The sequence below is a fragment of the Furipterus horrens genome, unplaced genomic scaffold (genome assembly GCF_987537825.1).
Source record: "Furipterus horrens unplaced genomic scaffold, mFurHor1.1.pri manual_scaffold_9, whole genome shotgun sequence".
NCBI lineage: Eukaryota > Metazoa > Chordata > Mammalia > Chiroptera > Furipteridae > Furipterus > Furipterus horrens.
In genome coordinates, this window is record NW_028327179.1 from 70,876,143 (window position 1) to 70,948,231 (window position 72,089).

Consider the following 72,089-nt stretch of genomic DNA (forward strand, 5'->3'; position numbering starts at 1 on the left):
AGCCTTTCTTTCATGGCCATGTGACTCAGATCTGGCACTGGAATTTGGGAAGAAATTAAGTGCTGTATTCCCAGGTCTAAGACAAAATAACCTCCTAAGTGTTCCTCTATCCATCAGTTGGATGCCTAGGCCAAAGGCCTCTATGAAAATCATGTGCTGAAATGGCAGAGAATCTCTCAGCCTGTATCATCCAAAGACTGTGGAAAATGTCCTGCCCACCCCACTCTTCAAGACTAATGAGCACTTATGTGAGTAAAAGCTGAGCTATTAAGATTTCAGGCTTTATCTGTTACAGCAACTGCACTTACATTAACCAGTGTAGCCACTCATAATAAAGGTTAGGTTGCTGCAATGTTGGTTCCCCCTGCTGTCTGTTACCTGTTTCCCTCTCTTTTGCTATTGTGAAGGCCCCAGCTTTTTTTAGTGCCCAAGGGGGAAACTTTACATATATAGGGTGTGTAGATGGGTGGGAGACACTGTCAAGGAAATGTATCTCAAGGGAAAAACTTAAGACTTTTCCATGTTTTTTAATTAGAATGTTCTATGGTCACAGTGAATCAGAGGCAAATGAAAGATTCCTATTCTCCCTCCGCTGGGGCATTTCTTTTCTGAAAAATGGGGTCTAGATTCTGTGGGGAATCAATCACAAGAAGGGTCATGAAATCAGGATCCTACCTTTCCATGTAGACCATTGAGAAGACGTTAAATCCACCAACCTATGACAAGTAAGAAAGTTTAAAATCAGCTGGACAATACCTTTTGGGTATAAATATAGTATTGTTCACACACCCTGCCAAGTAACTTTAGCTCATCAATATTCTCATGTCATTAGAAATACACATTTTCATTGTTTAATTTGTAAACTACATTGTCCAACTCATCTGTACAAAAAAGCAAATTAGAAAGTTCTACCCTAGGTTGTCCCACACTTAGCAGCTAAGTGCTGCCTTTACTAATGCATAGCAAATTAGTTTAAGAACTGGAAAGATGCCCTGGCTGAGTAGCTCAATTGGTTACAGTGTCAAAGGTTGTGGGTTTGATTCCTGGTCAGGGCACATACCTAGGTTTCAGGTTCAATCCTCCATTGGCAACTGATTGATATTTCTCTGTCTCACTGATGTTTCTTTCTCTTTCTCTTTCCACTTCTCTTTCTAAAATTAATAAACATATCATTGGGTAAGGATTTTAAAAATCATTTAAAAACCATGGAAGAAAACATGTCTTAACAAAGTGTCTTGGGGACTTCCGGCCAAGATGGAGGTGTAGACAGACATGCTGCATCTCCCTCCACAACTAAGAAGGAGTAAAACTATCTAAAAACTAGAGACAACCAGAAGTTCCAGAAAGTCAAGCTACATGGAAGTCCAACAAACAAAGATATAAGGAAGAAATATTCATCCAGACAGGTAGGAGGGGCAGAGCCAGGGCAGAGAGGATATGGTGTGTTGATGGCTGCAGATGTGGCAGTGGCAGCAGTTTCAGGCCAGTGGAAAAAGCAGTCACATGTTTTAAAAAGTCTGGAGGGACACCTGAGGAGTGTTCCCAGCCCCAGACCAGACCAGACCACACAGCTCACAGTCCCAGCACTAGGGAAAATCAAACTTCATTGCTTCTGACTGTGCAAACCAGTGGGTGTTCAGGCAGAGGAAGAAACTGCCAGTGTCTCAGCAGAGTCTGTTTGTTTAAAGGGCCCCCACGGTCCTAGAATGTCCACCGACCCACCCACTCTGGGAATGATGGCCAAAACAGCAGCTAGAGGGGCACCAGTCTGGTGTGGAAGTAGGAAAGGTGCCTGGAAAAGGGGCGAGTGCTGGGCAGGTAGCATTGTTCCCTCTTGGACCCCTCCCCCACATACAGTGCCACAATATGGTGAAACAGGTCACCATGTACTGACAAATCCCTAAGAATCCACCCCTTACAACATAACAGGAGTGATAGTTCTACCTGGGATGCAGAGGCAAATAAACACAGGAACTTGTCAAAATGAGGAGACAATTTCCAACCAAGAAGAAGGCCTAGACTGACATGCTCCATCTCCCTCCACAACTAAGAAACAATACAACTACAACAAAACCACAAATAACCAAAAGTTCTAGAAAAGAAAGTTACATTGAAGTCCAACATATGAAGTGATAAAGAAGTGGTGCTCATCCAGACGGGTAGGAGGTGAAACTGGGGTGGAGAGGTCAAGCTGTGCTGGTGATGGTGGTGGGACAGCAGTAAGCACAGACACCTGTATTTAAGGGGAGGCTAGAAGAACCTGGGGAGCACCCCCCACTGCAGACCAAACCCATAAGCTCGGGATTCCAATGCCAGGGAGGCAGACCACCATTGCCTTTGACTGTGAGGGCCAGAGGGTATGGGGATGGAGGAGGAGGCTCCTGGTCTCTCAGTGGAGAGTGAATGGCAGGAATCCATCTTGGTCCCCAGCCCCTATGCAAAATGCCACAGTGTGGTGAGAAGGACCGCCCAGCTGTGATGAGTGTATGGGGCTCCACCCCCCTATAGCATAGGAGGTGTGATAGTCCCACCCAGGAAGTAAAGGCAAACACAACACTGTCAGGATGGCACAGATTATAATAGAGATCCTGGTGATACAGCTGACCAGACAGCAAATATCTAATCTAACAAAGCAGCAGATAGGAGATCTTTCTGAGGCACAGTTCAGAGCTTTGGTTATAAGAATGCTTACAGACCTAACAGCAGATCTTAAACAAGATGGGTAAGGAATGAAGGTTAGCCCTGCTGAAATGCATGAAAACACATACAAAACTGGTGGTGAGGGAAAGAAAACCAGGGATCAAATCAACAAATCGGAACATAGGGAAGGAACAAACAGTTAACCAGTGCAGAAAGAGGAAATGAAAAGTGAGGAAAATGAGGAGAGGCTCAGAAACCTATGGGACAGCTATAAGTGGGCCAACATCTGAATCATAGGGTTGCCAGAAGGTGAAGAAGAAGAACTAGAAATTGAAAAATTATGTGAAAAAATAATGAAGAAGAACTTCCTTAACTTGGTGAAGGAAATAGACTTACAGGTCCAGGAAGCACAGAGAGTTTCAGATAAACTGGACCCAGGGAGAACCACACCAAGACACATTATAATCAAAATGTCAAAAATTAAAGATAAAAAGAGAATCTTAAAAGCAGCAAGAGAGAAGAAGAGAATTACATATAAAGGGGTCCCAATAAGACTATCATTTGATTTCTCAAAAGAAACTCTGCAGGCAAGAAGGAACTGGCAAGAAATATTCAAAGTAATGAAAAGCAAAAACCTACAACCACAGTTACTCTATCCAGCGAAGCTGTCATTCAGAATAGAAGGGCAGAGAAAGTGCTTCCAGGACAAAGTAAAACTGAAGGAGTTCATCAGATCCAAACCACTGTTATATGAAATGTTAAAGGGAATTGTTTAGGAGAAAGAGGATCGAAACTATGAACATTAAAACAAAAACTGTATCACAACAACAACAGAAGAAGTTAGGGAATCGAAACAAAGGCCAGCTAAGTAGGCAACAATGGTGGGAAAAGAATTATAGTAGGTATGGGGAACATTTTGGGGGGAGGTGAGGGGGGAGGGGGAAGGAGGGAAAGGGAGGGATATGGTACAGGAATTAAGAAGCATAGTAGGAGGGAGTGGAGTAGACAGGAAGAGATTGAGAAGAACTATATGCACAACCAATGGACATGGACTAAGGGGCGGAGAACTGGTGGAGGGAAGGGGGTCACTGGGTGGAGGGGAACAAAAGGAAAAGAAATTGAGACAACTGTAACAGCATAATCAATAAAGCATATATTAAAAAAAAAGTGTCTTGATTTTCCCTACTCTGTAGCTGCTTGTCACCATGCCAGCTTGTTTCCTCCAGTGAAGTGTTCATGCAGCACCCAAAGTATCATGTGTCCTCAGGGAATTTAGGAAAGATTCTTCAGATTAGTGCAAAAGGCACAAGCCAAAGAAAGAGGAGGAGGCTCATGACATATAGCAGGCCTCTGTCTACACAGAAATGCCTGGGAGTGCCTTGCAAGGTCTATATTTAATTCATTCTGTGACATCTTTGCACCTTACCATCATCTTTCATGCTAGCAAAGTTCTGTGAGATCAAATCAGATGCTTTTCTCATTGTGGCAAGGCTCTGACTCACTAATTGTAAAAAAAAAAAATTGAGAACAATAAGACCCAAGAAAGTTCCATAATAGTAATAATAATAATAATAATAATAATAATAAAAGAAACAGTCGAGCATTCCTGTAACCTTAATAAAAATATGATGGTCCTGGAAAACTTTTCTAGGAAGCCTCCACTAAGTTTTTTTTTTGTAGAGCACAAATCCAAATTGCACTAAACACTAGTTTATAATTTCCAATGTGTTCTGAAAACACAAGCCTGCTTTTTTCTTTTTAAAAGATTTTATTTACTTATTTTTAGAGAGAGGGAATGGAGGGAGAAAGAGAGGGAGAGCAATATCAATATGTGGTTGCCTCTCCCACACCCCAAACTGGGGACCTGGCCCGCAACCCAGGCATGTGCCCTGACTGGGAATCAAACCAGTGACCCTTTGGTTCATAGGCCAGCACTCCATAACAGTGAGGGCACAAAGCTGTTTTTAAAAGAGTGCTTTCAAAACTAAAATATGAGTGCTGACTACAGATCAGCACTGCCTTTGAGGTGCTGACTTCAAACTGCAGAGCTACCAGATTCAACAGGTAGACTGTTTTGTTTTCGTCTTGACCTTCAAAAGAGGTTAGAGACAAATTGGATATTTTCCAACCAATTATATTTTAAATCTATGAGTAACTTAATACAGGGATTGGCAAGCTTTTTCTCAGCCAGACAGTAAATAATTTTAGGCTTTGATGAACATATGGCCTTCGTCACAACTAGTCAACTTTGTCATTCCACACAATGGCTGTGTTCCAATAAAGCTCTATTTACTAGAAAAAAGTGGGATGCTGGCTATATTTGGCCTGTGGCCATAGTTTGCTGACCCCTGATTTAATGATCAGAGCTAGTATCGATGAGGACAGGCTTACAGACACTACCAAGGGCTTTACTCTGTCCTATGGCCAGATGTGTTACATACCCCAACCTAGCAGTCTGTTTCAAAAATCCTCTCCTGGCCAAGCAACACCAAGCAAGAGAGGGTGAATTTATCCCTGTATTTCTATCAGCACTACAGGATTGTTAACTCAAATTCTATTTAGGAAACAGAAAGCTGCTGGAAATCTAAAAATGTCTGCATATTTTTTTAAAGTTTGAACCTAAAGAGAGAATGAAGTTCCTAGAAACTTCTGCGTCCACCCACAGGCATTGGACTCTTAGCCGACTTATTTGATGTTGGGCTTTTGTAAGACCTGGTTTTTATGGTTATATATGGACCACATTCTGGGACCATTATATAAAATTTGGTTTCTAGAAAGTACACTCACATGCAGAGCTGTGTGAGCAGCATTTGTGGACTTGGGGGCCAGGTAAACTTGATCAGTTCTTGCCTAAGAATTAATATTAATGGATGGCTCAGTTGTACACTCAAGGTATGGACATCTCTGATTTCACTGTACTTGGTTGAGGTTCTTCAGGAAAATAACCAAATGAAATACCTATCTGATAATGGCAGGTAATATTATAAATAATGCATTTAGACCTGTATAACTAATACATTTTCCCAAGGAAATGGTAAACTCTTACCAACACTAATAAATCTTGAAATCTAGGTCCTGGTTCTGTCTCTTTTCAGAGGGCAAGAAGCATGGAGTTGGGTGGGGAAGAAAAAGGAAGAGTGCTTTTTCTAAGTCAAGATAACTTTTATAAGATAGGAATTCTGGAAGAGACCAGGACCTGATTTTGATTCAGCCCAGTTGTGAAGGCCAGGTACAGAGTTGGGCACAGTATGCCTCATGTGTAATTAAGACATGACATCAAGGGAAGATGTCAAGAGACAATAAAAAGGCCAGTGGCACTTCTAAATCTGTCTGATCTACCTATCATCAGTAGCCAATAGAAGAAAGTAATAGCATGTGGCTATATTCATGGTGATCACCTGAGCACCTTTTCCCAACTCTCCATCCTTGCTCTCAGTCCAACTTCCCCAGCTCTGCCCATCTTCTGAACTTTTGCTTTCAAGAAAGGTAGAATTGAGTAGCTACTAGAAAACTGGGCTTTAAGGCTGTGATTCTAAACCCAAGGTGGGACTTCTGGTCAAGATGGCAGAGTAGGTAAATGCTGTGTTCACCTCCACCCATGACCACATCAAAATTACAACTAAATTATAGAACATCCACCTTTGAGAACCACCCAAAGACTCCCTGAACAGAATTCTCATAACTAAGATATAAAGAAGAAGCAATGAGAAGACTGGTACGAGGAGTAAAGATGTAACATAAGCTTGTCCCCCACATATGCATGGTAGTTGAAAATTGGGAGGAATATATGGGCAGCAGAAGTCCTCACTAAGAAGAGAGGGGTATCAGACCCACACCAGGCTTCCCAGATCAGAGCACCAGTGCTAGAAGATGAGTCCCCACAACATCTGGCTGTGAAAATCCATAGGGATGCAGTCCAGGTGAGAAAGAGAGATGTTGTTGACCTAGACATCCTGTTAAAGGGCCTGAGCATAGACTCACTCACTCACAAACACTTGCCCTAAGCTCCAGAAAAGGAATAGAAGCTCAAAAAGCACCAAGGGCATATGGGGAGGAACTGAATTATCTGACTTCAGGACAAGGGCTAGAGAGGCAGCTCTCCAGGGGACTAAAGTCTGGCAGGCACCACTGCTCCTTTGTTGAGCCCTCCACCCACACATAGCCCACAAGTGCAGACAGGCACCAAGCCTGAATCTCAATTAACCTGGCTAACACTGATTGCCCCACCCTGGTGATTCCCTGAGACCTTGCCCCACCCAATTCACATGCCCAACCCAAATCTTTTTCAGAGGCTAATGCACACAAGCAGCCAGCCTGGGCCTGAACTGCAAACTTTCCTACCCTTAACAAGAAGTACCTGGTTTTGGTATGTTCTGTACCTGCTAAGTGGCCCCAAACCTGGCTCACAGCAAAACCAATGCCAGGCACCCCCAAGCCCAGCACAGGATGCTACTAACTGCAGATCACCTTATGCCCTTGTCACCTGCACTGGAGCCCCTCCCAAGAGGCCCTAGAACCAATATACCTGGTGGCCTGCTTCACACCATACCAGAACACCACCCAATTAGCACCAGAAACAATATACCCAAAGAGTGAACATGAAAGGCACTAAAGCCCATTAAAGTGAATCCTGCTCCCTGATGTCAGTCCCTGCATAATAGCTTGTGTGCTATAGTCATGGCCAGTCCTCACAGCCAGTCAGCCTGAGGGTCAATCCCACCCACTGATGTGCCCACAGCTATCAAAGCTCAGCTACAACGGGGGAGGGGGCAAACACAAACCACACAATGGATGTACTTGGAACACCCAGAGCAGGTGACCAGAGAGGCTATGCTATTGGGCCCCATAGGACACCTGCTACATAAGGCGTCTCTACCAAGACCAAGAGACATAGCAGCTCTACCTAATACATAGAAACAAACACAGGGAGGTAGCCAAATGAGGAGACAAAGAAACATGTTCCAAATGAAAGAAGAGAACAAAAGTCCAGAAAAAGAACTAAATAAAATTAAGGAAAGCAATCTACTAGATACAGAGTTCAAAACACTGGTTATAAGAATGCTCAGTAAACAGGAGAAGAATAGATGATCTTCAGTGAGAACTTGAACAAAGAAACCAGAAACATAAAAAAGAACCAGTCAGGAATGAAGAATATAATCACTGATATAAAGAATACATTAGAGAGAATCAACAGGAGATTAGATGAAGCAAAGGATTAAGTCAGTATTTTGGAAGGCAAGGGAGTAGAAAACAATCAGAATAGCAAAAAGAAAAAATATTTAAAAAATTAGAATACTTTAAAAGGAAACTTTGGGAAAAAACATTAAACATAACAATGAAATTCTCAAAGTGATGAAAAGCAAGGGCCTGCAACCAAGATTACTCTACCCAGCAAAACTACCATTTAGAATCATAGGAGAGATAAAGAGCTTCCTAGACGTGAAAAATCTGAAGGAGTTCATCAGCACCAAACAGTATTATAAGAAAATTTAAAGGGACTTCTTTAAGAAGAAAAAGGAAATTATATATATATATATATATATATATATATATGAAACTATTGCAAAGAAAAAATTCTCACTGACAAGGCAAACATGTAATAAAAGCAGTGGCTCAACAAACACTAAAGCTAGTACAATGGTTAAAAGGCAAAAGTGGGAAGATCATGTAGGTACAGTAAATTAAGTGATATATAAAACACACACACAAAATGTAAAATATAATGACAAAAACTTAAATGTGGAGGGGTGAATAAAAATGATAGTGATTTTGGAATGTGTTGAAACTCAAGTGACCATCAACTTAAAATATATAATATATATATAAATATATAAATATAGATATATTATATATCTATATTTATATATTTACCATGTTATATATATGTGTATATATATATTACACAGCAACCACAAAAATGTACAAGAGACACACAAGAAATAAAGAGAAAGAAATCCAAACACAGCACTATAGAAAGTCATCAACATACAAGAGAGCAAGAAAATAAGAAACAGTAAAGAAATAAAATAAAACAATCAGAAAATAATAAAATGGCAATAACTATATACTTATCAAAAATAAGTTTAAATGTAAATGGATTAAATGCTCCAATCAAAAGATGAATGGTTAAAGAAGGGGTGTAACATATATAAGAATAAAATATTATATTAGTTGGTCATAAAATGAATAAAATCTTACCATTTGTGACAGTATGGATGGGCCTAGAGGGTAATACTAAGTGAAACAAGTCAGAGAAAGAAAAATACCATATGATTTCATTTATTTGTGGAATCTAAAAAGCAAAATAAACAAACAAAACAAATAAACTTATTGATACAGAGAACAAACTGGTGGTTACCAGAGGGGAGGGGCATTGGGGGGATGAGTGCAAAAGGTGAAGGGATTAAGAAGTACAAATTGACAGTTACAAATAGTCATGGGGATGTAAAATACAGCTTAAAGAATATAGTCAATATACAATATTTTGTAATAACTATACATAGTGTCTGGGTGCAAGACTTATTGGAAGATTCATGTCATGAGTTATATAAATGTCTAACCACTATGCTGCACACCTGGAAGTAATATAATATTGAATATCAACTCTAAATGAAAAATAAGCAAACAAACTCTGGGTGCATATCAGCACTACCTGGACACTTTGAAAAAATCCCAGTGCTGAGGCCACACTGCAGACCAATTACGTGAAGATTTCTAGGTATGAAAACCAGGTTTTCAGTCTGTTTTAAGGCTTCCTGGGCTTCTGGTTTAAAATCAGATGGCCTGGATTCAAAGTCCACAAAACAATTACCTATTCTAAGTCTCTGTGTCCTCATCTGTAAAACGGTGATCATCATAGGGTCCAGTTTATAATATTGTAAGGATTAAATGAGTTAATTTGTGTCAAAATCTCAGCACAGTTCTTAAACATTATTTCTTAGCAACAAATTCTCTCTTCTTGACCTCCCAGTTTTGAATTTTAGAACCTTCTAAACATAGTTTTTCCTCATCCTCTGTCTTCCTTTATCAAGTTGGTTTAGTTATGGCTCCAGGCTGATGTCATTGATGCCCAAGCCAAGCTCATCACTGCCTCCACCAAGCACCACTGAACAGGCATTGGAGGGTCCAACGCTGAAGGACATGCTTACAGAAAGAGGACAGTTACATGTAGGATGACTGACTGTCCCAGTTTGCTCAGAACTGAGCAGTTTCCCAGGATGTAGGAATTTCAGTCCTAAAACCAGAACATTTCTAGGCAACCTAGGAGTGTGGGTCACCCTAGTTGAAGCATCCAGGACTTCAATGAAGGCAGGAATTATCTTTAAAGTTTGAGAAGAAATGGGACTATATGAGTGAGGCAGGACCCCAGCCTTAGAGACATTAGTTCATTGCCTTTTAGAAGATGTAAAAACCCAGTTAATAAAACTTGAATTCCAGAAGGCAATATTACAAGGAGTCCTCACTAGAGCATAGGTAGCATGAATGTTGAGTTAAAGTGCTCAAATCCTTAAAATCTAAACAAAGCTGAACTATATACATGGATATCTCAGCTTCAAGGAGAAGAAAAGCAAATGCCAGCTGAAGCATTTGTCCTACATGATCTACTCTTGACCTCTTTTTAACTTTTTTTATACCCTCACCCAAGGACATTGTTTTTCATTCCTTTTAGAGAGAGGAGGAGGAGAGAGAGAAATATCTATGGGAGAGAGAAGGATTGATTGTTTTCCTTCTTTCTGTGGGTTGGGCCACATGCATCTGGACAGTTGGGGTGGGGAAGAGGAGTTCACATGCGCCTGCGCACAGATCGAAGACTAAACTGGCAACCTAGGTATGTGCCCTTACTAGAATTGAACCTACAACTCTTTGGTTATCAAACAACACTCCAACCAACTGAGCCATGCTGGCCAGGGTTTAACATTTTTTAATTGTGGTAAATACACATAACATAAAAATTACGTTCTTCACCTGTTTTAAAATGTATATAATTTAGTAGTGTTAAGTACCTTCACATTATTGTCCAACCAATCTCCATAAACTTTTGATCTTGTAAAACCGAAACTCTAGGCCAGTGATTTGCAATAAGTGCACTGCAAGAATTTTTAAAACATTCAATACCTGACTATTTAGTCAGTGGCACTGACCTTTTTTCCCTAGATTGTCAAGTAAAAAAATGACAACAACCAACATAACAGTAACCATCCAGGGTGAATGCATCAAAATTATACTTATTTTTTGTCACATCAGAAAAAAATATATATTTTAGTGTGTCACAGAATTTTAGTAATTAGTTTATGTGTGCCATGAGATGAAAAAGGTTGAAAATTACTGCTCTAAACCCATAAAATAACAAATCCTCATTTCCCCCACTGCCTGCCCCAGGCAACCACTATTCTATTTTCTGTTTTTATGAGTTTGACTATTTTAGATGTCTCATATAAGTGGAATCATACAGTATTTGTCTTTTTGCGCCTAGTTTATTTTAGGTAGTATAAAGTCCTCAAGATTCATCCATGTGGTAGCATGTGTCAGAATTCCTTTTTATTTTTAAGGCTGAATAATATTCTATTGTGTGTATATTCCATATGTTGTTTATCCATTCAAGCGTTAAAAACATTTGGATTACTTCAACATTTTAGCTATTGTGAATAATCGTCGGCAGCCGTCCGTCTCGAGAGACGATGGTGTAGCTTCTTAAGAGTCTATCTGCACCGCCGAGAATGGTTGTGCAGTCCGACTCGGGAGTGACACGGTATCTGTCTCCTCCCGTGTTGAATCGACATCTTGCGATGACGCTGGAGTGTCCTCTCCAGTGAAGCTGAAGCTACAGAGCCTGGGCAGGGTGATATGGAGGGTCTGCTGTTGCCCATGCAGCAGACACCCCCCTCTCTTCGCAGCTGAAGGGTCCAAGGGAAAGACGGAGTCAATACAGCTTGGCTTCAGGTGCGCCGCAGGAGTTGCCGGTGTTGACTACAACGTCAAACCGCCTTAGGGACTCCGGCTCCGGATTTTCTGTCGGGGTTTACTCCCTTAGCCTTTCCCCTGAAGAGGTATGCCGCAAGGCAGCGGAGGTTTTTTGGAGTCAGAGTTTTCCTTCTCTGATGTGCCCTGACTGGAAGATCGAACCAGCGACACTTAGCTCGCAGGTCGACGCTCAATCCACTGAGCCAAACCAGCCAGGGCTATTGTGAATAATACTGCTATGAAAATTAGTTTACAAATATCTCTTCAAAACTCTACTTTCAAGTTCTTTGTATAAATATGCAGAAGTGGAAGTTTGTTGGTCTCTTCTTAAGCTCTTATCCTGACTTCCACACCACAGAGACTCCATGAATTTTCTCGGGGTGGCAAGAGCTTTCTACTCTTCCCATAAGCAAGCTCTCCCTGCAGTCTCTATCAGGACTGTACTTGCTATCTGCACACTTTTGGGCTTGGGATAGTCCAATAATTTTCTCTGCATGATCATTCATTCACTGATAGAATAAATACTTACTATGAGGTTGAGACATGAAAATTGAAAAGATGAAGGCCCGGTGGAAAGTGAAGAGACAGAAGAGCCTTCGGAATCAAGCAAATGGTATGTGTGAGGATGTACTCTTGACCACTCTCCTCTCACTTCCCCTGATTTTTTACTACATGCTCTTTTACGTCAATTCACACACAGCTTGGCTTCAAACAGAGTCAGTGACTTTACCTAGTACCTTCCTGATCCTTTGATCATAAAAGGTTTCTCCTTGACCTTCCTCTGACCAGGACAGCCTTACCACTTTCCACACCACCACCAAGGTAAAGTTACCCTTGGAAATTCCTGTACCATAGGGGAAAGCATTTCCTTTTCTTTCTCTCCACCCCACAATTATCCCCTTTGACAAATCATATTGGAAGCTTGTATAACAGCTATTTTGCAGTATTTAACATTAATAACAATTCCTTCAATTACTCACAGGTTGTGTCTTCAACAGAGAGAGGAAACTTTCTAGAACAAAGTGTCATCTCGTATTTGCTGGTCACATGTAAAGGGCGGTATCTTGGTTGCAAATCACACCCTCCAGTCTGTTCCTTACTAAAACATCAAGAAAACTGACAGATCGGACTACTCTTCCTCGCGCACCTCGCTCTGCTTCCTCCCAACCATGTCTGACAAACCCGATATGGCCGACATTGAGAAATTCGATAAGTCAAAATTGAAGACAGAAACGCAAGAGAAAAACCCACTGCCTTCCAAAGAAACCATTGAACAGGAGAAGCAAGCAGGCGAATCGTAATGAGGCCCGCACCGCCAATATGCATTGTACATTCCACAAGCATTGCCTTCTTATTTTACTTCTTTTAGCTGTTTAACTTTGTAAGATGCAAAGAGGTTGGATCAGTTTAAATGACTGCTGCCCCTTTTCACATCAGAACTACTGACAATGAAGGCCACACCTGCCTCTCCCATCTGCCTGTGCGGCTGGCGGGGAAGGAAAAGAACTTGCATGTTGGTGAAGGAAGGAGCTGGATGGGTCGACAGTGAAATCTAGAGTAAAAACCAAGCTGGTCCGAGGTGTCCTGCAAGCTATATAATGCAATTTAATCAGTGCCATCTTTTTTTTTGTTAAAATGATTTTAATTATTGGAATGCACAATTTTTAAAACATGCAAATAAAATTTTAAAACCTGGGGAAAAAAATTTAAAAAAACTGACAGAAAATTGGTTTACTGCCCTTATCATTTCAGTGTTGTGGGTATTTTTAATTAATAATTTTTTTGTTTATTTTATTGTGCCAAAACATTTTTCAAGCAAAATGTATCAAAAAAGCAAATATATATTGCATTTATACTGGTTCTCTAAGGCTAAAGATGAAGAGTGATATTTTTCCACATCATTGTGTGGAACCTTATCAAAGTTTCCAAAATGCGGATTTAAAAAAGAATAACTGCAGTTAGGATTTAAGACCTTGTTTTGTGCTTTCTATGCATATCATGCCATCTACTGGACACTTAGGATATAAAACAAGTTGCATTTAATAACTAGCAGGATTGTAGAAGAAAATTACATTGCAAATGTTATTAATTTTTATAACAAAGTTAAGTATATGGATAAATTCATAGGAAATATCAATATTATATGCAGTTACAGCAATATTCTATCTGGAAATACTTGCTACCAAGGAGTTTTCATTTCCATCTGGAGAGTAATGTTTATTTTTCACTCTGGTGAATATAGACTCATGGCATGAATGCTAGCAAAGTGACTTCCAAACAGTGGTTCCTTGATATGGTCAGACAGAAGAGATAAGTAATATCATGCTCCATGCAGTAGATTAAAGGTAGATGTGTGGAACTTCTTTTTCTAAAATGTTACAGAATATGATATTTTGTCTATTCACATTTTGAAAATATACATTATGAGTTATGTACATATATACAATTATGTACATGTACAGAAGCTTACTGACTTTTAAGGAACTCAATTACATTCACAATGCTGAAATTTTCATAAGTTCAATCTTTATTTTAGAAGGCAGTTGACTATTTTATAGTACCTTGTAGTCATTGCTACAAATAATAATTATCTTTGTACAGTATTATAAAAATTACACTCCATGGAACTTTGATCTATTTTTACTCAAGTGAGATAAGTGCTATTCTTCGATTGGACAGTAGAAAAATACATAGGTTTTGAATTTTTAAATGTACAAAGCAACTCATTCTGAATATTTGACATACATATGGAGGTTAGTTTTTTGCATAGCAATTTTACAATAAAGCAGAAATTAGGAGTAGGACAAGCTTAGGTATGGAAAAGATAAAATTCATTATAGATATTAAAACCAACCTTTATAAGTCACCTGTCATTTTTCTACTCATTTTTTGGCCAGATCTTCCTGTGCATATGCACTTCACTGAGAGAGGTCTTTTCAACAACAAAATAAAAAGTTGCTTGCAGTCACCTTAAATCTCAGAAAGTTGTGTGTGTGTAAATGTATATGTATCTGTGTGTATGAATATGCCTGTGCATATGTGTGTGTATAAATGTAATGTGTGTAAATATGTCTGTGTGTGTATATGTCTGTGTGTTGTTGCTGGAAAAGTTGTTTATCTGGCGATAGGGGTCAAATGGAAAGTGTCTCTGTAGTGCCAATAATAGAAATCAAGACAGATTATGTACTAGTGAAAGAATTAGACTAATGGGTTCAATTTTAACTGCAAAAGCACAAAAGAAGTATATCTAATGATAAATAATTTAGAATGAATAAAATGGAATGAGATTTCTATTCAAAATCTTTGAGTGCACTAAGAAAGCCTAAATTTTATAAAAGCTAAAATTTAAATTAAAAGAAAGAGTCTAAATATTTATTTCCTTTTAGACAACATAATAGAGAATGAGTATATTTCCTTATCTATGATATTCCTAGCTTTTTTTTAAACCAAACTCTCTAATGTAGAAAATTATTTTACAAAAATAATTGTGAGAAGTAGGCTTTGAATAAGTCATTAAAATCCTCTTTTAGTTCTTTGTTATAACTTGTAACATTTTAAAAATTTCTTTTAGCAAAAGAATAACCATACTTCATTTAACAACTGTTTTATTTGTTAGTTTATTCAGTGAACATATTCCAAGCTTCAAAATAGAGCTGGTATTCATATCTGTTGCTTTAAAAAGATATCTCATAGGGTGCTAGAGTTTGAAAGGACCTAAAATAAATAAGATATTCACATTTTAGAAACTTACTCAAGATAATAGGAGCTAGCCAACTGCATTACTAGAACTCAGCCTCCTGACTTCAAGTCTTAACTGCTTTAATTTGAATACCAAAGAGTAAGTTACACCTATCCTGAGGCTATATTGTAACCTGAATTAATCTCACAGGATATATAAAAAAAACGAAATGGAGTTCTTTAAGTGGGGACTTTTAATACACTCTGTGAACTATTTAGCAGTACTCAAAACTAACACTAGGTGTCAGATCATTAGATTTGAAAAGTTAAACCTGATGACACATAGTTCTTATGTTTGATTGAAAAATTATATATCTTCCTAAAATCACAGCAATGTTATATTGCAAAGTAAAATAGTTTTGCTTGACTTGGTTGTCCTTGTGGATTGGAGCAATATAACCAGTCAGTTCCTACTTCTGATCTGTGTTCTAAAAAGAGAATAATATTTACTTTTTATAAGTCTAAATAAATTTTTGTTAATTATTTGGGACTTCTAAAATTGTTCTTCTATGCATTTCAGAAGAAACCAAAATATTCAATATTACTTAACTGTAACAAAAGTTAAGGTGGCATTATACTCCATCTTATGGTGTTTGCTTACTATCTGAAAGTGACAAAGCTTCAGTGCAAATACGAAAGCCTTTCCTTCAGATACTTTAAGTGAAAGACACAAAGTAAGGCAAGAAATAGGGATTTAATCCCAGCTGGCAGAAGACAATATAACAGTTTGAAGCCAAGGAGACAAGGGAAGGTTTTAGACAAAGGAGAGCGTTCTTAGTAGTGCAGATCAGGAGGAAGGTTCTAACATGAGTGGCATATGTCAGAAGAGGCCCTGAGTCCAAAGCCAGCCACTGAAGGTCGTAGAGTGAAGAGGGAAGCTTGGCAGGAGAAGAGAACAGGAAGAAGTGTGGGTAGAGATAAGACTACAATCTAGTCAACTGTGATTCTGTTCCACCCTCTGAAAATGAGAACCTGATAGAGGGGAAATCAGGGGCAAAGGCAAAGAAAGAGGCAATAGAATTAGAACACCTTAATAGGAAAATAAACCCATTGTAAATCTGGGGAGAATGGGAAGAGTGAGATTAAAGAAATCAGAATTCAGAGCACAAGAGAAATTCAGTTGAAATATGCAACACAACAAACGCACAGGAATATCTCTTCTTTTGAGAAGGAAAGGAATTCTACAATCAATGATAAAGTCAGTCTGACTGGATAAGTTTTGCAGCAGATGATACCATCATGCTCCTATTCTCTAAGTCATGGACACAACTGGAAACATTGGAGTAGCCTCAAGCACATCACAAAAAGACGCCAGAACTCATGTTCCAGAATCCCCACAGACTCTGTGATCCCCGTAGGGCCATTTTCAGGTACTGTGAGAAATGTACAGTGTGGTACAAAAACAAACAAACAAACAAAACACAGAAACAAAAAACAAGTGGACAAAGTATGCCCTTAGGGAGCTACCCTTTAATGCCCTCTCACTATTTTTAGAAGCCCATCCAAAGGTCTTATTGATCATTTAAATCTGCCTTTCCACGACCTCTACCATCCACATATTGCAACATTTCACCAAATTTTATTCCCTCGGGGTATCAGTTTCTAGTCTAACAAAGAAAAAAGTAACATGTTAGCAAATTTTGGGGTGTCTTCACAACATGCAAATTTATGACTACACATAGGGCTGGCCCTGTATGACAAAACTCACAATTACGTTAAGAACATTTACAAAATGAGGAAACTCACTGTTTTCTATGTACATTTCTTCTTAAATATATAGGAATCAGGTTTCCAATGTTCTCAAACTGATTCCTTTGGCACTGCATTTTAAAAACAATCTCATAAAACTGAGGGAAACCCTGCTGTTTTATGTCTGTACTCTTAGATCTAGGGGGGAAAAAATAATGGTAAAAGAATACAGTCATAGTGTAAGCAAAAGGGATTTCTTTCTGGGTCTTTTAAAAATCTTATGGAGTTATATGAGTGCCAACGAAGTGCCTTAGAGCCTTTTATGGGGGAAGGGCGTGCAATGGCAGAGGGAAAGCTAAGCGGGTATGGCTCAGGACCCCATTCCTCCAGTTCATTCTTCCTTTGTCTGTTTTATACACTGTCATTCATATATAACATATATTTTAATGGTTCTACTGATAAATGTTTGACAATCAGCTTTCCAGGGGGTACAAAAAGCCCTGATTTGTAGTGTTTTCTACTTTCCATGTTGAAATGGCCAATTTCAAGCTGCCAACATGACCCTAAACGCCAAGTTGGAAAGAAATGTGCACAGTTAACTCTCACAAGTTGGTGGGAGCTGGTTTCAGCATACTTCTGCACAGCTCTTTAGTAGATGGACCAGAACTGGAACTCAGAACCACCACAATAAAATACAACCCCATTATATATTCCAAACTACCACCAATCTTGGGTTAAATTACCCAGATCAATGCTTAAATCTCATATGTCAAGATCTGGGTTTGGGCCTTCATCATGATGATTCAAATGTTTAAAAGTAATAAATATTCAAGTAGACATAGGAATGTTAAAATCACATATTAAAGATTTCCAGCTTCAATAGGAGCTTCAAGGTTATTATTCCAACCATGATTCTTATGCCTAAGTTCCTATAATAATTGATCTTTCAGTTTATGAGTAAATACCCCCAGTGACAGAAAATTTTCTTCCTCTCAGATCACCCATTACATCTTTAGTTATGAAATACCCTTTCTTAAAGTAAACCAAGAATCTATCACCTTGACACTTTATTCATTTTCATGGAGCCATGTTAACTTTCACATTAACAGCCTCTTGGCTAGACAGTAAACATCTATGAGTCTTGTCTTTCCAGTCCAAGAACCCCTAGTTTCCTGGACCATTTGCATGACATGATTTCAAGTCCTGTCACCACCCTAGTCACTCTTTCCTGAGCTTGCTTCAACTCGCTCGTCCCTCTGTTTCTCCATGTGGTGAGTGTCAGTGAACAACCTCTTTTGTTTACTTACTTTCTACATGGCTGCCACATTGTCATCCTTTTGACACGAAAGATTCTTACATATGCCATCATTTTGTCATGTCTGTTGGATTCATGCCCCTTAGAATTAGGTTCCTGAACCTCAGCACTGATTTTTACATTTATCACCATCTCCTTTAATTCTTTGATATTTGGCTTGCCACTCCTTTCTGTCAGTACCTTTTAGGCTCCTAATTCTATCATACAATGTATTTCTGTTTATTTTCCTGAGATCCAAGCAAAGGACAAAATTGTGTGGTAATACCTGAACTTCTCTTCCAGGGAATACCAATTTATTAATCAACATCATTTGGGTATTATTATTACAATCCCCTCTGGAGAGATAAAAGTTACAGATTGATTTAGTCTTCATTGTGAGTTCCTAAATTACCTTCAACTAATCATTATTACTAGAACATGAAAGATACAGAACAATTCACAAAGGGGATTGACCTCAAAGCATGTGTCCCTTGTAGCAGCAGGGCATTCTTGTTTCATTTGTTGTGTCAGAAGAGGAGAGGATTGGGAAAAGTAACTGAGTTCCCTGATACCCAATCTCTGTCTAAGGTTGTGTGTGTGTTTGTGTGTGTATTGTTCTATTTTCTTAGGTATGGCACTAAAATGGTAAACAACAAAAGAAAATAAATAAATAAATAAACAAACAAAATAGGCATCATTAAAATTAAAAATTGTGCTTCAAAAGACACTATGAAAGAGCAAAGATTCCCCACAGAATGAAAGAAAATATTTGCAAATTATATGTCTGATAAGATACTTGTACATAAAATATATAAAGAACTATTGTAACTTATTAATAAAAATACAATCCAATTTTTAAATGGCAAAGAATCTGAAGAGATATTTCTCCAAGGAAGATATGCAAGTGGCCAATAAACACATTAAAAAGAATATTTGTTCTAGGATAGTATAGGATGTCTCAACATCATTAGCCATTAGGGAAATGCAAATCAAAAGAACAATGAGCTACCACTTCATATCCACTAGTATGGTTAGAATCAAAAAGACAGACAATAGTAAGTGCTGGTGAGGACATCGTTTTTCAGTAATTGTAAGAGAAACCTTGATAACAGACACAGATAATGAGGTCATCTATTCACAGTGTAAGGCAGTGTCTTTCCTGCCAATTTAATTCTAACACTTTTCATGCACCACAACTTTTCATTTTAAACCTGAGAAGACTCTTCTTTGAGTTCAACACCAAAAAAAAGTCAGAGTAACTGCTAGGCTAAGTCAGCAATTTACACTATCTCAGGGGAGTCACATTTGGATAGGAGCTAGAATAAAGGCCACATGTTGACTTCCCATTAGTATCAATCACATTCTATATTACAAATCTGGTCCAATGGTTAGGTAGCTATGGAAAGCTCTAAAATGAACCCAGGGTTTCAGACAGAGAATTCAAAACTCTGAGTAGATTTTCTACCATTATGGGGCACTTATTCTGAAGTATACTTGTTCTCAATCCAAGGAAATCTTACAGTACAGGGTTGGAACCAGGTTAACTCTTTGAGCCGTTGGGTTTGAGTGCTTTGACCATAGGGAGGCCTTCACCCTTAGTCACCAAATAAATACCATAGCATATGCTGAGCACTTGGGTGCTTCTGTGGGTTAGCTAGTTGTTTTCATGTGTCTTAAGGTAATAATACTTTGCCATCTAACTTGAAAAAAAAAAAGAGAAAGAAACAAACTTAACCCTGTGGCCTATCTAGTTCCTCTAAAATAGAAGTTGAATGATGAACATAAAGGCAGAGTAAACCTCAAGTGGACACATTCCAAAATTTACAGGAGGTGACCTTGTTCCTGCATAAAGGAAGGAAGGAAGTATGTCCCTTGGGGGTTCAGTCAGGGATGTTTGGGGAAATTCAGCATAGGAAACATGGGTGGTGCCAAAGAAAGGCTTATCAAGGCTAGTGCCAATTAGGAAAGGTATAAAAGAACACATTTAAAATTCCTCTGAAAGTTGAAACTGTAAAATGGCCATGAATTTTTGTTGAATGTGTAATAAAGAAGAGATAAAAGGAATATTAGAAAGAGACAGAATCATTTTATTTAATTTTCATAACATTAATTTTACTCAGTTAGTGAAATTATTTTTGAACTATTTTACTAATAACAATAATGTCTCAGAAAGTTTAGGAGACATACCAAACATCACAACTAGCAAATAAAGGAGCCAGAATTCGAAAATCATGTGTGTGACTCCCAAATCCATGCTTTTCCCTTGTAAGAAAGAAGAGAGATGAGAAAGGGGAAAAAATGGGAAGAAATTTAATGTAAATGAAGTTCCTAATAAAGGCCAAGTACTATGCTGGGTGATTCACATATATATTTATTTTTATTTACTCAGTCTCTACAACTACAGATATAGTGGTTTTATTGTTCTAGTTTTCATTTGTAATTGTGGTTTCCTGTATAAGTGTTAGGGTCCCACAACACTTTAACCCCTGCCTGTCACTTTTCACTCACCCCCAGACTCCCTTCTCTGGTATGCTCAAGGTTTCAGCCAGTATCTAATGGATTCAAAATTCTCAGACCTATGGATTTCTCTGAAGCTACAACTTAAAAGAGTCATCTTAACACTGAGGAATCTCATAATTGACACCAGAAACACATTGCTCTAAGTAAACCAGTGCTCCTAGAGCTGCCTCACAAATGAGGGGCCACTAAACAACCATATGCACACCCAGAAGAGCTTCTCTTTCATCACTAGAAGGCATTTTTGTTTTGTCCATGGTTGTATCTCAGCCACTGTCAAATGTTGCACGTCCTGGAGCTTTGTCAAGGAAGAGCAAAAGATATCTGCCCTCTTCTCTCCCTGTGCAAAGTTCAGTAACAGAAACTCCAAGCCAGAGTAGCCCAGGCACAATCTTGCAGCTCTTTCAAGTAGTTCACATAGAAATCTCACCAAAGCAAAAACATGCTCCCCTTTTCTGCCCCCAACCAGTGGTTGTGGCCAGCCCAGTGGTCCTCTGTTTATACACTCATTATTATTTTATTTTAGGAGTTGTATCACTTACTTCTGTGCCTAAACCCTTCTCAAGGCAACCTTGGTCCACTCTGATAAATTAGCTGACTTGAATCAGAGAAAGACTGAAATCAAAGGGCAATAAGAAATCCTGGCGCCTTCCCTCCCAGAAGTCTTCTTGGCTCCTTATGCAAAATTACATTACCTACTCTATTGCCAAATAGATAATTATTTATCTCACACAGAGAAAAGACGTTTACCTTCATTTTGCCAGACTTTCACTGTACAGATGAAGAAACTGAAGCTCAGATAAGTTATCAACAAAGAAGGATGAGGAGAAAACATGTTGAAATTCTTTCACCTACTTAGTAAGAGAGCAGAGATTCAAACCCATGTCTGATTTCGTGATGCTATGTGCCTCTAGAAAATGATTCTCTGAAATTCAAAATGTGGAACCTTCATTCATGGGGTGTTTTCTTGGGAACCCAGCCACCATGCTGTGAGATTCCCAAGCCACATGGAGAGGTCCCTGGTGGGCACTATAGTCCATGATTCCAGCTGAGCCCAGCCTCTTAGTCAGCTAGCTCAGGAACTGGACATGATTCCAGGCCCCAGTCATTCCAGTCACCCTCAGCTGTTTAAGTTTTCCCAGTTTAGGTCCCAGACACCAAAAAACAGAGAAGCCATCCTTGCATGTACCCTGTCTGAATTTCTGACCACAGAATTAGTGACCACATTAAGATGATTGCTGCTTCATTCCTCAAAACTCGGTGTGGCTTGTTGTGTAGCAACAGATAACCTGGAGAAATACCTCAGGAGAGCTAGAAGATCAAAGACCTTAAAAAGAGAAGTTTTGGGTCATCTTGGATAAATAGCATCAAAATGCTGGAAAGAGCATTCTGTCACAAAAGCCATCTAAGTGCAAGTTTCTTGCATTATAATTTTTGACTGAGAGATGCAATATAGACATTACTAGGTTATTGTTAACTGAGCAGTGTTCATATTAGGTTAGGAAAACATCCACTGGCAACAGTCGAACATTTGGATGTGGAATTCTGTGTCATGAACAAAACATTCTTTAGTGAAAAACACTGATCTTCTGAAAAAAACTTTATTAATATTTCACTAATGCTTTCTATTTACTTATGAGGAAAAAACAGTGTTTTTCCTAGGTCTAGGTTACATTCAGAACTTTTAATAGGTAGACCCCATTATGCAGATAACACTACACAAGAGATGAGAAACTGTCCAAATTGTGGAAAAAATTAGATAAATCTATACAGTGTAAGATGAAGACTTATAAATATAGATTGACTTTTATATTTCTTATTTGTTTAATATATATGGAGTGTCATATACCAAATAAGTGGTGTGTGTGTGTGTGTGTGTATGTGAGAGTGAGAGAAGAGAGGAGGGAGAGAAATAATAATTTTTATGGTTATGAAAATAAATAAATAAAATAAACTTCTATTAAATGTGTTGGTACTAAGGAACTAAAACATAAAAATAACATTTTGATAGCCCTGTTTTTATTATTTTTTTCTATTATAGTATCAAGTACTTAAAGTCAAGCAGGACATATAGCCATATACATGTATTTATAGAGTTGTAACCATATACATTTATTTATAGAATGCTTTAGTTTATTTGGGCTACTAAACAATATCATCAACTGTGTAGCTTATAATAAATGCAGATACTTATTTTTCACCATTCTAGAGGCTGGGAAATCCAAGATCAAGGCACCAGCAGATTCGTGTCTGATGAGACCCCATTTACCAGTTTATAGATTGCCATCTTTTCATTGTGTCCTAAAATGGTGAAAGAATCAAGGAAACTTCCTAACATCTCTTTTATAATGGTATTAACCTCATTCCTGAGGGTTCTATTCTCTTGATCTAATCAGACTGTCCAAAGGCCCCACTTCCTAATACTCACACACTGGGAATTAGGTATCATCATATGAATGGAGATGGGAAGACACAAACATTGTAAAACATAGATGGTCTACTGTCCATAGCCAAACATTTATTAATGTATTTATTTATTAAGAAAATATATACTGAATATTGTCTATATGTCAGGCACAGTTCTAGGTATTAGAGAGAGAAGTGGTGAGCAAAAAACAAGATCCTTTGCCTTGTTACATTTACATTGTTGGGGGGGAGAGTTAAACAATAAACAAGTCAATAAATAACAGGATCTATGATCTCTGAGGAGTCAAAGGAAAAAATTTAAACACTAAGAATTTTTGAAACATGAGGTCACAGCAGAGAAGCCAAGTAGATATCTGTTTTTCACCTATCCAGAATATTGTCTCCCTTTCCCTGAGCAGCTGGTCTTCTTTAAGTGGAACTTCTTGATGGAGTACTACCAGTTTCCCACTAAGGAAGTCAAGAAACAAGAGCCACCTTATCCTTACCTGCTATAAAGTGGTGGGTATTAGATGGAAATGTAGCCAATCAGGACTTTGATTCTTGACTGGCAGATTCCTCACAGGTCTTAATAGTGGCAGGTTAACCAGGCATAATCTGCAAAGAAGACATTGTCATGTGTGACAGTTAATTTTATGTGTCATCTTGGCTAGGCTGTGATAGCTAGATATTAGGTCAAACATTATTTTATATGTTTCTACAAATATTAATGAGATTAATATTGAAATGAGCAGAGTTTGAATGAAACAAAGTATTCTCCATTGTGTGGATGGGCCTCATCTAATCAGTAAAAAGCTTTAATAGAAAAAAGGTTGACCTTCCCCAAAGAGGGAATTCTCCAAGAAAACTGCCTTTGGACTCAAGCTGCTATATCAACTCTTTCTTAGATCTTCAGCCTGTTGGCCCACCCTTCATAATTTAGACTTTAAACTCACAATCATGTGAGTCCATCCTTTAAAATAAATCTCTCAGGTAAATAGATATATTATTGACTAAATAGAGAGGTAAACTTTCACTATACATACCTCCTATGTATATACATGCATATATCTACAAATATCCTATTGGTTCTGTTTCTATGAAAAACCCTGAATAATACACCATTTCTTTTCCAACCTAGACTTCCAAAATTCCTTGCTTCTTCCTTTTCCAAGCCTGGCCCTTTTGTCTTGTGTTATTCTGCAACTTCACACATCCACCCCTAAGTATTGATAAAATTATAGCCAATTAAAGAAATTAAGCTATAGATCAATCAAAGATACTACCATAATAAAAAAAAAACCCTAGGATTTTCATAAATGGCAAAGTAGGTGGAAGCTGCACTCACCTCCTCCTATGACCACATCAAAATATACCTTGAGAAAATCAAAATGAAAATACAACACTACAAAATATATGAGACACAATGAAACCAGTCCTAAGAAGGAAATTCACAGCATTACAGGCCTATCTCAAGAAGCAAGAAAAATCTCAAATAAACAATATAACCTTACACCTAAAGGAACTAGCAAAATAACAACAAACAAAGCTCAAAGTGAGTAGAGGAAGTAAGTTATAGACATCAGAGGAGAAATAAACAAAACAGAATCTAAAGACAATACACAAGATCAATGAAATCATGAGCTGGTTCTTTAAAAAGGTACAAGACTTATCAAGAAAAGAGAGAAAACCCAAATGAATAAAATCAGAAATGAAAGAGAGGTGACATGATACCACAAAATATGAAAAAGTATTAGAAAATACTCTAAGGTTGGCCAAAAAGTTTTTATTTTTTTCCATAAAATAAAAGGCACATTTTTCACTTTCACCAATAACTTTAATGATTTTGATATTTTGAATATGTTGGCTATCTCCTGCATGATATAACATTGATTGTTCTTTATTAATGTCTCTATTTGATTACTTCCACTTTCAACTGGTCTGCACAACCATGGAGCCTTGTCCAGTGAGAAATCTCCAGCACAAAACTTCACAAACTACTTTTGACATGTTTGATCAGTCTAACCACCTTCTCCATATACTGTACAAATCTTTATTTGCAGTTCATTTGCATTTTTACCTTTCTTGAAATAATAAAGCATAATAGGCCAAAAATATTGTGTATTTTTCCCATCTTCAATATTACAGTGGCTACAAAAAAATTCACCAATTTTGATAAGTTTTTTTAAATGAATGCTGATATCAAAGCTGTCACAATACAATCTAACAAATTTGTTTCAAATAAAGTTAAAGACAAGTAAGCACTACCAGAGTGATCTTATGAAAAGAAACAAACAAACTTTTTGGCCAACCCAATACAAATAATTATACACTAATAAATTAAATAACCTGGAAGAAATAAATTCCTAGAAACATACAATCTTCTAAGACTGAATCAAGAAGTAACATAAAAATCCAAATAGAGCATTTACAATAAATAAAATCAAAGCAGGAATAAAAAATTCACAATAAACAAAAGTTATGGACACCATGGCTTCACAGGTAAATTTTACCAAACATTCAAAAAAGAATTAATGCCCGTCTTTCTGAAACTATTTCAAAAACTTCAAGAGGAGTGAAGCCTTCCACATTCATGCTATGAGGTCAGCATTATCTCAATTCCGAAACCTGACAGACATTACAAAGAAAGAGAGAAAGAAAGAAAGAAAGAAAGAAAATTAAAAAGTGATATCCCTGATAAGTATAGATGCAAAAATCCTCAACAAATGAATATTAGTAAAATGAATTAAGCAAAAATATTCAAATGGATTTTACACCATGATCAAGTGGGATTTAATCCTGGGTTGCAAGGTTAGTTCAATATCCACAAAACAATTAACACAGTACATCACAGAAACAAAATGAAGAATTAAATTATATGATTATATCAATAGTTGCAGTAAAAGCATTTGACAAAATTCAGCACCCATTTATGACTTAAAAAAAACAACAACTTCCATCAAACTGGGAATACAGAGAACATACCACAACATAATAAATGGCATATATGAAAACTCACGGAAAAGATCCACGATGGTGGAGGAGTAAGTGGAAGCTACACTAATTTCCACTGAGGACCAGTATGGACTTACAAATTAATTGTGGAGAAATGATCTGGAATAACCAACTGAACACTAGCTGGAGAGAAGACTTATAACCACGGAGAGACAGAAAAGGCCGCTACATCACAATGTGTGTGGTAGGAAGTACAGAGATGTGAAAGGGCTGGCTGGGCTTCCATGGGTGTCAGCTGAAGAAACTGAGAAACAGCTCAGCAGCCAGGAGTTCCCCCTGAGAAGGGCAGGGTCTAAACCCCCAGCTGGGCTTCCCAGCCTACAGCAACAGAACAGAAAGTAAAATAGTATCCAGCTGTGAAAAGTGAAAAGCCACAGGGTTTCTTGCTGCCCTGCAAGAAACAGCTGGAGAAAGAGAGCTCTTAAGTGGATTACATACAAAAATATTTTGGCACCCACTTACCCTGGGTTCAAGCAGAGGGAGGGCAAAAAGAATTAGAGACGCTTTGGGATCATTTGGGGCAGTGGCTTTGAGGAGAGAACGGAGGGAGGTAGCTAAATGGGTCCCAGTGCTGACTCATTCCCCATACTGCAGGCAGACCATTCCCCTCCAAGTGGCATTAGCCTGAGGGGAAGTAAAAGCCCTGCCTGCAGGAATTAAGCTGCCACACCCTTGGTCCTTAAACCTGACAGTGGATCACAGATTGAAAAGATTAACAACTAAAGGAGACAGACAAAGACAGTAGATCACTGGTAGTCTCCAACAGGCTGCCTAGGCCCAGACTGTTACACAACCTGATGCCACCAGAGGCAGATCCGGGAAGTGCAGATCAATCTAAGCAGCAACAAACAAGAAGAGTCACAAAAATGGGGAGACAGAGAAACAACCCCCTAACAAAAAAAAGGAGGAATCCCCAGAAAGAGTGCTAAATGAAATAGAAGTAAGAAAATTATCAGATATGGGATTCAAAATATGGATAATAAGGAAGCTCAATTAAATCAGCGAGCTCAAAGAAAACTACAAAGAACTCCGAGGAAACCACAAGGAACTTACTGAGAATTAAACCAGCATAAAAAAGGACATAGAAGCTATCAATAGGAGCCAGGCGGAAATGAAAAATACAATTTCTGAATTGAAGAACACAGTAGAATGAATTAAAAGCAGGCTAGAAAAAGCAGAAGATCAGATCGGTGAGCTGGCGGACAACGTAGAAAAAAATTCCCAGACAGTGAAACAAAATTTAAAAAAAAAGATTGAAAAAGAATGAATAGGTTTTAAGACAGCTGCAGGACAACATGAAACATAATAATATCCATATCATAGAAATTCCAGAAGGAAAAGAAGAAGAGCAAGGGATAGAAAACCTCTTTGAAAAACTAATGACAGAAAACTTCCCGAACTCATGAAAGAAAAAGTCAAACAGGTCCAGGAAGCACAGAGGGTCCAAATGAAGATGAACCTCAACAGACCCACTTCCAGACACACCATAATTAAAATGGAAACATTCAAAGACAAAGAGAGAATCCTAAAAGCAGCAGGAGAGAACCAGCTAATGACATCGAGTGAGCTCCAATAAGGCTCTCAGATTTCTCAGCAGAAACACTACAAGCCAGAAGGGAATGGCAAAAAGTATTCCAAGCAATGAAAAACAAAGACCTACAACCAAGAATACTTTACCCAGCAAGACTCTCATTCAAAATGAAAAGTAAAATAAGGAGTTTCCAAGATAAAAGAAGGCTAAAATAATACATTTCCACCAAACCAGCACTGCAAGAGATGTTAAAGGGTTAGCTTTAATAAGATGAAGAAACAGAGGCAGACAGAGAGAAACACAAGTACAAAGGAGGAAAATGACAATGAATAAGTACCTATTAATAACAACCTTCAATGTAAATGGATTAAATGCCTCAATCAAAACACATAGGGTAGCTGAATGGCTTAGAAAGCATGACCCACATATATGCTGTCTACAAGAGACCCACCTTACAACAAATGATCTACACAGACTGAAAGTGAAGGGATGGAAAAAAGTATTTCAATCAAATGGGCATAAAAAAAAGCTGGGGTAGCAATACTTATACCAGACAAAACAGACTACACAGCAAAGGCATTAAAAGAGACAAAGAAGGACATTTCACAATACTTAAGGGAAAAATCCAACAAGAAGATATAACCCTTGTAAACATATATGAACCCAAAAGAAGCACCCAAATATGTAAGAAAATGTTTGAAAGACTTCAGGAAGGATATAGATAGCAACACACTCAAAATAGGGGAATTTAACACCCCATTGTCAACAATGGGCAGATCTTTGAAGCAAAGAAACACCAAGGATGTTGAGGTATTGAACAACACTCTAGATCAAACGGACTTACTTGATATATATAGAACATTTAACCTCAAAGAAGCAAAATATACTTTTGTTTCATGTGTACATGGAACATTTTCAAAGATAGCCCACATGGTAGGACACAAAATAAGCCTCAACAAATTCAATAATATTGAAATTATGTAAAGCATCTTCTCATCACAATGGCTTAAAACTGGAAATCAAACTGAAGAAAAACACAAAAACATTCAAACTCATGAAGAATGAATAACATGCTATTAAGTAACGAATGGGTTAACAATGACATCAAGGAAGAAATGAAAAAGTTTCTGGAAACAAATGATGATGAACACACAACAACCCCAAACCTATGGAATACAGTAAAAGCATCCTGAGACGAAAGATCATAGCAATACAGGGCTACCTAAAAAGGATAGAAGAATTTCAAATAAAAAATTTAACCCTACAGCTACAAGAACTAGAGGAACAATAACAAACAAAGCCCAGAGCGAGTAGAAGAAAGGAAATCATCAAGATCAAAGCAGAATTAAATGATATACGGACTAAACAAACAATTCAAAAGATCAACAAAAGTAGCAGCTGGCTCTTTGAAAAGATATACAAAATTGACAAGCCTTGAACCAGGCTTATCAAGAAAAAAAGACGGAGGACCCAAATAAATAAAATCAGAAGTGAAAGAGGAGAAATCAAAACTGATGCCACAGATATACAAAGGATTGTAAGAAATTACTACAAACAACTGTATCACAAGAAATTTGACAGCCTAAATGAAATGGACAAATTTCTGGAAACATATAACCTTCCAAAACTGAATCAAGAAAAATCAGAAAGCCTGAACAGAGCAATAACAACTAGTGAAATTGAAGCAGTAATCGAAAAACTCCCAGCACACAAAAACCCAGGACCGGATGGCTTCACAGGTGAGTTTTACAAAACATTTAGGAAAGAAATAACTCGTATTTTTCTCAGACTATACCAAAAATTCCAAGAGGAGGAAAGACTCCCAAACTCGTTCTATGAAGTCAGTACTACCATAATTTCAAAACCAGGTCAAGACACAACAAAGAAAGAAAACTATAGGCCACTGTCAGTGATGAACATAATGCTAAAATCCTCAAAAAATATTGGCAAACAGAATCTAGCAACATATTAGAAAGATCATACACCACGATCAAGTGGGATTCATCCCAGGGATGCAAGGATGCTTTAATATTCACAAATCAATAAACATAGTACACCACATAAACAAAATGAAAGACAAAAATCACATGATCATATCCATAGGTGCAGAAAAAGCAATTTACAAAGCACAATACTCACTTATGATAAAAAAAACTCTCACCAAAATGGGAATAGAGAAGCATACCTCAACATAATAAAGGTCATATATGAGGAACCTGAAGCCAACATCATACTCCATGGGCAAAAACTGAAAGCATTCCCCCTGAGATCAGGAACAAGACAAGGATCCCACTTTCTCCACTCCTACTCAACATAGTGTTGGAAGTTCTATCCACAGCAATCAGATAAGAAAGAGAAATAAAAGAGTTCCAAACTGGAAAAGAGGAAGTAAAACTGTCATTATTTGCAGATGACATGATAGTGTACTCAGGAAACCCTACAGACTCCATGAAAAACTACTCGATCTAATACATGAATTTATCAGGGGATAAAGTCAATATTCAGAAATCGAAGGCATTTCTGTACACCAACAATGAAATATCAGAGATAGAAACTAGAAGAAAAATCCTATTTACGATAGCAACAAGGAATATAAAATATTAGAAATAAACTTAACCTAAGAGTAAAAGACCTGTACTCAGAAAACTACATAACACTGAAGAAAGAAATTAAGGAAAATACAAATAAATGGAGGCATATACCATGTTCATGGATGGGAAGAATCAACATCGTTAAAATGTCCATACTACCTAAACAATTTATAGATTCAATGCAATACCCACTAAATTACCAATGACATATTTCACAGACCTAGAACAAATACTTCAAAAATTTATATAGATCCAAAAAAGACCCCGAATAGCCACAGCAATCTTGAGGAAGAACACAGTAGAAGGAATCACATACCAGGCATCAAACTATACTACAAGGCCACAGTAATCGAAACAGTCTGGTACTGGCATAAGAACAGACATATAGATCAATGGAACTGAATAGAGAGCCCAGAAATAAACCCAGGTCTATATGGTCACCTAATATTTGATGAAGGGGTAAGGAACATAAAATGGAGTGAAAAGAGCTTCTTCAACAAATAGTATTGGGAGACTGGACAGAAACATGCAAGAAAATGAAACTAGACCACCTACTTACACTATACACCAGAATAAACTAGAGATGGATCAAAGAGTTTAAGGTGAGCCATGGCACCATAAAACTCCTAGAGGAAAACATAGGCAGGAAAATTTCAGCTATCCCACATAGCAACATTTTAACTGATATATCTCATAAGGACAGGGAAATAAAGGAAAAAATAAACAAATTGGACTACATCAAACTAAAGAGTTTCTACCCAGCAAAAGAAAACATCAGCAAAATGAAAAGGGAACCAACCATATGAAAAAACATATTTTCCAATCATACCTCAGACAAAGGATTGATCTCCAAAATATATAAAGAACTTATATGATTCAACACCAAGAAGACAAACAACCAAATTAAAAATTAGCAAAGGTCCTGAACAAAGACTTCTCCAAGGATAATATACAGAGGGTCCATAGACATATTAAGGAATGTTCAACATCACTAGCCATCAGAGAGATGCAAATAAAAACCACAACGAGATACCACTTTACACCTGTCAGAATGGCCATAATCAACAAATCATTAAACAGCATGTGCTGGCAAGGATGCAAACAAAAGGGAACCCTAGTGCCTGGTGGTAGGAATGCAGACTGGTGCAGCCACTATGGAAAACACTATGGAATTACCTCAAAAAACTAAAAATAAAACTGCCTTTGAACCAGCAATTAGATTGCTAGGATTATATCTGAAAAATCCTGAAACACCAATTCAAAAGAACCTATGCACCCCTATGTTCATAGCAGCTCTATTTACAATAGCCAAGTGCTGGAAACAACCTAAGTGTCCATCTGTAGATGAGTGGATCAAAAATCTGTGCTACATTTACAGAATGGAGTACTATGTCGCAGAAAAAAAGGAGGAACTTCTACCATTTGCAACAACATAGATGGAACTAGAGAGGATTATGCTTAGTCAAATAAGCCAGGCAATGAAAGAAAAATACCTTATGCTATCACCTATTACAAGAAACTAATGAACAACACAAACAAACAAGCAAAATTGAACCAGAGATATATAAACAAGGAGCAGACTAACAGTGACAAAAGGGGAGGGGTGAGGGAGGGAAATGGGTTAAAAGGGGAAGGGTCTAGTCGAAGAACATGTATAAATGACCCATGGACATGGACACTGGGTTGGGACTGTGGGAGAAGGAGTGGGCAGGGTGTGGGGAAGCAATAGAGAAAAAAGTGAGACAAGTGTAATAGAAAAACAAACAAAAGTTTTTAGTGGAGAGAAAAATGAAAGCAAAATAAATTAATAAATGAGCCAGCAACACCCCTCCCACCAAAATCATCGCATGTAGGATAGTGAACAAAAGAAAATGTGAAGTATGGAAATGCAATTTTAGTAAATAATAGGACAAGGATTTTTGTTCACATTGTATATTTTTCTCTCGACCTGATCCCTCCAGAATTTGGCATTCTGAAGAAGTAAGCAATGACATAAGTTTCTTTCCACAGAACTAATAAGACCAGTTGTTAATAGAAGTTTTGTTGACCATGACTTTGACTAGAATGTCATTCCTAAAGGAGACATGCTTGGGCTCTGGTTGTTACCAAAAAGCTCCGAGGAAATGGAATTGACTTTCAAAGGTAATAAAAGCCCACGAGAAAAAAGGCTTTGTACCTTGGTTGATTGTGTGGTTCATGACAATCTTTCCAGGAAAGGAATTAAGGTGGCTTTCCTGAAAGATGGCTAGAAGGGACCGTAAAGCACAATTGAAAACTGAAAGGACTTGGAAAAGACAGGTGTTTACAGGCAAAGCTGAATGCCAGGTATGTGGCTCAGCTTCCGTGCCCTGAAGAGCAGACTGAAAATCACCCCAATGTTTTCTTGTGTAAGTTCCAGCAAAGCAGATGTAAAGACCATAGGTGATCACTTGCTGCTCTTGTTGTGCTTATGCAAATAAACAGGATAAATTAAAACTGGACTTACTGCGGTCCCTTTAATGACAAGGAGGGTAATCTTAGGGAGAAAATTCGCGATTAAAGGAAAACCAGAATGCCCAGCGGAAGACTGTAAAGTAGTGCAGCTAACTGTCTTTAAAGTTTATTTTTATTTAAAGTTTGTTTTCATTTGAAAGTTAAACTAGGTCTGTGACATCATCAAAGTTGCTTAATTTACAGGCAAAAAGAATGTCAAATGCCTTCCAACTGGATGTTTTTCCAATAAGAGAGTCGTGCAGATATAGAGACTGGTTTGTGGGTTATGTTGCATAAATTAACATGTGTGTTCTGTTATCATAAGGCATAAGTCTATAATCTCATTACGTAAGTAATTGTCCATATGTATAGGCCTCACTTAATCCTGTCTGCATTGCTGCCTCCTGAGACTTGACAGTTTGGCTGAACTAAGGGGCTGGGTTGGTGAAGCATGGGGTGGTCTCTAGGCTTCACTTTAGAACTGGTTTCTCTTTTCTATCCTAATGGCTTGGACAGAAAGGCCTCAGAGGTCTGAGAGGGGGTCGTCGTCGTCGGCAGCCGTCCGTCTCGAGAGACGATGGTGTAGCTTCTTCAGAGTCTATCTGCACCGCCAAGAATGGCTGTGCAGTCCGACTCGGGAGTGACATGGTATCTGTCTTCTCCCGTGTTGAATCGACATCTTGCGATGACGCTGAAGCTACAGAGCCTGGGCAGGGTAATATGGAGGGTCTGCTGTTGCCCATGCAGCAGACCCCCCCTCTCTTCGCAGCTGAAGGGTCCAAGGGAAAGACGGAGTCGATACAGCTTGGGTTCAGGTGCGCCGCAGGAGTTGCCGGTGTTGACTACAACGTCAAACCGCCTTAGGGACTCCGGCTCCGGATTTTCTGTCGGGGTTTACTCCCTTAGCCTTTCCCCTGAAGAGGTATGCCGCAAGGCAGCGGAGGTTTTTTGGAGTCAGAGTTTTCCTTCTCTGATGTACCCTGACTGGAAGATCGAACCAGCGACACTTAGCTCGCAGGCCGACGCTCAATCCACTGAGCTAAACCAGCCAGGGCATCTGAGAGGGGGTAAACCTAACATATTCCCCTCAGCCCAAACTAGGTATTGACAAAAGGGTTTTGAACAAGAGTGACATGCTTTGCACACCTTCCTCCAAAGAGCCCTTTTTCCCCCTAATATGGGACATTGAAAAATTAATCCCTACCTTTTGTCATCTAGTGGTTATGGGTTGAATGACGCCTTTTAACCCTGTTGCCAAATCTGTTGCCCCCAGAATACAACAAGGATGTCAGCCTGTTAAACCAAGCATGCCGTGGTCCAGGGACAGCCAACTGACCTGAAGTCTGCAAGATCTTTCCCCATGTGGGAAGGCCACCCTCCCCTCCATACGACCACTCTTATTAGGGATTTCTGGACCCAAGGGTAGATAGGATGACGACCATGTCCAGCTTAAAGCAGCTAGAGGAGCTCAAGACCTTCGCCCATTGTCCTTTATAAGATTATAAAGGGTTTTATGCCTGAGAGGGGGGAATTGTTATTTTTTATTGTTTTAAAAATTAATTAATTGATTATTTTTAAAAAGAAGAATATAGGAAAGGGTGAAGCCAAAGAACTTGTATGCACGATCCATGGACATCAACTAAGGGGGTGGGATTGCTGGGGGAATGGGGTTACTGGGAGGAGGGGAACAAAGGGGGAAAAATTGCAACTATTGTAACAACATAATCAATAAAATATACAAAAAAATAAAGTAAAAAAAAATCTAAAGAAATAAATCTTGCTTCCAAGGAAAAAAAAATAGAAATCTCACAGTAACATTGTATTCAGTGGAGGAAAGTGTTTCCCTTAAGATCAGAAACAAGGACATATCCACTTCTCCCACTCTTATTCAACATAGTATTAGATGTTTTAGACACAACAACCAGATAAAAATAAAAATAAAAGTCATCCAAATTGGAAAGAAGTAAAACTGTATGGAGAGAACCTTAAAGATTCCACCAAAGAACTGTTAACCAAACAAAGTGGGATCTGGCCACCTGCTGCTGAACACAAGCATAAAACAAAAATCAGTGGGGAAGGCAGAAAGTCTTTAATAAAGCATTACCCAGTTTGGGGTAGTAGGGGACTCCCCAACTCTAGGTCAATCTCTTCCACAAAACACAGAAAGAGCCCTGCCACCCCCAGAATCAGAGTCAGTGTCCATCTTTGTTTGTCCTTCTGGAGCCCAAGGCTGCTATGTGAAAGGCTTTTCAGCTTCAGGCTCCCTTCCTGGAAGGCACACTTGTGGAGATAGCACCACAAGTGCCACATAGAAGCTTCCCACACCAGCTGGTTCCTGAGACTGCTCATACACCCCAGGGCTGGTGAGCACTCCAGCCTGCGAGTTTCACCTCTAAGTTGATCTCAGAGGCAGAACAGGTCCGGGATAAACCAAGCAGTACGAATCCACAGTATCCCATGGGCCATCACCAGGGCACGTGTCCCTGGGACACAGCACAGCTTTGGCACATGCCAGCCCCCCTTGACTGGGTGAGCAATGGGAAGCAGAAAGACTGAGACTGTCCACCCTACACTTAAATCTTCAGCCCCAAAATTTAATGTGCTGCGGAAGCATCCAACTTCCCAGCTAATCCATAGGTTAGACTGGCAGGTCTGCACCTCCCCCTGGCCTCTGATGAGGGCTTTTTCCTTCATCCATCACCTGGTCAGCCTGTGCAGCATCTCTGCTTGGGGCAGGGTGTCCCAAGGCACATTTGCTGGGTTGCTGGGGCAAGAGGAGGCAGGTATACTAGTTTTGTTTGCCCTTTACCCAGGAGTATGGCAATTGATCATGTTTGCACCGTGGCTTTGTTTCCTGTAACCCCTCCCTCACTCTGGGACCAGGGCCCTCATGTACCACCTCAGGATCTATTCTCTCTTCCCAGAAATCTTGCCCAATCACCCAATTCCAACTATTGGAATTGATAAATGAATTTGGTACAATAGCAGTATATGCAATAAATATTCAGAAATTGGTTGCATTTTTATATACCAATAATGAACTACCAGAAAGGGAAAATAAGAAAAGAATTCTATTTACTATTACATCAAAAAATAATAAAATAAAGCATTAAGGAATATATTTAACTAGGGAGGTAAATTTAACCATACTCAGAAAATTATAAGACACTGAAGAAAAATTGAAGAAGATATAACTAAATGGAAGCAGGGACCATGCTCATGGGTAAGGCAATTAACACTGTTAAAATGTCCGTATTACCCAAAGCAATTTATTGATTAAATATATTTTTTATCAAAATACCAATGGCAATTTTTACAGAGCTAGAACAAATAATCCAAAATTTTATAGCCATAGCAAATTTAAAAATTAAGGAAAAGGTTGGAGGTATCACATTACCCAATATCAAACTATACTACAATGCTTTATAATCAAAACAGCATGGTACTGACATAACAATAGACAGGTAGATCATTGGAACAGAATAAAGAGCCCAGTATAAACCCATGCCTATATGGATAATTAATATGACAGAGAAAGCTAGAACCTACAAAGAAGTAAAGATAGTCTATTCAATAAGCGATGTTGGTAAAATTGGACAGATATATGCCAAAAAAATGAAATTAGTCCACCTTCTGATACCATATACAAGAATAAATTCAAATGGATTAAGGACTTCAATGTAACATTCAAAACTCTAAAACCCCTAGAAGAAAACATAGGCAATAAACTCTGTAGCATTTCTCTAAGCAATATTTTTACTGCTGTATCTCCTTGGGCATGGGAAACAAGAGGAAAAGTAAACAAATGGGACTACATCAAACCAAAATGTTTCTACACAGCAAAGGAGATCATCAACAAAGTGAAAAGACAACTACTGAATGAGATAAAGTATTCACCAATGATATACCTCATAAGGAGTTAATATCCAAAATTTATAAAGAACTCATTCAACTTAACACCAAAATAAAATCCAATTTAAAATTGGGCAAGGAGGTGGAAGATGGCGGCAGAGTAGGTAGTAGTGTTGTCTGCTTGCTCCCATCGTGTAAGGACTTGGAGTTTGTACAAACATGGAGTGGAGTGAGAGAGTGTGGATTTCAAATAGGGTGAACAGGGAAGGGAGTGTGGGAACAGTGTGAAAGAGGGCAGAAGCTTGGCTCAAGCTCTCCAAGTGGAGTTGCTGGGCTTTCCAGCCCAGTGCCTCTGCAGCACCGCACCCAAAAGGGGCAGCTGCTAACCAACTCATTAGCCAGGATCTGCTTGGAAACTACCCCCTGCCATAGGCGCCTTGACCAGCAAAGTCCTGGGGGGAGTCAACGAGAAAGTTTGGTTGAAAAAGCCGAAGGTGTGGGAAGACAGTGAACAGCCCAGACTGTGAGAAACTGTATGAACTGAGTCTAGGTGGGGACTCCCTGGCTGGCAACCCTGGGCTGGCAACTCTGCACCCCAGCCACTTTCATCAAGGCTCCACCAAACAAAAAAGCAGAACTAAGATGGGGAGAGAGGCCCATACGGGAAAGCTTCGATGGAACCCCAGACTTGGTAGGGACCCCAGGCACGCAATTGGCACTCACAGGCATACAATGAGACTCCACCAGGAAGGGTCGCAGGCCAGTGCCGCAGCTTGGAGGCAGCACAGAGACTTTTTTAGAGGAGGAGTGGAGACAGGAGCCAAGGCTGGGCAGGGAGTATTGACATGCACACTGGCTCCCCAGCAGAACAGCATTACTAGACAAGCCTGAGGAGGGCTGAGGATGCCGCAGGACCAGGGGGGAGGGGACTCAACTAAGTGCAGCTCACAGCAGAGCTGTGAAAGACCTAAAAGTGAGAGAATAGCAACCCCAGAATCCAGCTAGATCTCCTCATAGCCAGCCAGCCAGAAGATTAGAAACCCATGGAATTTTGACCAGGGGCAAATCCAGAAAAAGAAGACAGTGCCCAAAGGTTGTACTGGGGAAAAATTCTTTCTTTAATCTGTTTCCTACCTTCTCTCCCTTCTATTCTTCTTCTTTAATTTTTTTGATCTGTTTTGTTTATCTTCCCTCTTACAGTAAATATATAGCCTATAACTGCTATATAAACCGAATATTATACACTTCCACTTTCTCACTTCATTCTGCATTCTTCCTTCCATTTTTCAACATACAATGTAAATATTACTTACTGTCTCAGATAGCCTTGACCCTACTTGCAACTATTATAATTCTACCATCTTCTCTCTCAAAAATCATCTTTCTTTCAGTTAAAACAACTCTTATCTGTTTTTCATGTATTATAATATTCTTAACCTCTTTACATCTATATTAATACTGGCTCATTTGCTGCTAAGAGTGTGATTGTGGGTGGGGGATATTTTGGAAGGTGTGGGTTCCTTGCCTGGGTTGTGTGCTTATGTTTTAACAGCATCTCACAAAAGAACTCAAGACAGGGAGGGTGGGTAGAGTGACTCTCAATCAACTAGCCAGAGGGAAGGTTCCACGCAAGAGTAACTGAAACACAACCAGACAGCTTAAACAAATAGCTTAAAGGTCATCCCAAGAGCATCAAGCTCAGGAGATCAAAGAGACTGCACCACTGAATCTCCCAGGTCTCCTATACAAAATCTCATACCACGAAGGTGGGAAATCAAAGCAGACAAATCTAAGACACAAAAACAAACAAGAAGCATCCAACATGGGGAGACACAGAAACAACCTCCCAATGAAAGGAAAAGAGTAATCCCCAGAAAGAGAGCTAGATGAAACAGAGGCAAGCCAACTATCAGACATGGAATCCAAAAGAATGGTTATAAGAAAGCTCAATGAACTTGATAAACTCAAAGAAAACTACAACAAACTCCAGGGGAATTACGAAAAAACTCCAGGCAAACTACAAAGAACTCCAGGGAAACTACAAGGAACTTATGGAGAACAACACCAGCATAAAAAAGGACATAGAAACTATCAATAAGAATCAGGAAGAAATGAAGAATACAATTTCTGAACTGAAGAACACAGTAGAATCAATCAAGAGCAGGCTAAATGAAACAAGGATCAGATCAGTTAGTTAGAGGACAGTGCAGAAAAATATTTCTAGACAATACAACAAAATGAAAAAGACTGAAAAAGAAAGAAAAAGAATGAATAGGGTTTAAGAGAACTGTAAGACAACAGGAAACAAAAAAAATTCTTATCATAGGGATACAAGAAGAAGAAGAGGAGCATGGGGTAGAAAACCGGATTTAAAAAGTAATGACAGAAAATTTTCCTAACTTGATGAGAGAAAAAGTCATGCAAGTCCAGGAGCACAGAGGGTCACAATGAAGATGAACCCAAAAAGGCCCAGTCCAAGGCACATCAAAATTAAAAGGGCAACATTCAAAGACAAAGAGAGAATCCTAAAGCAGCAAGAGAAAAACAGCAAATAACATACAGGGGAGCTCCAATAAGACTATCAACTGATCACTCAACAGAAACACTACAAGTCAGAAGGGAATGGCAAAAAATATTTCAAGCAATGAAGAACAAAGGCCTACAACCAAGAATACTCTACCCAGCAAGGCTCTCTTTCAAAATGGAAGGTAAAATAAGGAGTTTCCCAGACAAAGAAAGACTAAAAGAATACATCTCCACCAAACCAGCATTGCAAGACATGCTAAAGGGAATGCTTTAAGAAAAAGAAGAAAAAAAAGAGAGGGAGAGGAACACAGGTGCAAAGGGAGATGAATAAATACTTGTCAATAATAACCTTAAATGTAAATGAATTAAATACACCAATCAAAAGACATAGGGTAGCGGAATGGATACAAAACATTACTCACATATATATGCTATCTACAAGAGACACACCTCAAAACAAAAGATTTACACATATTGAAAGTAAAGGGATGGAAAAAATATTCCAAGCAAATGGACATGAAAAAAAAAAGCTGGGGTAGCAATACTTGTATCAGATAAAACGGATTTCACAGCAAAGGCCATAAAAAGAGACAAAGAAGGACATTTCATAATACTTAAGGGAAAAATCCATCAAGAAGATATAACCCTTATAAACATATATGCATCCAACATAGGAGCACCCAAATATATAAGAAAAATACTGAAAGACTATAAGAAGGATATCAATAGCAACACACTAATAGCAGGGCACTTTAACACCCCATTATCAACAATAGGCAGATATTTGAAGCAAATAAACACCGAGGATATTGAGGTATTGAACAACACACTAGATCAAATGGACTTAGTTGATATATATAGACCTTTTCACCCCAAAGAAGGAAAATATACATTCTTTTCAAATGCACATTGGACATTTTCAAAGATAGAACACATGACAGGACACAAAACAAGCTTCAACAAATGCAAGAAAATTGAAATTATATCAAGCATCTTCTCAGACCACAATGCCTTGAAACTAGAAATCAACCTCAAGGGAAAAACTCAAAGACATTAAAACTCATGGAGAATGAATAACATGCTATTAAATAATGAATGGGTTAACAAGGACATCAAGGAAGAAATCAAGAAGTTTCTGGAAACTAATGATAATGAACACACAACATCCCAAAACCTATGGGATACAGCAAAAGCAGTCCTGAGAGGAAAGTTCATAGCAATACAGACTTATCTGAAAAGGATAGAAGAATTTCAAATAAAATATCTAACCCTACAGCTATAAGAACTAGGACAAAAGGGAACCCTGGTGCACTGCTGGTGGGAATGCAGACTGGTGCAGCCACTATGGAAAACAGTATGGAATTACCTCAAAAAACTAAAAATGGAACTGCCTTTTGACTCAGTGGTTCCACTGCAAGGATTATACCCAAAAAATTCTGAAATCCCAATTCAAAGAACTTATGCACCCCTATGTTTATAGCAGCGCTGTTTACATAGCCAAGTGCTGGAAACAGCCCAAGTGCTCATCTGTAAATGAGTGGATTAAAAACTGTGGTACATTTACACAATGGAATACTATGCAGCAGAAAGAAAGAAGGAACTTCTGCCATTTGTGACAACATGGATGGAACTAGAGAGAATTATGCTTAGTGAAATAAGCCAGGGAATGAAAGAAAAATACCAAATGATATTACCTGATACAGGAGACTAATGAACAAAATTGAACAAGGAACAGAATAACATTTATCAGGGGGGAAGAGGAAGGGAGAAAAGGGGGGTAAGTAGGGGAAGGGTCTAGTCAAATAACATGTATAAATGACCCATGGACATGGACAACGGGGTGGAGAATGACTGTTGGAGAAGTGGTGGGCTGGGTGGGGGGAGCAATGAGGAAAAAATGGGATGACTACAATAGAAAAACAATAATAATAAACAAATTTTTTAAAAGCAGAGATTTTGGAATATAGTCAATAATACTGTATAACTATGTATGGTTCTAGGTAGGTGCTTGAACTATTGAGGTATCATTTTTTAAATTATCTGATTGTCTATGCACTATGCTGTACACCTGAGACTAATACAAAATATTAAAGATCAACTGCAAATAAAAAGTAAAATTAAGAAAAACCCTATTTAAATTTTAAAATGTTTCCAAATTCATACATCAATTCAGTGAACTTCCTTCAGCTTGTGGTGGACAGAGAAGCCTGCTATCACATACCTTAGCTGATAAGGAAAAATTGTAGCTTTTGAAATTGATGATCTCTCCAATATCTTTTGAGTCATATTTTTTGCTTTTTTTCCCTGAAGCTTTTCTCAGTCTGCTTCTGCCTTCAGTACATCATACTCCTACCTGGAACATTATTGGCATCCTTGTATGAATTCTTGTTTGATTTACATTGTATGATTAAAAGTTTCCTTGTCTTCACAGCTAGATCCTTCAAAGCAGAGATTTTGTTTTTCACTCCCTAATGCCACTCATAGTAACCCTACAGGGCCCTGCTGGGACAGTTACTTGCTTATAGTCTCTTGGGGTGGTTAAGTGCAATGCCTCAATAAAGTAACAACTCTCATTTTGAGAATTAGCATCGTTACTTCTGATAGTAGTGACTAACTTGATATATAGAGCGTCCTCTCCCAATGAATTCTAAACATCTTAGCACATTATTTCATGCATGCAAGACAATTTTTTGGCAATTATTTACAAAGAGAAGGCAAATAAAGACAAAACATTACAGTGATTTTTTCCATGGACAGAGCACTTAAAGATAATCTGAAAAAGAAAAGAGGTTACAATTGTCATTATTTTCAGTAAATTCTATTTTTATAATTATAGTCTGTGTGGTTGATTTAGAGCTTTTTTCTTTTCTTTAATTGGTACTATCATTTTGTCAATATTTGAGGTGAAGATAAAAAAGGAAACTGGAATATTCCTGACTGAGAGGATAAAAGAGAGGTTAGAGGGGAAATGAATATGAAAATTTGAGGATGGGGGCATTCAAAGCTATTCATTTCTGCTCAAAAGATCAAGAGAGAGAGAATCAAAGCAGCCAGAAGGAGACTGAATTCATCTTTTCCCCCTGCAACTCCATGTATTGCCATGCATAAAGAAATCAAGCAAAGAACTGAGGTACAAACTAAAGCTTTTCAAACTGAATACAGCTAAGGGGTGATATTTAGCAAATTAATAATGAAGACCTCTTCTCAGATTCCTCTTAAACACAGTGGCAATCTTAAAGAATTTCTAATCAGGCAAAAATATTGCCAAGTCTGCTCCCAGTTTCAATACTTTCCATGAGCTTGAAGTTAAGTTTAATAGTCAAAAAATCAGAAGTTACAAATATGAGTCTCTCTCTTACTTGAATTTGTATTTTTGAAGTTTTAGAAGGTGGTAAAGGAAAGTAGCAACAAAACAAGAAACAGAGCTAGGGGACTTCAAATTCTGAAGGGTAAATCACTATCTACTATTGACAACCAATCCAAATTTTAATTGATAAATTATTAATTATACAGTCAAAAAGATAAAAGTATCAAGTTGGCGAAAATTATTAGAAAAGAACCTAAGTAATAATGGCATGATGGTCTTATGTAGACACAAAAACAGAAACTTCAGGCCTCATTGTTTTCAATCTCTTCTTTGAATTTATTAAAGAGACCATTAACTTCCAAGTTCTGATGCAAAAGACAATGAGACAGTAAAGGCAAAATTTAAGGCAGCTGAAAGCAAACTTGGCTTCCAGTTTAACTTTCCTATTAAATTACTATCATCACAGACTCATTTTCACCACAGTTCAAGTTACTGGCTTGTACTATGAGACTCTAATAGGCAATGCATGAAAATTCTTGCTCTACAGAGCTCCAGACACGGTGATTACAACACTTCAATGCATTATGCACACAAAGAGCAGCCATAAACCCCCATCATGAAGAGCATTCAGCATCTGATGCCTAATATGTGCTATCCATATAGTTTGAGTTTCTGTGACTGCTTAGAACATGACCAAAATGAGACCTCAATACAAAATTCAGTACCACTTCCAATTCTTATCTAGGAAGCAAAGTTAATACCTCAGCTTCAGGTATGAGAAGGTCACTGGGGCCTTATACAAGTCACTACCTCTTGATCTTCAGTGTTTTCACTGATAATGATAACAAAAAAAATTAAAATAGCCAACACATATAGCAGTTACTATCTGCAAGGCACTGTGCTGAGCAATTTACATATATAACTCATTGATACTCAGAACAACCCTATGAGATAGGTACTGATATCAACTGCCCTCCCCACAGTGGCCTTAGGTCTCAAGCCATCTTAACTTCACCTCTAACAAATACACTCAGTTGATTTTATGATGCCAGTTAAGGAAATAGGTCTGAAAATCTCAGATAGAAAATAGCACTGAGACCCTACAAGCAGGATATACAGGGGTAGGCAAAAGTAGGATTACAGTTGTTCACATGGAAAAATATATAATACAAGAATAAGTAATAATATAAGACTAAACTCTGTTTTGTGTATTCACAACTATAAAACTACTTTTACCCACCCTGTTATGTCTGTGCTATAATAAAGGACCTATAATTTGGTCTTTGTCCTGGTTTCCAACACAGAGTTCCTAAAACCCTTGGAATTTTATGAGCGGTAAGAGTATTTTTTGCTATTCATCACTAACCCTTGAATTCATAATGAAGTGACTCAAGGTAGGGCCCTTAGATAGCTTCAGGATGAGAGTTGCTCACCAGAAAGTCCAAGCACATTGTTAGAGGGTTGAAACTTTCAATCCCGACCCTCATCCTCTGGGGAAGAAACTGGGGACTGGAGATTGAGTTCAGTCTTCAAGAGCCAATGATTTGATCAATCATGTTCACACAATGAAAACTTAACAAAGACTCTTGAACAATGACACTTAGGAAACTTCCTGATTGGTGAACACATTGAGGTGCTCAGAGGATGATGTATCTGTAAAGGGTGTAGAAGCTCTGTACCACCCACCCCTATACCTTCCCTATGCATCTCTTTCTTTTGACTGTTCCTACACTGGATCTTTGAGAATAAAACTGTAATTGTAAGTATAGCACTTTCCTGAGTTTTATAAGTAGTTCTAGCAAATTACTGAACCTTAGGGGGGGATCATGGGAACTTTCAAATTTGTAACTGAACCAGGCAGAATTTTGAATAGGCTGATTGCCCCATTTGCAGCTGGTGTCTGAAATGAGGGCAGTCTTATGAAACTGAGCCCCTCACTTGTGGGGTTTGTGCTAACTCCAGGTAATTAGCGTCAAAATTGAGTTAAATTCTAGGACTTTCAGTTGATGATAGAGAATTGGAGAACTGGTTGTTGTAGGGGAAAAAAAATATTCCTGCTGGCTAATAATTGGCTAAATCAAGCTCAAGGGCAGAGGCAGCTAACTCTAAAATGGAGTGGTATAATTTACTATGTGACTCTGAGATAGCCTATATCTCTAGTCATCAGGAAAAAAAAAAGAAACAGAAAATTCTTACTTATGATGTAACATAGGAATTCCCCCAATATTGCTTGCTGAGGTCATATGACACTACTTTACTTTGAATGAGAAGATATATCATTTTAGTCATATTTGAAGTTTCTCATAAGGAATCTGTATCTTTTTAAAATTTTATTTAAAGACTCTTTCCTCAGGAGAAAATAGATATGAGGGATACCCTCTCCAAAACAGAATTATCTTCTGGAGGGTGGGTCTCTTGTAGTACAGGCTTCCCCCACTATCATTGTACCAGCTGAGCTGGTGTTGTGAGAGGCTACCTTTAGCTTCAGTGAAATTTTTTAAGACTCTTTAAATGCGTTTGTCCTTTTCATGATTTACGACTGCACCTGCTCACACTGCGCTGAGTGTTCAGCAGTTTTTGACCCAAAACAGCAGGATCCCTCTCTCCCCTCCCCCACTACTCACCCAATCTCACCCCAAGGGACCTTTTTTTAATTTCCCTAGATGAAAAAAAAAGCTTTTAAAGGGAAACATTTTGCCAATGTGGAAGAGAGGAAACAAAAATGTCAGAAGCTCTAAAAGGCATCAAAATCAACAATTTCAAAAACTGTTTTGAGCAATGAAAAAAAATCTCAATACATGTATTGTATCAAATGGAGAGTGTTTTGAAGGTGATTGAAGTTTAAACAAGTAAAAATAAAAACAATTTTTATAAATAAATTTCACTTTTGGGGGGTCTCCCCTTGTAAATATATATTGGAAAAGATTTATAAAAGATTTATGTAATGATAAAAATGTATTATACAGATATTTCTTTTATAAGTGTTCTGTCTACCAACTTATTGTCTTATAGCCCACTGCAATATAAAGAGCTGTGAATGTCTAGCAAAAGATAAAGAATACTTGGCCTTAGATTACTATTTGTGTAGTCTAAAATACTTTGATGAAAGTTGAAAATATTGGGTTAGCCAAAAAGTCTGTTCAGTTTTTTTTTCCATAAAACAAAAGACACATTTTTCACACATTTAATTTGGATATTTTGAGTATGTCACCTATTTCCCATGTGGTATTACATTGATTATTCTCAATTAATGTCTCAGTTTGATCGCTATCAACTTCAGCTTTTCTACCTGACTATGGAGCATCATCCAGCAAGAAATCTCCAGCCAGAAGCTTTGCAAACCGCTTTTGACATGTTTGATCAATCACAGCACCTTCTCCATACACTGCACAAATCTTTTTTTGCATTTCGGTTGAATTTTTACCTTTCTTGAAATAATGAGGCATAATATGTTTTAAATGTTGCTTATTTTCTTCTATCTCCTATGTTAAAATGGCTACACAAAAATTCACCAATTTTGGTAAGCTTTTTTTAAATGCATGCTGATATGATAGCTGTCACAATAAAGTTTAACAAACTTGTTTTGAATAAAGTTAAAGACAACCAAGCACTACTAGAGCTATCTTATGGAAAAAACCCAAACAAATTTTTGGCCAACCCAATAGATGAAGGAGAGGAGAGGTGCGACGGAGACAGGAAAGGAAAGGGAGGAAAAAGTCAGCCTCCCCCTCCTGCTCTGACCCATACAGTAGCAGGCTTCCCCATCGATTTTAGTCTTTTTTTTTTTGTCAGGTATTAATGTGATCTAATGAAACATCGACCTTTGTTTTGATCTGTTGCTGCTGTAGCACTCTCAATTTATTAGGTACTTGCTTGCATTTCAAAACACAACAATGCTTTGAAGAATGATTGGCCTCCAGTGATCAAAGCAAATTTCATTAACTGAAGAGCTTGACTTATAGCTGGCCTATAATACAGAATTGGAAGAAAAAAAACAATATCTGTATAAAAATACCTACCAGAGGCCTTTCAATAGCATTTATTTTTCTTCAAAAGGCAAAAGGAAAACAGGGTGACTAAATATTTTCTTATCTAATTGAAAAGCCTGGTGCCCAAAAGACATTCAAAAAATTTTCATATAAACCAAAACATTTTAAAAACCTTTGAAGTGCTACCATATAAAATGCAAAGTCTTAACAGAACTGAAAATGACTTAGAAAAACAAACTACATAGTTCTTTTTAAGCTCACTTAAACACATGGATTTATATATTATTTAAATCGAGAAAATCTTGATGATTTAGTAATTTATAATCCAAATCATAAATTTTTTAATGTATTTTATTGATTATATTGTTACAATAGTTCCAATTTTCTCCCCTTTACTCCCCTCCACCCAGCATCTCACTCCTCCAGCAATCCCCCCACCCAAGTCCATACCCATGGTTTGTAAAAAATAACTATCCCTCCCTCTCAGATATTAAGACCCTTTGTAATCTTGTAAAGGACAATGGGCGAAGGTCTCAAGCTCCTCTAGCAGCTTCAAGCTGGACATGTTCGTCTTCCTACCTACCCTTGGGTCCAGAATTCCTTAATAATAGTGGGGGTGTGGAGGGGAGGGTGGCCTTCCCACATGGGAAGGATCGTGCAGACTCCAGGTCAGTTGGCTGTCTCCGGACAACGGCGTGCTTGGTTTAACAGGCTGGCATCCTTGTTGTGTTCCAGCCATTTAGTTCAGCCAAACCGTTGAGTCTCAGGAGGCAGCGTTGCAGAGAGGATTAAGTGAGGCTTATGCATACAGACAATCACTCAGGTAATGCGGTCATAGGCTTATGCCTCAGTCACTCCTCTCCACATTCGTTCCTGGAGTCTCTCCTTAACAGGAGCGAGCTGAGAACACTGCCCCTACTCCGCCGCCATCTTCCCCTCTCCTCATAAATTTTTAAGGACACCTTGTTTTTCTGGAATCTTCTTTCCTTAGCTGCATTTTGGCCATTTTACTACTTTTAGTCTCAATCACTGAATTTGTTTTGTTTTGTTTTTTAAGTATATTTTATTGATTATGTTGTTACAGTGGTTCCAATTTTTGTTCCCTTTGCTCCACTCTGCCCAGTACCCCCCTTCCCTCCAGCAATCTCATCCCCCTTAGTTCATGTCCATGGGTCATGCATGTAAGTTCTTTGGCTTCACCCTTTTCTATATTATTCTTAACTTCCCCGTGTCTATTTTGTACCTACCAATTATGCTTCTTAATCCCTGCACCATATCCCCATTTCTCCCCCCTCCCCCCTTCCAGCTGATAACCCTCCAAATGATCCCCATACCTATGATTCTGTTCCTATTCTGGTTTGTTTAGTTGGATTTTGTTTTCATTTTTTAGATTCAGTTGTTGATAGTTGTGAGTTTGTTGTCATTTTAGTGTTCATAGTTTTGATCTTCTTTTTCTTAAGAAAATCCCTTTGACATTTCATATAATAATGGCTTGGTGATGATGAACTTTAGCTTTACCTTGTCTGGAAAGCACTTCATCTGCCCTTTCATTCCAAATGATAGCCTTGCTGGATAGAGCAGTCCTGGTTGCAGGTTGCCTTTCATCACATTGAATACTGCTTGCCAGTCCCTTCTTGCCTGCAAAGTGTCCTCTGAGAAATCAGCTGATAGTCCTATAGGCACCCCCCTGTAGGCAACTCACCACCTCTCTCTTGCTTCCCCCAGGACTCTCTCTTTATCTTTCACCTTTGGCATCTCAATCATGATGTGTCCCGGTGTGGTCCCCTCTGGGTCCAGCTCACCCGGGACCCTCTATGCTTCCCGACCTGTATATCCATCTCCACAAAATTTGGGAAGTTTTCCTCATTTTATTCAATTCTTGCTTCCTCATTCTGTACTGGTTGACTGTTTTTTCTTCCTTATGTCCCAAATCATTGATTTAAACCCAGGTTTCCTTCCCTTCACCAATGGTTTTGTGTGAATTTTCCTTCGTTTCACTTAGCATAGCTTTCACTTCTTCTCTTATGTGTTTGCCATACCCAAGCATATCTGTCAAGCCTGTGAGCATCTTTATCACCAGTGTTTTGAATTCTGCGTCTGTAAGGTTCCTATCTCCTCATCTGCTAGGTTGGCTATCTCCTTGTCGCTTAGTTTTCCCACTGGAATCTTGGTCCGTTCCCCATTTTGGGCCATACTTCTCTGTCTCCTCATTCTGACAAACTCCTGTGTTTGTTTGCCTCCATGTCCCAGGTAGAATTGTTGCTTCTGTTACATTGTAAGGGGTGGAGCCTTAGGGATTGTCAGTAGAGGGTGACCTATTCACCAGGTTGTGGCACTATATGTGGGGGAGGGGTCCAAGAGGGAACAATGCCACCTGCCTAGCACTCGCCCCTTTTCCAAGCACCTCTCCCATTTCTGCACCAGACTGGTACCCCTCTAGCTGCTGTCCTGTCCATTGTTCCCATAATGGTGGGTCTGTGGACATTCTAGGACCATGGAGACCCTTTAAACAAGCGGACTCTGCTGAGAGACTAGCAGTTTCTTCCTCTGCCACAACCCCCACTGGTCTGCACAGTCAGAAGCAATGAGGTTTGCTTTTCCCCAGTGCTGGTACCATGAGCTACTAGGTCCGGTGAGGAGCAGGGAGCGTTCCCTCGGTGTCCCTCCTGACTTTAAAATGTGTGACTGTGTTTTCTGCTAGCCTGCTGCTACTGCCACCACACTGCGTCCTCTCCACCCCAGCTATGCCCCTCCTACCTGTATAGATGAATATTTCTTCTTTATATATATTTGTTTGTTGGACTATCATGTAGTTTGATTTTCTGGAACTTCTGGTTGTTTCTAGTTTTGAGGTGGTTGTATTTCTTCTTAGTTGTGGAGGGAGAGGCCGCGTGTCTGTCTATGCTTCCATCTTGGCCAGAAGTCCACCTCAACCACTGAATTTGGGTAAGGAGTGCAAGAGAAGATTTAGCTCAAATTATCCTACTCAGTCGTTTTTTGTTTTTTGTTTTTTAATTACCTGGTTACTTGATGGAGAAATCTAAACCACAGACTAATGCAGGTTTCCAGATATCCTATTTTTATTTTATATTATTGTACAGTTCTTCTGTTACTCTTTGTTAAGGGGAAAAAAAATGTTGGAGTATGTGTATTAATTTTACAATGGAAATTTTTAGATATTTTCCTATTTATGCAAAATAAAAGAAAATCACTTTCAAATAAGTAATCAAACAATTAAAATAAGCTAAAAGGGAACATATTCATCAATATAAGTGCCATTTTACCCAAAATTTTATAGCACTTGCATTTTGTACTTTGTCTTTAATCTGTACTTTATTTTACCTTTGTAAATACAACATCGATTGTAAAAGTTTGGGGGGTTTTCTAATTTATAACTTTTTCCATTATATCCATGTGAGGTAACAGAGAATCTGCTCAAAGATGGGGACAGTGAGATAGGGGAGAATAGATTAATTGCAAATAGACATGTAGAACTTAGCCACCAATTTTTTTTAATATATCCTCTAATTCAGTGATTTTAAACCTTTTTTCACCTTATGGTACAGTAAACTAATTACCAAAATTCTACAGCACACCAAAATATATATTATATTTTAAATTATATTTTATTGATTATTGTACAGTTGTCCCAATTTTCCCCCTTTGTCCTCCTTTACCCCAGTACTGCCCTACTCCTTCAGGCAATCCCACCACCACTGTTCATGTCCATGGTTCATGTGTATAAGTTCTTTGGCTACTCCATTTCCTATATTATACTTTACATCCCCATAATTATTCTATAACTACCAATTTGTGCTTAATCCTGTCACCTCTTCACCCATTCCCCCACATCCTCTCCCATCTGACAACCTTTTTCTTAAATAAGTCCCTTTAACAGTTTATATAATAATAGTTTGGTGATGATAAACCCTTTAGTTTTTTCTTGTCTGGGAAGCTCTTTACCTGCCCTTTGATTCTAAATGATAGCTTTGCTGGGTACAGTAATCTTGGCTATAGATCCCCATTTTTTATGACTTTGAACATTTCTTGCCAATCCCTTCTAGCCTGCAAAGTTTCTTCTGATAAATCAGCTCACAGTCTTATGAGAACTCCACTGTAGGTAACTGTTTTACTCTTGCTACCTTTAAGATTCTCTCTTTATCTTTAACCTTTAGCATTTTAATTATGAGGTGTCTTGAAGTAAGCCTCTTTGCATCCATCTTGTTTAGGACTCTGTGCTTCCTGGGCTTGCATGTCTATTTCCTTTACCAAATTAGGAAAGTTTTTTCATTATTTTTTTTCTAACAGATTTTTGATTTATTACTCTTTCTTTTCTGGCACCCCTATGATGTGAACGTTGGAATGCTTGAAGTTGACCAAGCACCTCTTTACACTATCCTTGTTTTTTAAAATTATTTTTTCTTGCTGCTCTGATTTTAAAATATTTTTTATCAACCTGACAAAAAATAGGTATAATTTTAATTCCTTCATACCAGAATGCTATTGCTGTATTGGCTGTTGTCATTTTTTTTAAATTTGACAATCTAAGAGAAAAGAGGTCAGTACCCCTGATTCAACAGTCAGGTATTGCATGTTTTAAAAATTCTTGCACACCAGGTGAAAATTGCTGCTCTAATTACATTGTAATTCAACACATATTACATATGCACATAATTAAAACAAACATTTCACAAAAACTCACCCCTTACTATGTGTTAAGCATACTAATATTTTCTATTTTTTATTCTCTTTTTTTAATTTGAAAGCTGAGAGTAAACCACTATACTGATTTTTTAATCTTTTGGGTCATGACCTGTGGACTGGATAATTGTAACAAAGAAGATGACTCAGATTCAAACCTGGGCAAGTGGGGGAATAGTGTTTACATGCATTTGAAAATATTTATTGAGAAGTCTCAACTTGTTATCTTCTTATTTATTTTTTAATAACTCTTAAGAGTACAACATTAGATAAAGCATAATACTTGTTTCACTAAATACTGTCACCTATCATGGCCCTCTTTTTATTTATTTATTTTGTATTTTTTAATAATATAATCAATACTCATAAATCAACCACCCAACTGGAGAATTAAAACTGTGACAAAAACTTACATCTGTCAATGTTTGCCTCCCATTCTATCTCTTGCCTTCACTTATCTAATATGATTATTATCTCAAATTAAATTTATCATTCCCCTGCTTTTAAAAAAAGTAATTTATTGCAAATACTGGTTAGAACAAAGTGACCAAGCTTTATATAATCTTTTAGGGCTGGTTTTTTTAACTCAACATTATATTATTACATTCATCTCCATTTTTGGGTATTGTTGTAATTAATTCATTTTCACTGTCATGTATTATTCCACTGTGTAAACAACTGCTGTTTATTTATTCTTTCTTGTTATGAACACTTTAGTTATCCACAGTTTTTGTTTATTTTTTGCTACTACAATGTTGCTACAAACATGTTCTGTGGACATATTCATGACTTCATCCTATATACATACCTAGGAGTAAAATTACTAGGTTATAGGGTGTGCATTTCTTTAACATCATAAGGTAATTCCAAAGCAGTTCATGCATTTATATCCCTCTACAAAGATATTGCAGGCATTATTGCTCCATATTCTCTCCAGCACTTGGTATCTCACTTTTTCCCAACACTTTTTACTATCAGAACAGCCTCATTCTACTTCTTTTAATTCAGTCCTGGTAATCAAAAAACCCCAATATCACATAGATTTATAGCTCTCTTTTGACACCCCTTTCCCACCATGCCATGTTAGACCTGAAGCTCTAGTTGCTCGGGTGAGGCTTGGTCAATAGCCTCTTTCTCCCACATCCATCACCCCATATTCCCCATGCTTCCCTTCCAGCCTTAGGGTGGGGAGGAGGGACAGAGGAGGCAGAAGTCTCCTTACTTAATGGCTCCAAACCAAATTTTATAATTTCCTATTCTCCTAAGGACAAGGATAAAGAAAATAGTTGGAGAAAAATAGAGGTAAGTGAAAGGCTGTGAAGGTGGGGAGGGCTTGGCAAACAGCAGACTCAGCTATAACCAATAATCAAGTGTTGAGAGAAATGCCTGACTCCTACAACAGTATGCTCTCAGCACTTAGAATGTGGAGTACTTAGAATCTTCTGCTTCCAGCTTTGGGCCTTAATCTCAGTTTTGAAATAAATCCCACTCAGTACCTAGTACCATCCTGTTACATATATGCAGCAGTGTTTGAAGGGAAAGATGATTCACCTTCAGAACATGTGAGTTTAAGTTGCTAGTGAGACATCCAGGTAGGGTTTCCTAGTAAGCAATTGGTAATAGTGTTCTGGAACTGAGGAGCAGGCTGTGTACTAGAGATGAGAACTTGGAAATTAGCCACAATGCTAACTCACTAAAAGGTAGGTATTACTATTATAATTCATTTTACTAATGAAAAAACTGAATCTCTGTTGGTGTACATAACTTCTCAAGATCCCATAGCTAACCAGAGGCAAAGAGATCTGCCTCTGAAATTTTGTGATTGCAAAATCAATGCTCCTTTAACCACATGACAACTTTGTGTAAGGGACAGAACAAATAAAGAAGAAAAGAGGCACCTATAATAATCATTATTTTCTTTGAAAATCCTGCAAATAAGATTGCAAATGACAGTAATATAAATTGAATTAACTGTCTTTTATATTATCTATTTCTAATAACTCAGAGGATAGAAGGATTCTCTTATTTGTTAAGATATGACTGTACCCTAAAGAAAAACCATTAATAGGGAACAATGAGGGTATGGGAATAAATACAGGTGTAAAGGGGACATAAAGTGGGGCATGGTATGATTCGATCAGCTAATGAAACAGAAATGAAAGAGAAGCACAGAGACAAATGGCAGTGCACATCCAAGCTTTCAAGCACTACCCATGTGGAGAAGAAACACTGGCACACAAACTCATTTTCCAAATCCAGACCAAAAAGATATATCCTCATTGTGAAGATCAGTTACAGAATCGGCTACTTATTTTCTTGCCCCAGGCTCACTATGCAACCTGCTGATGGTAACTTGGCTTCCTCACACTTGGCCTTAAAGAAAGGACACATTAGCCATCTAATGTTTTACACGCCACTGTCCACCTCTGCTCTGGACTTCTGGGTCAAGTTAGGAAGCACTGTAGATGCCCAAGGAAAGAACCAAGGGTGTCATGGCTACCCAATGGAGACTGTAGGGGTTAAATGAGCAGAGGGCAGGTGGCCACTGTGTCAGATACTACCAAGGCAGCAGAAGAGATTTGAACTATTTTCTATATGTAAGCACATTGTGATGACCAAAATATACACTATATATTAAAAGCTAATGATAGCAATGAACAAACTGTTTCTGAATGGAGATGTTAAATGTGGATTATTTCAATGTAGTAGATAATTAAGAAATATAATTTATAATCTTTGAAAGAGAGTAAAAAGGAGTAAAATTAAGTGTTTTGACTTTTTTAAAGTATAGGATATTAACTTATTCAATTATACACAGCCTGGGCTTGCACATTTAAAAACATCAGCTAAAACCAGCTCTACAAAATGAGGAGAAACTGAGATGTTCTCCCAAATATGTGCCCATGTAGAGACCTTTCATGTTAAGATATGATGTTCCTGACAAAACTGCACACATTGGTCACAAATGTGAATGACTAGAGAGAAACTTTTTTTTTCCAATAACTGACTTTAGAGTGATAAAACACAGCTTTCCCTAAGTAATGCTTTAAAAAAAACAAAACCTGCCCTTCTCCTTTGCAGTTTCTAATTTTTCAAAGTAATAGCATTTCAAATGCAACTAAAAACATAAGCAAGAAGACCCTTGACAAATGATGTTGTGTCTTATGGGACAGATGTCATCTAACCTGTTTTCAGTGCCTGAGCTTGTGTTCAAATTACATGTAAAATATGGATGGGAGAGTTAAATTTTCAAAATTTTCAGCCCGTTTCCCTTCCCTTGTACTTGTGATTCTCCCAGATAATCCTTATTTAGAGTAGAGACAAGAATATGAAAAAGAATTACTTAACAGTCTAAGTTAAATAAGAAAATTGTATAAAGCCATATTTCATTTGTGGCTTAAGATTACAAAATTTCATGTGTGGCTTAGACAATCAGATTGCCCAGGTGAATTCTTCATTGCCAATTAGTAACAAATAAATACTCCTGGAAAGGCTATGGTCCTTCCCCCAGCTGAGGTTGCAGGTGCACAGGCTGCTCACTAATGGCAATCAGGAGTAGAAAGCCAAGGAGTGTACTTTGTGAGCCTAGTGTTTCTTCTGTGCCCATACAGGATGCCCACACAGAATTGTTTTTAGAAGTCCTCCCCTCCCAAGGACCCCAGGGTAGACTAAGGGAAAAATACCTTTAAATGATAAAGGTAGTGCCAAAAATTTAAGCTTATTAATGATCAGGGAGAACTCAATTCTGGACCCAGTAAATACACAATTCATTTAAGGGGAACAGATGAGTATATCAAAAAGAAATCTCCATGATATCATGTTCTCTGGTGCCTAAGACCTGTCTACACAATAGACAAGTCAAATGGTTGGCAACCTCAGCAGTGCTTCTTTAATTTGATTTGAATACTGTAATATCAATATTGACTTCTGAGGTTTATCTTGACTTTTTTTATTGGCAGAGCTTTGCCAAGGAGCTGGTTGTCTAGATGACAAATGCTGCACACCATAGTAAAATAAAGTACTTTAGAAATAAACAGTAATAAATGCATTTGCTTTATAAGTTTAACCTCTTTCCTGGTACAAGAATGAGGGTAGGAGCACCTTTGTTGTCAACAGTCAAGACAAAGTTTGGTATTAATTCATGCACATGCTTGTTCATTCTTGATGAGCTACAATTAGTCCACATAATAAAATAATTTTAGTAAGTTTGATTTAAGGCAAGAATGCAACATTCTCTCTTGAAAATTGTTATGTGATATGTGTAAACCACTTCTTTACCATTCTTTTCCTAACTTACCACATTCACATTCCAAGAATTTCCTTTAAGTGTAGATGCAAGTAGATTTTAGATAATTATGCCTTTTTCAGTTTCAGCACAGGCTTCAGTCTTGCCCCAACTGAGACCTGAGATACCAGTTCCCCAATTTTCAGCCATTCCATACAGTTAGCAAAAAGTGTTCTCTCAGTTATAGCCCAGTGATTTCATGACAAGCAGCAGCTTGAGGTGGGAATGCACAGCAATGCAGTAACTAATCCTTTTATACTTTTAGGGAAAATAATGACGCTGAAGAGAAACGAAAGCCATTATTAAAGAATGAAAGTGATACCAGGAAGAAAGTGGCTCATTAGGCTAGCTCAGTGATTTTTCAAATTTTGGAAAATGGGATTTGAAGGCCTAGGAACAAATAAAAAGGAATTGTTTTAAATGCTTGTGCTATTATTCATTGATAGTATACATGCACATGCCATGCACATGCCATACACATGCATGCACACATACACACACTCACAAATTCACACCTACATACACACCACAGAACTTAGTAAATTGGTGTGCTGTGGCCAAGAAAGGAAAAGGTAGGCACAGCAGGAGCAGGTTCATTGGCAGAGCCACACAGCAAAAGACAAATACAGTACACACAGCATGCCGTATGTGTGCTTGGCTCAAGTCTGTGCAATTAGTATGGCTATTTACAGCAAATTCCTTGTAACAGCACTTTAAAAGTAAATGAAATCTAGATTGAAACTGTTTAATCAGAATGCAAAATTGAACCACAGAAGGTTCCAAAGCTGATCAACTGGCTCACTTTTTTTTTTTTTCTGCCTGCTAATTGCTAAGTACATTTGCTGGTTCCTGGCATTGACTTGCTGGATTCTAATTCAGGGTATGAGTTTAAAATATTAATCCACAAGCTTCTCATTTTCTTTATTGGTCAATACAAATTGTACTCCATAAATTCTTCATCTTATTTCTTCCACTTTGATTTTTTTTCTGATTCTTCCATCTATTCCATGTATTTGTCTCCATCCCTCCCCCTTCACAGACTACATTTTTATTCTTTCTTCTGCTAAATTTCCTTAGACAAGAGCAACATCAGTCAGAAAAATGAGACTATGAGTAACAGAGATTAATATGTATCACTTAGAGTCTAGGGGCTCAGTACAATGGGTGTTCTGTCCTGAAGAATGGAAGCATATTAGAAACCTAGAGAGACCAGTACCCAAAGGTAGATGTGAGTTGATTCCTTTCTTTCTATGAATGCTTAGAAATACTTATTTAGGAATACTGGGTCTTAAATTAATCAACATGTTTTAATTTAGAGTTTGTGACTAATTTAATTTTATAAAGATGCCAATTTGCCTATTTGTTGGGGAGAATAATATTTATGCTATAAAGAGGGTTGTTGACCCCAGCACACATATAATGCCTGATCCTGGAGTCTGTTCTGTACAGATAGGAAAGAAACTAAACTATGCACTGTAGGATGACTCACAATGATTCTTCCAACAGATAATGCATGAAAGCCTCTGCATTTCACAGTCCATTCCTCAAAAATACTACCATTTTCATTGCAATTCTGATTTTAAAAAAAAGTAAAATTTACCTTTGCCAAAGAAAATCCAAAATTATTACAGGAAGTTGTACTTTCTTATTCTTATTAAAAATATTTCCCACACAGAGAACATGAATCAACTAAAATAAAAATTTCTTAGAAAAATTAATCAATCCTTTAAAATATATTGAGGCTAATATGATAACAGAGATATTTTTAAATTCTATCATTTTATTTACAATAATATCGCTAATTATTTACACCACTTAGTCCAGAGTAATAAACTCAAGATATTTTGAGAAATGAGCTAAGGAAGCAATATTTTTTTAAGACTCACTTGTACGCAAGGTGCTTAACAAATAACATTCACTAGTTCCTGAGAACAATCCTGTAGGGTCCATGGGATTATCAAACAGGTAAAAAACTGAGTCTCAGAAACATCAAGTTGTCCAGATAACACAGATAGTAAGTTGTAAATTCAACATTCAAACCCAGAACTATCTGCCCTGAAAAACCATCATAACCATTCCACACAATATATCATTCCCTAAAGTTCTCTTTCTTCCTTTTCTCTTTTTATACAAAAGCAAATTTCTTATATCACGATGACTAGGGAATTATTCAGGAATACACCACTTAATTTAGTAAAGGTATTCTTATGTATAAGTCAAATTAATTTTTAAGTGAACTCAATGTGTCTTCTCCTGCTATCAATTCTTTGGCAAATCATTTTATTGCAATAATAATATTTGTTTAAATTATTAAATCCCCTTTTATTTAAGGTAAATGTCCTAATTTTGATTTCAGTGTAACAAATTCCAGCAGAGCACATAAATATATATGACACCAGTGTAGGTTTTATTATTCAAGGTGTTTTTTCCACAGTGGTGACAGATTTGCCCTGAGTCATTCTTTCTTCTTTCTTTTGTTGATTCCCTTGAGACCATGTGTATGTAGAAAGTCTGTTTAAGACTGAGAGCTCAAAAATAGTGCAAAGTGAATTGGCCAACAAGGAATTAAACCTTTTGACCTTGGCCTCATTAGTTTTATGGTCAAATCAACTGAGTTAAACAGCTGTATTTTCTTAAGTTCAGGCACATATTTATTTGGTAAATATGGGAGTTTAAACTTCTTAAAGTCTCTTGGGGATCATTAAGTAGACTTTGGCATTCTTTCATTCAACAGATACTAACGGAATAGTTAAATTGAGCAAGTCTTGTCCTTAGCAATCTGAGGGCTATCAAGAAGTGCAAGATGTGGCTCCTGTCACCAGGAACCACAGATTAGTTGATTGAGGGGAGAAGACATACACAAGTAGAGTCTTATGTAATAGTTAAGAGCCTAGTTCAGGAGACAGAGAAACCCAACTGTGAAACTGGGCTCTGCCACTAAATGACTATAGGACATCTATCACATAACAGGTTCTCTATGCCTTTACTGCCCTACATGTAACACAGAAAGAATAATATCACAGACAGTGTGATGGGAGCCCATCCTTAAAGCTCTCAGTATGGCTCACGGTATATATTAAGCACACAGTAGATTGTAGCTAAATATTAAGTTAAGACTGGAAGGTTGAGAATTCAAATATTGTAATCTCCTAAGATTGCTCACTTTTCCAGAATTAAAGTTTCACCCAACCCAAACTACCCATATTTTTATTTTCCATTTCTACTAATGGTATCAACATTCATCAAATTATCTCTGTAAATTTGAGTGTCCTTTTCACTTCTTACACCATTATATTCCAACACCTCAACATGACTTCATATCACTTCTTTTGCAGAATCATTTTTGTTCCCCTCTGAGCCATCTCCTCAGCTACTCTCCAGTTAAACTCTTGCTTCCTGAGCAGGCCTAGTCCCTTTCCCATATCATTAGTCCTCTGATTTTCTATATTTCTTTCCAGTTTATCTTTCATCCAATAAATCCATGCAACTCTCCCAGCAATCTTATTAAGCACAGCACTGGTCAAGTCCTGGTTTAACTTGCATTGACTTCCCATTGCCTACAGAGTATCCATTAAATGATCAACACTCATATAAAAATTCCTCTCTTTATGCCTCCATTTCCAGTAGAACTTTTAATATCTGCCATTAGACATATCACACAGAGTTCAAACTTCTCAATCTTCCTGCCTGTCCTATACCTCAGTGTCTTTGCTTGTTCCATTCTCTACCTCCTAAAGCTCTACTTATTCTGCAAAAAAAACCTTAAATGCATCTTTCTTTAAATCAAGCCTTTTATGATGTTCTCAGCATAAAATAAGCCCTCTCTCTCTTGTGTTCCAATTACATTTTGTTTATAATTTCATACAATGTTCACTGAAGTACACCTTGTATTAGAGTTATTTGCAAATACCTTTCCTCCTTTTCAAAAGCAAACTCCCTGAAAATAATCTTAGCCTCTTACATATCTCTTCATCTTACAAAATTCCAGAGCACGGATTTTTTTCAACCTGCACAGTCTAATACTCTTACTCCTTTATCCACTTTTAAGATCTCTGCTGTATATGATAAGGTTCTACACAGGATATCATAGCTACTAAATCCTATTGACACATTTCAGTTTTTATTTCAACTTGGCCTCTCTGCAGCATTTGGCACTATTTACCATCCCTTTCTTTCTTTAAATATATCTTCTGTTGGCTTCAATAATACCACTCCCTCCTTATTTTACCTCCTTCCTAATATAACCTTCCTTGTTCTTAGTTTCTCTCATAGGGATCTCTTCCTTTCCTATCCCTAAAATATTGGTATTCTCATGTTTTAATTATCGGTCATGTCCACTTTTCAATCTACATGCATTTACTGACTCACAAAATTTGACATGAGTTCATCAAGTTCCCCGCCCCCCAAACTCCTTCCTTATTGAAAAGTATCGACATAAAATGAATCCCTCAAGCCAAAAATCTGTAAGCCTTCTTAGAGGTTTCCCCAACCTCATGTCAGCTATCAATACCTTGCCTCGAGCTCCAAATCCAACCTCTGTTATCTTGCTTGTAATATTGAAGCTGGCCTCCGTGAACATTTGCCCTTTGCCAGCTGGCCCCAAATTAAGCTTTGCCAGTAGAGGAAACTGGAGGGACATTGCAGAAGAAAGGGGCTTCTCTTCCTGGCTCATTTTCTTTTCTCTTTTCTTACTCCTGTGCTGCTTATCCAGTGTGAAGGACATGCAGTGGGGCTCATTCCCAGAAAGTTTCAGCAGCCTCCCCAAGGATAGCTTCCCAGCAAGGTCAGCTGTGTCCTGGCTCCCCAGCAAGGTCAGCAACACCCTTTCAGACAGCTTCCCAACAAATGTCAGCACCCAGAGGGCAGTTTTATGGCAAGTTTTATTAGCACCCTAGCAGATGTTTTCTCCTTGCTTGCTCAGGGTACGGCACCTCAGGATACTCCTTCACCATCCAGTGGGCTCCAGAAATGACCCTGCCGTAGAGATCTGAATCTCAGCCTTCAGAGGTGGGAGTGTTTCTAATTGTTTTTCTTTCTTGGATTCTCTGTCTCATCCCCAGGGGCAGTGACTACTGCTTATAACTGCTAGTCCTGTATTATTTGAAGTTCTCTATATTCCTTAGTAGTGAATCTCCTTTAATTAGTTAGTAATTCTTTATATTAAACTTTCCCTGTTAAAATCACTGTGTGATTTCTGTTTCCTGAGGGAAGCCTGATCAATACCCCTCACCATCTCAGTTTTATCCCCTGAGCATCTCTCAGATCTACCCATTTCTCTCCAGTTCCAGAGTCCCTGCCTGAATTTAGAACCTTATCATTACCAGTTTGGCTTTAGTATATGCCTCCTAAGCAGTTGCCTTCTTTCAGTTTAGATGTTTTCTCTTACTCCCTCATCAACATCAAAAAGTTACACTATAATGTTCAATGTGTATGAATTTTGATCCACCAACTTTTGTGAATGAAATGTCAAATTATTTTTTGCTAGAACCTAATTAAGTTTAACTGCACAGAAAATCTTATTCTTAGTTATTATTCCATTTTTTCTAATCCCCCTGACTCTCTCTAAAATTGTGTGAGGACCCCAAGAGTCTTATGTAGATTAAAATGGCAGGTAGCACAGCTCATTCTCCTGAAGAACAGGAATCTTTGCTGAAGCTGGTAGACCTATTACCATGAGTCCGGCCTTCTATGAGCACCCTACTTTAGTCTCCTTCTAAACTGTGCCAGCTTCCTGGGACACTGTGAGGTAATGCAGCACAGGTATACAAGAACCCTGAAGATTTTCACCCCTTTCCAGGCTGGAGAGCCTCTTGCCTCTCTACTCTTGGTGCCTTAAAAAGATGAGGTTTCCTTCCAGTAAGATTTATTTCTTCTGAAAACTCTGTTTTAGACACTAAGACCCAAGCTCCCTTAGGCCAAAATAACACAAAACCTCAACTACCTTCTAGAAACAGGAAAAGAGAGAGAAATACATGAAGAACAAAACAAATTAGTATCACATAACAGTCAGAATCTCTTTAATTTAGGAAATAATTCTCAGCCCTTTATGTTTCTGGCCAAAATGTTTTGAAGGTACACTGTATCTTCTTAAACTTCTTTTACTTCTTCCAAAAATCCTCTGAAACTCTCAATAGGAGGTTTAGATTTCAGAGACATGATTTTTCAGATTTCTATTACTTTATTTCTTGCTACAACTCTAAGGCAATGAGCACAGGGCCAGCAGTCTGAATGTGGCAGGCTGAGACAAACAATAGAGAAGGTAGGACATGCAGGAAGGAAATAAAACATCAGCTAATATCTCAAAAATAATTATCCCACCAGACATTCAATAAACCATCCTTCCAATAATGCAAATTTAACTTGTCTCTGTCCTGCTCACCACCTTTCATTATTGCTCAATTATCCCTAGGACAAAGTTCAGTCTCCCTGAATTTGGACATGGTCAATCCCAATATAGCTCTTGATGACTTCTGCAGGCTCACTCCCTCAGGCTTTGCTCCAGGCATACCTAGTCCTGGCAGTTTCCTGCTGGTACTTTTCTCCCTCTTGCCTTGTACTTTTTTATGCTTTAGAAATACCTAGACTTGCCTCTTAAAACTTACTTCAGGTAACAATTCCACCAAGAAACTTGTAGGCATGTCCCTCACCTCATCAGCCACTCCTTCATGGTACTTCCACACACCCTGTACATTCTGTAGCCATATAACATGTATTGTGTTTTATTACAATTTGGATTTTACATTTCTGTTCACTTTCTTTTCTGCTTCACCCTCTAGATTGTGAGTTACTTGAAGAAAAGACACAGTATAGCTCATCCTGTATTCCAGAGCTAAGAATAAAGATTGCTTTTGAATGTTTCCATGTTTCTTGAAATAATTTTACTAATTTATTTGTATTGCTACAAATAAATCTGATGACATGAGTACTTTGAAAAATTCATCATTCCCTGAAGTTCCAGAACTGAGTTGTCAAGTATTCTTTCATCTAAGAACACAATAAAACTCATCTTTAATTTCAGCTATTAAGAAGGGCCATTTAATTATTTCATCTTTAAATGCTACTTATAATATCTGCTGTGATGTAGTCTTTGGAACCCTCTAAATATGGAAAAGGATGGAACCTTTTATTTTACAGACTTTTGGAAATCAGGTATGTCTTTGGAAAGAATACTTTAAAAGAGGCATGGCTTTCTGATGACCATTATGTGAACTTGTTGATGATTTACATTTTTAGGTATCCAAAAGATCAGGAGGAATGATATAAAGGATATATTTTTTCATTAAAAATAAGATGTTATTATTTCATGCTGTTTGTATATTTTGGCAATCTCACGAAATGTCATCTGGATTAACAAAACGGGGTATATCCTTAAGGGCTGAAAAATAGCTCACAATTCATAAAATGCTAGTGTGGAAAATGTTACATTGGAAAACAACTAAGGCCATTAAGTTAACTCAGCTTGTAGCAAAAATATGGTAAAGGACCCCATATAATTTGTTCAATGCTTGGTTATCCAAAAGTGGCATTATCCAGGTGCATTTCATTTTGCATACAGCCCAGCTTTCTTTAGTGATTATTATGTAAACTGACCTAACATTTTTGCAAAGCAACAGTTCTGCCTGGTTCAAAACTTGGCTTTGCCACTTTTCAGCTGTACAACCTTGAAGAATGACTTAAGTACTTGGTGCCTCAGTTTTCTCATTTGTAAAATGGAGACAATAATAGTATCTACCTCACATAGTTATAGTGATTATAAATTATTTCACTCAAAAATATTTATTGATTGATTTCAGGTGCCATGCTAGGTACCTAGAATACAACAGTGAGTAAGACAGGCAAAAATTTCTATCCTCATAGAGCTTATATTGTAGTTTAAATGTTTAGAACAGTGTCTTGCATATGAAGCATATGAAAGAGTTATTATCACTATTTTTTATTATTATTACTATTATTAACACTGTGACCAGAATGTAAGTATAAGCAACTATCTAGGATTTCAAATCACTTGGTTGTAGCTTGCTGCATGCAAGGCTGCTGCCCAACCAAGCCATGTCCTAGGTTGGCTGAGAAGGGAAAAGGAAAGGATGGGGAGAGTTTCATTGATCTCAAGATGCTTAATATTAGCACTAGCAATTGAATATCATAGGATGCATTTTTTTTCCCTTCACAAATACCTAGGGAAGAAAGGATGGAAACATAAAAAATTCAACTCTGGGCACAGAGACTGAACCAGTTCTGACAGATTCTACTTTTGTCAGTAGCACGTCTGGGACAATTCTAAAGAGGTTGCAACATGTGTAACATAAACCTTAAAGACAGCTTTTAGGTAGGGATGTGGAGGCTTTAGGAATAACTAGACCTCCCTAATCCTTCATTTCTTCTAGAGCTTTATATAGATTTGAACATCATATAAAGTACTTTTTCATAGAGAATGACTGCCTACATGTAGCCTACAATTTGCTTACTGCTATCTTAGCTTTATGTTGCTTTTGCCAGTATTTTCTTTCTCTTCACGGCTTTTATCAGTCTCTTCCTCCCCAATGGTTGCTTTACCAGCTGTCCCCCACACCCTTAATTATTTAATAGATCTTTTAAATGACTTTGTAAGAATCTTCTGAACTCTTTTGAAGATAGGCACAAATAAGAAAAGCATAAGCAATGGTGATCATTTCAGATTGAACTTAACCATTTAGACATGATTTGGTGGGCTCTTATCTCACCATGCATGCTACGGTGTTGGGCTCTGACTGCCTTCAAGCTCCATGTCCCATGACAAGGTCACTAACCAGTCACTGCCTACAGAATCCATCCAGACCTTGGTTGACACTTTAAAGTGGTGGGAGTCTTTAAAATGAGATCAGGTGTCTCTTGAAAATGTAATACAACTGACAATGATTCCCAGGGGATCTGAATGTCCTTATACCTCACATTCCTGCAAGCTGTAGTCACCCTCCAAGATATAAGCTCCTCCTGTCATTTGTCAGCCCCAGGAAATTTATCCCCCCAAATACTCTTCACTTCCTCTCCACTGACTCAACTTTCCACTGCTCTTCCACCTTTCACATTGTCTATAGGTGTCCCTGTAATTCCTTTCAATGGTTAACAAAATTCACCAGCCTCTTCACTAAACACTGCTTCTGCCTCTCAGCCTGCCAGAGAACTGTGTTTTTCCAAACCCTCTCAAACAGAATTAGAAGGTGAGGTCAGTCTCCTTGGGAATCTTCTTCTTTTCAGTATCTCTCCTGGTTTCTATATCATTTACTGACCTCCAGTCACTTCCCCCTTTTCACCAAGGTCCTGAGCATTCTGTCTCCATTCACACTCAAAATAAAAATTCTGAGAAAAATCAGCACACATATGAGATGGCTGGCCCATGCTTCAGCCACCCAACACTTGAATCTGGGTCACCAGCCAGAGCACCTCCCCAATCATAGCACTTAGACTATGAGTTCCCCGAGGACAGGGGTTTTTGTCTGACTTATTCACTGCTATCCCTGACCACTAGCACACTGCTTGACACAGACCAAATTTCAAATAAGGACTTGTTAAGTCAATAAGCCTAGGTTTACCTCGATGGGTAAATTGGCTTCCCAGAGGTGACAGTTTGAGAAATTCATGAAATACATGGGACTTAGCTAATTTGCATTTAGTAATGTCACAGAAGTAGGTGCCAAAACAGCTGAGGTAATGAGAATTTTATCTCAAAGGGGATTTCCAATAATAATTTTCTTATAGTGTTTAGGCCATTTGTTATTTTTTGTCTTCATGTAAACTGTTCTAATTGGTAAAGAAGTCACTTTCTTATAGACTAAGACAAAATGATCCTGTTGGAAATGGTCTTGCTGATGACTGTCCTGGCTGCACACACAACTGGACTCAAACACAACTACATCTCATTTGTAAGATATAAAAAAAAGTCAACAATTTACAAAAATAAATGAATTTAGAAAGTATTGTTTGGGTTTGATCTGCTGAGTTGTTTTGATACCACAAAAAAGAAAGATAACAATAATCAAGTAACAAAACTCTATACTCTTTGAAACTAATTAATTATTTGACTTAATAATTAATTAACTTAATTATTGACATAGTTTTATTAATTAGGATACGTTGTTATTGAGAGTTTTAAAAATTGTAGTTACAGTCCAGGGCATTGATGAAAGGGCATGTGAACTTGTGATAACAGGAGTAAACTAAGATCCAGTGTTCCTGGGACTCCAGTGTTAGTTTCACAACAGTAGGCAAATATTAAGGAAAAGTTTCTGTCAAGCAGAAAAGGAGTGAGTCTTCTTTTTGGACTTTTTATGCAGCTTTAGGAACAACAGAAAGAGCCTCTAAAATTAATACTTATTCAAACAGTATAAATACACAGTAACATTTCACATACTTGCTGGAACCAAGAAATAGGCATCCTAATCAGGATAGGCTTTTTGAATATAGCCTATTTTTATTATAGAACAGATCCAGGCAAGAATATCTCTACAAAAAATTTATAAAACTGATCAGAACAATTTTCTTAAATGTTTAGAGTGATACTCATTTCCCGGTTAGGTGTCCTGAGAAATACGGAAGTTTACCAACTACAACTCTTTGAAATTTCATTGGAAAATAATCTCAATATTTTTTTGTGAAAATTCATAGGGACTTTTAAACCAAGTAAAATCAAATTATAATAACAGCTACTATTTACTAAGGCTTACTGGGTGCCTGGCTATGTACTTGGCTCTTTAAATGCATAATCTTTCCCTAATGTAGAAAGCTTCAGAAGTCCACAAAAAAAGACTGACATCTATAAGAAAATTTGATTGCAAAATATAAGCATGGAGTGCTGGCTCTGAAAAACAGTGGGCATATGAAAGATATTGTAAGATAATAAGCTTTAAAGACACAATTGTAAAAATGCAAATATAGGAGTTAAATCAATTAATTTCTGTCCTTCAGATCAAAACTATAGTCTCTGTAGATTGACAGCACAGAACTCTTGAGGAGCTCTTGGGATATGTCAGGGTAGGCTTATCAACTTCATCCCCAGACTACTGTAACAGGGATTTCTCTACACCTTTGGTAAATTTTAGAGCATGCTTTTGAGCACTGGGTAAATTTAGTGTTGCTGAAATATTACTATAGTATTATTTTTGTAAAATAAATATGAAGAAAGTAAAATAATATAAAGCAAAAATAAAATCTAAATCACAAGTGATATTAAAGATTCCAGGAGAAAAATAAATGCAACTTAAAAAAAATACTTATTAGTGGAAGGTCCAAGAGTATAGTAGGTGGAAGCTACACTCACCTTCTCCCATAACCACATCAAAATTACACCTAAATTATAGAACACTCAATCAGGTTAACCAACTGAAGACTAGCTGAACAGAAGTCATATAACCAAGGATATAGAGAAGAAGCCAGTAGAAACTGGTAGGAAGGTCAGAGATGTGAAACAGCCTGGCCCCATAACCACATGCTGTGGATGAGAATACGGAAGGATATCTTAACTGCAGAGGGTCCCCATGAGTCTCAGCCCCATGCTGGGCTCCCTAGCCAAGGGCACCAGTGCAGGTAATAGGAGCCCACAGAACATCAGCAAGGATTCCATCTGCCCAAGTAAGATGGTAGGAATCTGCTGGAAACTCAAGCATCCTCTTAAAGAGACAGTGCACAAACTCTCCCTCACAGGCAGTCACCCTGGGCTCCATAGACCAATGACAGTTCCAGGGCTGCCAGAGCCATAGAGGAAAAGACTGAGTTGTGTGGTTTTGAAATGAGAGCTGGAAGGACGGCCTCCAATGCCCTCCTCCCACATGACATTAGCCTGGTAAGCTATACTAGCTCTACCCTGACAGCTCCCTGAGGCCTCACCCTAACCAAATTGAGTACAGTCAGATGCTATGTTGGTGGCAACTAGCTTGGGCCCATGGTTCAGTTTTCACTCCAGTGAAGCTCATGAATGTGGGATGGGGATGAGGAAAACAGAGGAAACTCCAGTGAAGCTCATGAATGTGGCATGGAGATGAGGAAAACAGAGTAAAACTGAGTTGCTTCAGGTTGAGGGCCCTCTTGTTCGTGACCCTCCCTTCACATGGCCATATCTAACTTGCTTTAGCCTGGTGAACTCTGCTATCTCCATCCAGACAACTCCCTGAGACTCTACCCCACTGCAAGAGTCCCATGCAGGTGGCAGCTAGCCTTGGTATACACTGAGACTTTTGCTGAGTGCCCTCAGACCCAGCATTGCCAACTTTGAAACTATATTAACTTGGTGAATACCATTCTCCCTACCTGGTGACTCCGTGAGAACCTACCTCACATAACTCGCCTACCGCCAAAGGCTCTTTCAGCGGCTGAGCATAACCGGCATCCAACAGGCAGAGTGGGTTTCAGGGTGCCTTGGGTCTTTTGCTGACCTGTCCCAGACTTGGTACTGGTGGCTGCTGGCCTCAGTTCACAGTTTGGACCCTCCCATATGTACCCAGGCCCAGCAGAGGCAGCTACCAAACATGGACCATTTTGTAGCTCCTAAAAGTAGTCCAGGGCTCATCAGAAGCAGCATTTGACATTGACCTGCTCCACATTCTCTCCCAAGGGGCCCCAAAACAAATACATCCAGGGGGATGACTTCAGACCACAACAGAGCGTGACTCAATGAGCCCCACAAGTGGCACACCAAAAAAAGGTTCCAGCAGGCACCAGGCCCTTCTGGGACAAATGCTGCTTCATGGGGTCAGCCTCCACACAGCAGCCCCTACAGTCATAGTCAATCCTTACAACCAGCCAGCCCGAGGGTCAACCTTGCCTGTGGGCATGCCAGCAGAAATCAAAGCTCAACTTCAACAGGAGAACACACATAATCCACAAAAAAAGATATTCCTGAAGCACCCACCTCAGGTGATTATGGAGACTGCATTACTGGGCCACACATAAGGCCACCCTACCAAGACTGGAAGATGTAACAGATCTAATCTAATACAAAGCAACAAACACAGAGGCAGCCAAAATGGGGAGACAAAAATACATGCCCCACTTGGCACCCACTTATCCTGGGCACAAGCAGAGGGAGGGAACAGAGGAATACAGATGCTTGAAGAAAATTTGGGGCAGTGGCTGTGAGGAGAGAACTGAGGAAGCAGCCGACTGAGTCCCAGTGCTGACTCATTCCCCATACTGCAGGCAGACCATTCCCCTCCAAGTGGCATTAGCCAGAGGGGAAGTAAAAGCCGGAATTAATCTGCCCCTCCTTCTATGCATAAACCTGACAGCTGATCACAGATTGAATAGATTAACAACTAAAGGAGACAGACAGAAGCAGTAAATCTCTGGTAGTCTCCAATAGACTGCCTAGTCCCAGACTGGTAAACAATCTAATGCCACCAGGTGCAGATTCAGGAAGTGCAGATCAATGTAAGAAGCAGCAACAAACAAGAAGAGACACAAAAATGGGGAGGCAGAGAAACAACCCCCCCCATCAAAAGGAAAGGAGGAATCCCCAGAAAGAGTGCCAAATGAAATAGAGGAAAGCAAACTATCAGACATGGAATTCAAAACATGGATTATAGGGAAGCTCAACGAGATCAGCAAGCTCAAAGAAAACTACAAAGAACTCCAGGGAAACTACAACGAACTTACTGTGAATTACACTGGCATGAAAAATGACATAGAAGCTATCAATAAGAGCTGGAAGAAATGAAGAATACAATTTCTGAATTGAAGAACACAGTAGAAGAAATTAGAAGCAGGCTAGAGGAAGCAGAAAATCAGATCAGCGAGCTGGAAGAAAACATAGAAAAAATTCCCAGACAGTGCAACCAAATGAAAAAAGACTTAAAAAGAATGAAAAAGTTTTAAGAGAGCTACAGGATAACATGAAATGTATCATCATCATCAGCAGCAGCCGTCTGTCTCGAGAGACGATGGCGTAGCTTCTTGAGAGTCTATCTGCACCACCGAGAATGGCTGTGCAGTCCGACTCAGGAGTGACAATCCCTGCCGCACTTGTTACAGGTGAAGGCAGATGGCTGTTGTTGCTGCTGTTGATGCTGCTTCCGCCTCGATCTTTTCTGGACCGCCTCCTCGTTGCGCGCAGCCTCTGCGCGTGACGTACCTTGCCTGACCGCGAGCCTCCAGGCTAGGCGGTCATCTGCTTGAACTTCCCATGTGTTGAGATTGATGGAGCATTGTGTCATATCCTTTTTGCAGATGTCTTTGAACCGCAGTTTTGGGCGCCCTGTCATCCTCTGGCCTTCTGCTAGCTCGCCGTAGAGGAGGTCTTTGGGAATACGGCCTGCATCCATTCTTTTGACATGGCCGAGCCACCTGAGGCGTCTCTCACTAAGAACTGCATGCAAACTGCTCATGTTGGCTCGCTTCAGCACCTCCGTGTTGGGAACCTTATCCTGCCAGGCAACATGCAGGACGCGTCGCAGGCACCTCATGTGGAAGCTGTTGAGTTTCCTTTCGTGCCTTGCGTAGGTGGTCCACGTCTCGCTGCCATAGAGGAGAGTGCTGAGTACGCAGGCTTGGTAGATGCGCAGTCTGGTTTTCTCAGTGAGGCTGGAATTGTTCCACGCTCGCCGGTTCAGTTTGGCCATAACTGTGGCTGCCCTGGCGATTCTCCAGTTGACCTCCAAGTCAACTGACAGAGAGCTCGAGATGGTGGACCCGAGGTAAGTGAAGTCGTTGACAACCTCCAGGGTGTATCCGTCGATGGTGATGCATGGGGGAGTCCCCGTGCCTTGAGCCATAACGTTCGTCTTCATCAGGCTGATGGCTAGTCCGAACTCCTTGCATGCGTGGGAAAGGCAAGTGACTAGCTGCTGGAGTCCCTCTTCGGAGTGTGATGTCAAGGCTGCGTCGTCGGCGAAGAGCATCTCACGGATGAGCACCTCTTTGACTTTGGTCTTGGCTCGTAGACGGGCCAGGTTGTAGAGCTTGCCATCGGATCTGGTGTGAATGAAGACACCCTTGCTGCAGTCCTTAAAGGCGTATTGGAGGAGCATGGAGAAGAAGATTCCGAACAGCGTAGGCGCGAGGACGCAGCCCTGCTTTACTCCGCTGCTGACTGGGAAGGCCTCAGAGGTTGCGCCGTTGTAGGACACCATGCTGTGCATGTTGTTGTGAAAGGACATGACCACAGCAAGCAGATGTGGTGGACAGCCAATCTTCCATAGCAAGCTGAAGAGTCCGCTTCGACTGACCAGATCAAACGCCTTCGTGAGGTCGATAAAGGCGAGGTAGAGTGGTTTATGCTGCTCGTGACACTTCTCCTGCAGCTGGCGTAGGGAGAAGATCATGTCCACTGTTGATCAGCCAGCTCTGAAGCCACACTGGGACTCTGGGTAGACGCGGGAAGCAAGGGTCTGCAGGCGGGCAAGAGCGACCTGGGCGAATACTTTGCCGACGATGCTGAGGAAAGAGATGCCCCGGTAGTTGTTGCAGTTGCTGCGGTCTCCTTTGTTCTTGTACATGGTGATAATGTTGGCGTCTCTCATATCCTGAGGGATGTAACCCTCTTTCCAGCAGAGACAGAGTAAATGGTGGAGCTGCTGTAGCAGGACTGGTTTCCCGCTCTTTAGGATTTCTGGAGGGATTCCATCGCTTCCTGGTGCTTTCCCGCAAGCGAGGCGGTCGATGGCTTTGGCGAGCTCTGTCGCAGTAGGTGGGGTGTCTAGCTCCTCCATGACTGGTAGGTCTGGGGTGGCGTTAAGAGCAGTGTCTGTTACGGTGTTCCTCATTGCGTACAGCTCAAGGTAGTGCTCGGCCCACCGCCGCATTTGCTGTTCCTGGTCAGTGATGACCTCACCTGTCTTGGACTTAAGGGGGGCGATCTTGGAGGGGATTGGGCCTGTTGCCTTCTTGATACCCTCATACATTCCTTGTGCGTTGCCTATATCGGCGGCTTCCTGGATGCTTCTGCACAGGTTTAGCCAATAGGTGTTGGCACAGTAGCGGGCGGTCTTCTGGACTTTGTTCCTGGCAGCCCATAGAGCTTGAAGTGTACTGGGAGTGGGCGTGGCCTTGTAAGCCAGTAGGACCTTCCTCTTAGCCTCGATCACGGGTTCCATTTCTTCCCAGTGAGCCTCGTACCAGTCAGCGTTCTTCCGCTCTTTCTTCCCGTAAGCAATAATGGCGGAGTTGTATATGGCGTCGCGGAGACGTGGCCAATTGGATTCGATAATGTCATCTGCCGCCATTCCCTCGCCGAGTGCATCTTCCATCCTGTTGATGAATTGCTGGGTCTTAACTGGGTTGCTGGCACAACTGGTGTTGATGCGTGGGCGACCCTTCATCTTGGAGTGGTGCAACCTCTTCGACGTTATGCGCACCTTGCTTACCACGAGGGCATGGTCCGTGTCGCAGTCTGCACTGTGGTAGCTGCGGGTGAGGAGGGTGCTGCCAATATCCATTCTTCTGGTGATGACAAAGTCAAGCTGGTGCCAGTGGCGGGAGCGGGGGTGCCTCCATGACACCTGGTGGATCTCTTTGCACTTGAAGAATGTGTTTGTCACGCACAAGCCATGGTGACACGAAAGTTCAAGCAGTCGCTGACCATTCTCATTGATCTTTCCTCTCCCAAAGTTTCCG

The 72,089-nt window shown here is 38.8% G+C and overlaps 1 protein-coding gene across 1 annotated transcript; it reads left to right on the forward strand.

Moving 5' to 3' along the window:
- The first annotated feature begins 12,739 nt into the window (after positions 1 to 12,739).
- LOC150001901 (thymosin beta-4-like) lies at positions 12,740 to 13,185 on the forward strand. The gene has a single exon (XM_090286767.1). The coding sequence runs from the start codon at positions 12,771 to 12,773 to the stop codon at positions 12,900 to 12,902; it is 132 nt and encodes a 43-aa protein (XP_090142893.1). The 5' UTR covers positions 12,740 to 12,770; the 3' UTR covers positions 12,903 to 13,185.
- Positions 13,186 to 72,089: the final 58,904 nt, after the last annotated feature.

Excerpts from the sequence above, each read along its gene's own strand:
- LOC150001901 (XM_090286767.1), top strand. The coding sequence starts at position 12,771 with ATGTCTGACAAACCCGATATGGCCGACATTGAGAAATTCGATAAGTCA.